This window comes from Mytilus trossulus, chromosome 4 (genome assembly GCF_036588685.1).
Source record: "Mytilus trossulus isolate FHL-02 chromosome 4, PNRI_Mtr1.1.1.hap1, whole genome shotgun sequence".
In the NCBI taxonomy this organism is placed as follows: domain Eukaryota; kingdom Metazoa; phylum Mollusca; class Bivalvia; order Mytilida; family Mytilidae; genus Mytilus; species Mytilus trossulus.
The window spans coordinates 54,163,172-54,235,260 of record NC_086376.1 but is presented as its reverse complement, the minus strand read 5'-3'; the positions used below and the strand labels follow the sequence as shown (position 1 = coordinate 54,235,260).

General features: G+C 31.7%; 3 protein-coding genes across 6 annotated transcripts; 2 read left to right on the top strand and 1 right to left on the bottom strand.

The window, feature by feature from the left end:
• Nucleotides 1-20,465: 20,465 nt before the first annotated feature.
• LOC134715532 (uncharacterized) lies at nt 20,466-38,978 on the top strand. Of its 4 annotated transcripts, none has more exons than XM_063577769.1 (9): nt 20,466-20,586; nt 29,524-29,619; nt 30,472-30,601; nt 31,640-32,117; nt 33,173-33,346; nt 34,058-34,174; nt 34,738-34,818; nt 36,209-36,322; nt 38,743-38,978. In XM_063577769.1, exons 1-9 carry the CDS (start codon nt 20,526-20,528, stop codon nt 38,971-38,973), a joined length of 1,482 nt encoding a protein of 493 aa, XP_063433839.1. In that variant the 5' UTR covers nt 20,466-20,525; the 3' UTR covers nt 38,974-38,978. The 4 variants fall into 4 exon arrangements, with proteins under 4 accessions (XP_063433839.1, XP_063433841.1, XP_063433838.1 ...); XM_063577768.1 differs by lacking the exon at nt 20,466-20,586 and adding an exon at nt 24,249-24,390; XM_063577771.1 differs by lacking the exon at nt 29,524-29,619 and having other exon boundaries at nt 20,495-20,586.
• Nucleotides 38,979-41,695: 2,717 nt separating this feature from the next.
• Nucleotides 41,696-61,688, bottom strand: LOC134715531 (protein SERAC1-like). The gene is made up of 16 exons (XM_063577767.1): nt 61,528-61,688; nt 61,224-61,257; nt 60,593-60,723; nt 59,569-59,625; nt 58,215-58,343; nt 56,599-56,717; nt 55,821-55,940; nt 55,427-55,540; nt 52,961-53,123; nt 49,849-49,999; nt 46,834-46,990; nt 46,357-46,457; nt 44,433-44,530; nt 43,798-43,980; nt 43,058-43,204; nt 41,696-42,022 (listed from the first exon to the last, which is right to left on the bottom strand). The coding sequence occupies exons 1-16, from the start codon at nt 61,631-61,633 to the stop codon at nt 41,844-41,846; spliced, it is 1,989 nt and encodes a 662-aa protein (XP_063433837.1). The 5' UTR covers nt 61,634-61,688; the 3' UTR covers nt 41,696-41,843.
• A 1,967-nt stretch (nt 61,689-63,655) lies between these two features.
• LOC134715530 (uncharacterized) lies at nt 63,656-65,428 on the top strand. Its single transcript, XM_063577766.1, has one exon. The coding sequence runs from the start codon at nt 63,665-63,667 to the stop codon at nt 65,351-65,353; it is 1,689 nt and encodes a 562-aa protein (XP_063433836.1). The 5' UTR covers nt 63,656-63,664; the 3' UTR covers nt 65,354-65,428.
• Nucleotides 65,429-72,089: the final 6,661 nt, after the last annotated feature.

Here is a 72,089-nt window from a genome sequence, read left to right as displayed (position 1 = left end):
AAAACTATAAATTAATATCACCTTTAAATACCCACTCTTTCCTGTTGCAATTTTTCAGAATTTAATCTTGATAAAGAAAGAAGATGTGGTATAATTGCCAATGAGAGACAACTCTCCGCAAGAGACTAATATGACACAGAAACTAACAATTATAGGTAACCGTACGGCCTTCAACAATGAGCAAAGTCCACAGCCCATGGCATTTTTAAATCAAAACTTAAAGTTTGCTCTCCGCAGAGTGAATACTGCTTTTACAAGTCCCATTTTAACATAAATAAAGCCTCTTTTTTCCCCCAAACTATTCCAGAAAAAACAGATCGCCTATCAAATATAAACAAAGTTTTAAGAAAAACTGTAATGACGGAATAATACTCACATGTTAAATCCCTGCCCAAAGCTATGAGTGGTATCCTCCTCTTCTTCTGTACAGGCAGTCCACGTAGAGGCTGTCTTACCTGCAACAAAAAACTATAAATTAATATCACCTTTAAATACCCACTCTTTCCTGTTGCAATTTTTCAGAATTTAATCTTGATAAAGAAAGAAGATATGGTATGATTGCCAATGAGAGACAACTCTCCGCAAGAGACTGATATGACACAGAAACTAACAATTATAGGTAACCGTACGGCCTTCAACAATGAGCAAAGTCCACAGCCCATGGCATTTTTAAATCAAAACCTTAAGTTTGCTCTCCGCAGAGTGAATACTGCTTTTACAAGTCCCATTTTAACATAAATAAAGCCTCTTTTTTCCCCCAAACTATTCCAGAAAAAACAGATCGCCTATCAAATATAAACAAAGTTTTAAGAAAAACTGTAATGACGGAATAATACTCACGTGTTAAATCCCTGCCCAAAGCTATGAGTGGTATCCTCCTCTTCTTCTGTATAGGCAGTCCACGTAGAGGCTGTCTTACCTGCAACAAAAAACTATAAATTAATATCACCTTTAAATACCCACTCTTTCCTGTTGCAATTTTTCAGAATTTAATCTTGATAAAGAAAGAAAATGTGGTATGATTGCCAATGAGAGACAACTCTCCGCAAGAGACTAATATGACACAGAAACTAACAATTATAGGTAACCGTACGGCCTTCAACAATGAGCAAAGTCCACAGCCCATGGCATTTTTAAATCAAAACCTAAAGTTTGCTCTCCGCAGAGTGAATACTGCTTTTACAAGTCCCATTTTAACATAAATACAGCCTCTTTTTTCCCCCAAACTATTCCAGAAAAAACAGATCGCCTATCAAATATAAACAAAGTTTTAAGAAAAACTGTAATGACGGAATAATACTCACGTGTTAAATCCCTGCCCAAAGCTATGAGTGGTATCCTCCTCTTCTTCTGTATAGGCAGTCCACGTAGAGGCTGTCTTACCTGCAACAAAAAACTATAAATTAATATCACCTTTAAATACCCACTCTTTCCTGTTGCAATTTTTCAGAATTTAATCTTGATAAAGAAAGAAGATGTGGTATGATTGCCAATGAGAGACAACTCTCCGCAAGAGACTAATATGACACAGAAACTAACAATTATAGGTAACCGTACGGCCTTCAACAATGAGCAAAGTCCACAGCCCATGGCATTTTTAATCAAAACCTAAAGTTTGCTCTCAGCAGAGTGAATACTGCTTTTACAAGTCCCATTTTAACATAAATAAAGCCTCTTTTTTTTTTCCAAACTATTCCAGAAAAAACAGATCGCCTATCAAATATAAACAAACTTTTAAGAAAAACTGTAATGACGGAATAATACTCACGTGTTAAATCCCTGCCCAAAGCTATGAGTGGTATCCTCCTCTTCTTCTGTACAGGCAGTCCACGTAGAGGCCGTCTTACCTGCAACAAAAAACTATAAATTAATATCACCTTTAAATACCGACTCTTTCCTGTTGCAATTTTTCAGAATTTAATCTTGATAAATAAAGAAAGAAGATGTGGTATGATTGCCAATGAGAGACAACTCTCCGCAAGAGACTAATATGACACAGAAACTAACAATTATAAGTAACCGTAGGGCCTTCAACAATGAGCAAAGTCCACAGCCCATGGCATTTTTAAATCAAAACCTAAAGTTTGCTCTCCAGAGTGAATACTGCTTTTACAAGTCCCATTTTAACATAAATAAAGCCTCTTTTTTCCCCCAAACTATTCCAGAAAAAACAGATCGCCTATCAAATATAAACAAAGTTTTAAGAAAAACTGTAATGACGGAATAATACTCACGTGTTAAATCCCTGCCCAAAGCTATGAGTGGTATCCTCTTCTTCTGTACAGGCAGTCCACGTAGAGGCCGTCTTACCTGCAACAAAAAACTATAAATGAATATCCCCTTTAAATACCGACTCTTTCCTGTTGCAATTTTTCAGAATTTAATCTTGATAAAGAAAGAAGATGTGGTATGATTGCCAATGAGAGACAACTCTCCGCAAGAGACTAATATGACACAGAAACTAACAATTATAGGTAACCGTACGGCCTTCAACAATGAGCAAAGTCCACAGCCCATGGCATTTTTAAATCAAAACCTAAAGTTTGCTCTCTGCAGAGTGAATACTGCTTTTACAAGTCCCATTTTAACATAAATAAAGCCTCTTTTTTTTTTCCCAAACTATTCCAGAAAAAACAGATCGCCTATCAAATATAAACAAAGTTTTAAGAAAAACTGTAATGACGGATTAATACTCACATCTTAAATCCCTGCCCAAAGCTATGAGTGGTATCCTCCTCTTCTTCTGTACAGGCAGTCCACGTAGAGGCTGTCTTACCTGCAACAAAAAACTATAAATTAATATCACCTTTAAATACCCACTCTTTCCTGTTGCAATTTTTCAGAATTTAATCTTGATAAATAAAGAAAGAAGATGTGGTATGATTGCCAATGAGAGACAACTCTCCGCAAGAGACTAATATGACACAGAAACTAACAATTATAGGTAACCGTACGGCCTTCAACAATGAGCAAAGTCCACAGCCCATGGCATTTTTAAATCAAAACCTAAAGTTTGCTCTCCGCAGAGTGAATACTGCTTTTACAAGTCCCATTTTAACATAAATAAAGCCTCTTTTTTTTTCCAAACTATTCCAGAAAAAACAGATCGCCTCTCAAATATAAACAAAGTTTGAAGAAAAACTGTAATGATGGAATAATACTCACGTGTTAAAACCCTGCCCAAAGCTATGAGTGGTATCCTCCTCTTCTTCTGTGCAGGCGGGCCACATGGAGGCTGTGTACCTGCAACAAAAAACTATAAATTAATATCACCTTTAAATACCAACTTTTTCCTATTGCAATTTTTCAGAATTTAATCTTGATAAAGAAGGAAGATGTGGTATGATTGCCAATGAGAGACAACTCTCCACAAGAGACCAAAATGACACAGAATTTAACAATTATAGGTAACCGTACGACAATTTCAACAATAAGCAAAGCCCATACTTCATGTCATTCTCTGCAGAGGTCTGCTTTTACAAGTCCCAATTTAACATGAAGTATTTTTTTTCACAAACTGTTGAGAAAAAAAAATGATCTTTTTGTCTATTCAAATAGAAACATAGTTTTTAAAAAAAACTGCAATGACCAAATACATACAGGTTGACTCCTCCTTTCTGCCATGAATCCATCTTCTTCAGTCCAAAGTGGCAACATATATTAAAGAAAAGGCTGTATCTTTAACAAAAGCTATAAATAATTATCAACTTTATTGATGTTGCAATTTTCTGATTTGAAAAAAATAAAAATAAATTGGAGCCAATTATCGAAAATCTATATTGGTGCACCAGCCATTAGCCTAATGCTATTGAATGTTAACAAAATGGTAAATATTTAATTGAAATTTTCAATACACTTTAAACAAGCAAACTCATTTATACTCTGGAGAAACTATAAGTCTTGGGTCGAGGTCAATCCAAAGTTTTAATGCATGATCATTAATCAATGCAATTATCAAAAACATGATTTCATCATAACATATCAATAAAGAGGTCAATAATGAATATGTTTTTTGAAGGAGCTAGTTCCAGTGGTCCCTAGTCCCATTCAACTTGGATATTTTGTCCAGGTGTAGTATCTTCAGTCCATGTGCAGTGTTTTGGTCTTCAGTCCAAGTGCAGTGTTTTTGTCTTCAGTCCAAGTGCAGTGTTTTTGTCTTCAGTCCATGTGCAGTGTTTTTGTCTTCAGTCCAAGTGCAGTGTTTTTGTCTTCAGTCAAAGTGCAGTGTTTTGGTCTTCAGTCAAAGTGCAGTGTTTTTGTCTTCAGTCCAAGTGCAAGTGCAGTGTTTGTCTTCAGTACAGGTGCAGTCTTTATGTAATATATAGTGTATACAGAGTAGAGATGAGTTAATTTTTTTTCAATCAATATTTTCTTCACATTGTAATATATGGTCTATGACGTAGGATACACTAAGAAGTTAGTGTGCTTATAGGGAGGGATCCATGCTATTTCAATGTTTTGTTTAAAAAAATGGCATCCAACATCATAACCAGTTAAAAAAAAATGAAAAATTTATCTTCAATTGGCTATGGTTAATGTTATATAGGAAAAGTTTTGAATTTCTTTAAGTTATGTTATCACTTTATAGAAATGCTGAAAAGAAAAAATATTTATCAGAATTTGTATGAAGAAACAAGATTAATGCCTTGTTCACACATACATTTAATTCGAATTGAATTTGAATCAAATGCGATGGCTAATCGCGTTCACACACTTTTTAAAATTCCAATTGATTCGGATTAACTTATTCAAATTAGTCAGTTCGCATTAGAAATATGTTTTTGTTAATACGAATTAAAAGTTAACGTTGTTTGGACAGTAAAACGAATTTTACGCACATTTAAATTCGAATTAGAATTGACATTAGGACTTAAAGGGTTTTGATTGCAAAATTAAACTTATTTCGAATTAGTTAATGTGAATCGAATTCCAATTACGTGTGAACTCAGCATAAAAGATAAGCTCATTGAAATAAATATCTTTAGTACCTAAATAATTATGATCAAAAATAATTCTAACTAGTTTTAATTGCTTTATAATTACATCCCCTTTAAAACAACATAATACACTTTTCCCCAATCTATATAAGGGAATTTTGTAGTTTCATGCAAAACCAAATCATAAAAATTCAAGTCAGCTGACTTTGGATAAGACAATGATCAATGTTTCTCACACAAAACAGAAACCTCAATGCGAATAGAGTTATCTCCCGTTGAATACTGGTCTAAACTTCATGAAAAAAAACACCTTTAGCTTTTAAAAAATGTCTTGTCTTTTCAATAACTTTTTTCAGTTCATAGTGATTAAGAACTTGAAATACTGAAGAGCTTTCTTCAATTACTACCATTATTTATGTATCTTGTGATATGGAGTCATCTTTCCTTTCTGAATAAACATGCTCAGCTCACAGATATACCAAACGAAATAACTTCTCTGACTTAGGTCTAACTGATGGAATCTTTATTAAGCAATCTAACATATCAATGTCCCCCAAATGAAGTTCAATAGCTTATGGCATAGTTTTATCTGTTTAATATTGAAAACCAATTAAAGATTTGGAGTCTGCACAATGGACAAAAAATGACTGACTAAATGGCTAAAACCTATGTAGCATGAGGTGTGATAATATAAATAAGATTTTTCAAATCATTTATCATATTAAAATAAAAAGCTGCCTATACCTAAGGCTATCATAGTCTGGCTCTCCAAAATGCAACTCCTTACCAAGAAAAGTGACTGCGGGTTTCAGTCACATCGTATTCAAGAACTGAAATGAGATGAACAACAAAGTTACATAATTAGTCAATGAAGTAAAACATGCAAATTTAACTTATTTACAATGACCTACTTCAAGATGAACATCACTTAACCACTTAGGGGGAAAAAAATATATGTTTGTTTACCGTTACCCAACCGACCCTAATTTGAGCGCCAACCCTAAGCCATTTATTTCCATTGCCAAGTGAAAAACTAATAGAACTTGTGTCAAAAGCAAAGTAAGAGTTGCCAATAAATTTAATCAATTGCCTGATACATCACAATGTTCACAATCGTGAATATGACAGCAGTTTTAAGGAAACTAGCAACTTGTGTAATGAAATTTTGCCATTTTTTTCCATCCAATAACTGAGGGAAATAATCCAATAATTAAAAATAAGGTAAACTCGGCTCATGGACAACTCAGACCACGGCAAGACAGCTTGCACAACTCAAAATCATGGCACAAAAAATAAAATGGAAATACCGACATACCTACCCTATTTATTTTGATGATGTAACCTTAAACAGTCGTATGTTTTTTTTGGCCTTACTGCATATCAATAATATGCATTTTATAATAAGTGAAGGTTGCATGACCTCCAAGCTTAGAAGGTCTTATTCTGGCATAGAAATTTCAAAAGCTGCAGATCATTTCCAACATTAGCAACAAGGAATATAAAATTGAAAATTGGTCTGATTGCCTTGGACAAGTTAAATTCATTCTTTGACAAGCATAAGCTGCTATCATCTTATTTAGTATTGAACTACAGGCTCTATAGAGCCTGTGTTGCTTACCTTGGTCTATGTGTATATCATAAACAAAGGACACAGGTGAATTCAAAACAAATTTGTGTTTGTGGTGATAATTATGCATTTGGAAATCTTTCTTTACTGAATATTCTTGCTGCTTTCAATTATCTCTATCTATAATTAACTTGGACCAGTTGTTAAAATATTTTGTATAAAATTTTGTAAAAATTATCTATAGAGGGCAATAACTCCTAAAGAGGTTTATTGACCATTTTGGTCTTGTCGACTTATTTGTAGGTATTACTTTGCTGTACATTATTACTGTTTAGAGTTTGTCTCTATCTATAAAAATATTCCAGATTACAACACAAAGCTGCAAAATTTCATAACATTACCATTCAGGGGAGGCAACCCAACAACCGGTTGCCTGATTGGTCTAAAAATTTCAGGCAGATAGACTTTGACCTAATAAACAAATTTATCCTCATCACATTTGCTCTAACTGCTTTAGTTTTTTGAGATATAAGCCCAAAACTGCATTTTACCCTATGTACTATTTTAAGCCATGTCAGCCATCTTGGTTCACAGGCAGGGTCATCAGACACTTTTTTTAAACTAGATATCCTAATAATAATTGTGGAAAAGTTTGGTTAAATTTTTCTTAGTTGATTCAGGAGAAGATTTTGTAAAAGATTACATAAATTTACGAAAAATTGTTAAAGATTTACTATAAAGGGCAATAACTCCTTAGGGGGTTAATTAAATATTTTGGTCATATTGACTTTTTGTAGATCTTACTTTGCTGAACATTATTGCTGTTTACAGTTTATCTCTATCTATAACAATATTCAATATAATAACCAAAAGTGGCAAAATTTCCTTAAAAATTACCACTTCAGGGGCAGCAACCCAACAACGAATGTCCAATTCATCTGAAAATTTCAGAGCAGATGGATCTTGCCTTGATACTGTGGATTCATTTATTTTTGTGGGTACCAATTTTCGTGGTTTCAGAAAACTTTGCATATTTGTGGATATATTATTTAATTTCGTGGTTTTCGCAAAGTATACATATATATTCTTTAAGAAAATTTGTAATTCGTTGAATATTGAAATTCGTGGTTCCCCTGTAGCCACAAAAAGCCAGGAAAATTGGTATCCAACGAATATTAATGAATCCACAGTAAACATTTTCTCCCCGGGTCTGATTTGCTCTTAATGCTTTGGTTTCAGAGTTATAATAATAAGCCTAAATCTACTTTTTAATACAAATATTTTGTATCAATGATTCTGATTGGATGACAGTTAGCATACAATTCTCTATCTCCTTGTCTGTAACTTAGGAAGCCGACATTTTGAATTGCTGAATGTATTGACATGTAATTTCTACAATAATAAGCAAAAAACTCACATGTTGCACCTAAAAATCTTCTTTTTATCAAACTTTATTGCATTCTGAAGCGGCACAGAAGCCCAGAAAACACCTGGTGTTTATGTTTGACGCCAGAAGCATACCTATGATGTCACCTAGTGAAAGGACCAAAGAAGATAACATCTTCTTGTGGAATTTTCTTTAATGAAGATTTTACACTAAAATAATAATTGAAATTTAATTATGAACTTGTTTTGCATTAGAATAGAGATAACTGTATTGTATTTGAAGCTTTTGCAGTCATCCATCGGTAGTTTTACTGTCGCAAATACCTGTTTACCTGTCGTGCGTAGCCAGGTAAACTAAATTTACGACAGTAAAACTACAGATGGACGCCCTTAAAGTTTCAAATACAATACAGTTATCCCTTAATTTTACCCCACTGTTCTATTTTAAGCCATGGCAGGCAATCTTGGTTGGCAGGCAGGGTCTTCAGACACATTTTTCAAACAAGATACCTCAATGATGGTTGTGGCCAAGTATGGTAAAATTTGGCCCTGAAGAAGATTTTTGTAAAAGATTACGGTACTTAAATTCACAAAAAAATATACAAAATTGACTATAAAGTCCTTAAGGGGTCAACTGACAATTTTAGTTATATTGACTTATTTGTAGATCTTACTTTGTTGAACATTACTGCTGTTTTAAGTTTATCTCTATAATAATATTCAAAATAATAACCTAAAACTGCAAAATTTCCTTAAAATCAACAATTCAGGGACAGCAACCCAATAACTGGTTGTCGGATAAGTCTGAAAATTTAGAGGTGAAGAGATCTTAACATGATGAACATTTACATCCCATGTCAGATTTGCTCTTAATGCTTTAGTTTCCGAGATATATGCCAAAACTGCATTTTACCCTTATGTTTTATTTTTAGCCATGACAGCCATCATGGTTGGCAGGCAGTGCCATCAGACACATTTGACACCCCCCCCCTTTTAGAAATAATTAGAAGATGTCATGCAATGTTTATGACAGCTGAGCAATACTATTTCATCAAACTAAATTTTAAGAAATTATTAAAGAATAGCATACAAAACATATTGTTTAAAGAGAAGTGAAATTATTTTTTTCTGGGCAAAATCCTTAAACCAACTAATTAAATAATTAAAAACGTGGCCTATTCACCAAAAAAAGATCAAAACACAAAGAAATTATCTGGGAAATGAACCACGGAAAAGGAGGTCAAGGTCGTATAAAAGATGCAAGACTGATATATATTTCATAAAATATTTCCATACACCAAAAATAGCAGACCTATAAGTATAGTAATACAAAAGACCAAAGCTCAAAAGGTTTACTTTGAGCACTGAAACATCAAAATGACATCAAAGTCAGATGACACCTGGACATGTACACCTTACAATCATTCCATTCACGAAATACAGTAGACCTCTTGCTTATAGTATCTGATATATGGACTTCAAATTTTTATCAAGTTAAAAGTCACTATACCATGAAAATAAGGTGAAGGACACTGGAAATATGACAGACATAAAAATGAGTTCAGGGTAAGAGGATACCTGCCAGGTAGACATATACATATGACTATTATTTCATACACCAAATAAAGCTAACCTATTCAGAGCCTCAGATAACTGTTTTTGCATGAACATGCATAAAAAACAATTGAAAACCCAATGCAATTGATTATTGTAGCTTTCAAAAATTCAATTCATGCAAAACAAGAGGTTTAGTCACGTTTCTCCAACATTTGATAATTAGACTAAAACAACATTAGGGATTAGGGGGTCCTCATGAGGACTGGCATCGTGATAATTACCTGTAATTCACCTATATCAGGTCTTAACTAAAATATTGTAAAAAGGGATATTGTTAAAAAAAAATTTATCAAAAAATTAACAAACCATATATTTTTGGTCGAGTATAACCCGAAACTGTTACGTAATTATTTTCATCCGTATTTGATTTACAAAATAAAGGTTATTCAACAAAAAAATCATTATATAGACAAGTGAATTCTTTATCAAACTGAAAATTTCATAAAAAAATATTAAGAAATGATCTCGAAATTATTATTTTTAAAAGATTTTTTTTTTATTAAAAGTAACATGAAAAATCGAAATGTTCACTGACTGTACCTCATTTTAGTAAATAAAATTAACGGTACTAATTTTCTTGCACCAGATGCGCATTTCGACAATACATGTCTCTTCAGTGATGCTCGTGGCCAAAATATTTGAAATCCAAAGCTTATATAAAAGATGAAGAGCTATAATCCAAAAGGTCCAAAAAGTATAGCCAAATCCGTGAAATTAGTAATTTATTCTATTACTTGATATATTTTTGTATTTGTGTTACATGTAAATTTTAAAATCTAAACCAATGCAAAACAGCCAAGTTTTATTTATGTAAAAAGTCATCGAAAGCTATTGTCTTCTAGTGCAAAGAACCATATCTACTTAGTCGTTCTGTCTGTATATCACAAGAGTCGAAGCCAGTTTTTATGGAATGCTGTCTTAAAAGATGAAAGAGTCAGTCGTATATCGGTCCACTTTTTCGTAATAGCTCTCAAAATACAAAATGTTAATTTTTATTCAAGATCGAAACATTGTAATCTATAATACATTTCTATGAAAAATAGACAAAATTATATATAAAAAAAAAGCAAAAAAATTGCTTTCGGCCGTACGGTATTATACTGGATGTGTAGTGATTGATAATTTAGTCTTAGATTATTTGTTGCTTATTTATGTTTTTGTACAGTTCTTTTATTGTTCTGTTGCACCAATGTCTCAAGATAAGGGGGAGTGTTGGAGCCTGTGTAATATATTCGTTTTTCGTTCATTATATTCACGGTACATAAATTAGGCCGTTAGTTTTCTCGTTTGAGTTGTTAAACATTTGTCTCAAGCTTCTCGGGTCCTTTTAGAGATGACTATGCGATATAACTTTGCTCAGCATTGAAGGCCGTACGGTGACCTTTCTTTGTTAATATCTGTGTCAGTTGGTCTCTTGTGAATCGTTTTTTCTTTGGCAATCATACCACATCTTCTTTTTTTTATGTATAATTGTAACTTCAATGTCATTCGGTCTCTTGTAGAGAGTTGTCTTATTGTCTATCGTACCATGCACATCTTTTTTTTATAAAATAAAAAAATTACATCACTGGGCCATAATAAATAATAGGTTTGTTTGCCCAAACGCTACCTACCCAGAAAAAAGCTGCCTACTCAAATTCTTTTATTGTCCTGATTTGAAGAAGTTTTTTTTTAATCAAATAGGCATGAAGACTAATAAACATCTGATACTTCAATTTCTTTTTTTGAAAAAAAAAAAGAAAATGCCTACCTACCTACCCACTGCCTCAACCTTTGGGTAGGGTTTGGGCAAACCAAAATATTTTTAAGTGTGGCCCTGCGTAAGATTTTATCGACTTTTACAATTTTGGGAGACTATTAAAAAATATATTATACATGTATGTCTTTAAAAAATATATACCTTTTTAACAATATTTTGGTTAAGAACAGGTGAATTACAGGTAGATATCAAGATCCAGTCCTTAAGAGGAACCCATAATCCCTAATGTTATTTTAGTCTAATTTCTAAATGTTGGAGAAACGTGACCATGCCCATGGTACACAGGATTCCCCATCTGTACTATAATTTTCTATGTTCAGTGGGTCGTGTAAATGGGTTAAAATATCTAATTTGGCATTAAAATTAGAGAAATCATTTAATAGGGAACATGTGTACTAAGTTTCAACTTGATTGGACTTAAACTTCATCAAGAACTAGCTTAACCAAACACTTAAACCTGAAGTGGGAAGGACAGACAAACCAAGGCACCAACCAGAAAACAATGCCCATCAAGCTTCTTTTAATAGCTGATGGATAATTATGTAATTAAACTCAGCTAGTGTTATCAGGAAGTTTTCCTCAGACACACTGTTAATCAAGTGTAGCTATTCAAGAAAGAAAAGCCATGCATATAGAGAGATTATACTAGCCTTAACAAGAATATTGTTAGTTTGACCAAGGTTCAACAATACCGCTTGTCCGATTGTCCAACAAAAAGATAAAAACAAGTAATAATTCGACATGTTTATTTACAATCAATAAGGACAAGGTTCACTTATGGCCCAAAACAGCTTCAAATATCAACTTTATTATAAAACACCAAAAAGTTCACAAATTGGTTCGTGAATGGGTCTACTTCAAAAGTCATGAATCCTATCATACTGTTCCATAGATTCACCTGCAAGTTACCAGTCGATTTAATCTTTAACAAGTTCTCTTGTCCCATTTAATAAATACAATTGCTCTCTTTTGTAGTTTATTCAATTGGACCTTTAAATATCTTCCAAGAGAAATCTATCACTCATTGATGAATTTAACTGAACAAAAAATTGAACTGTCAATGATGAAAATACATGTACAAATAAGGAATCACAAAACTGCATGTGATGTTGTAAAAAATTTATTCAATATCAATAACACATTTTCAATCGTTCAATATAAACACTGATTTAAAAATTAACCAGATGCTCTGCAGGGTGCAGCTTTATATGACTGTAGAGGTTGAACCCTGAACATTTGGGGTAAGTATGGATGTATGGACACCACATTCAAGCTTGATACAGCTCTGAATTTGGATCAAGATCAAATTTTAGATATAATATAGGTTTTTGACACAAAAGAACTGTAAAGATCTTACACATCTATTGTGTAACTGTGCAACAAAAGATTTCTTCTTGAAAATTTTCAAAAACATGAACCCTTTAAAAAAATTTCAGAGCTAAAAGATCTCGACTAATTGAACAATTTGACCTTGGTCAGATTTGCTCTAAAAGCTTCAGCTTCGAGATATAAGCCAAAAACTGCAATTGACCCTATGTTCTATTTTAAGCCATGGCGGCCATGTTTGCTGATGGATCAAAATTTTGGATACAGTTTATAACTACATACCCTAAAGGAACATTAGGCCACACTTAAAAATGTTTTGGTTTGCCCAAACCCTACCCAAAGGTTGAGATAGTGGGTAGGTAGGTAGGCATTTTTTTTTTTTTTTTTCAAAAAAAGAAATTGAAGTATCAGATGTTTATTAGTCTTCATGCCTATTTGATTAAAAAAAAACTTCTTCAAATCAGGACAATAAAAGAATTTTAGTTGGCAGCTTTTTTCTGGGTAGGTAGCGTTTGGGCAAACAAACCTATTATTTATTATGGCCTTATGTTTAAGTTTGAAGGTATTTGGCCCAATTTTTTCAGAGAAGATTTTTTAAGCTAAAATTAAAAAAAGATAAATAAAATAGTTTACGACAATGATGGATGCCACATACATGGCCCACATGGATGTAGCCATTACATTTAGAGGCAGATTTAGAGGGTTTTTCAGGAGACCCACTCCCCCCTCTTTTCTGGAAAAAAAATTGTTGATTATACAGGGAATCACTGAAGTATGATGGGAGAAAGCCCCTTTAAGTGGGTCTCATTGGGGTCTAAGCTACATGCGGAATTGCTGATTTTTTGTAAACGTGACACGTGAAAATCAAATTTTTGTGCAGTAAAAACAGGAAATAAAGTCTAGCGGGACAAGGGAAATTACAAAAAAATGAAAATTGCTTACCTATATATAGTGTAAGCAGGATACGGGAATCTGACAAAACAGTAAGTAGGATCCGGGAGCAGAACCCTCCAATGAGACCCCCCTCTAAGGCAGTCAATGGGCCCCCACTTATGAAAAATTCTGGATCCACCACAGACATTTGGGGGTTGTTCCAAACCTGTAGACAATCTCTCTACATGAGGCATCAAATTTAACGTAGACATTCTAACTGAATGGTTAGGTATATCTTGCACAGCCAAACTGATAATCCACTTAAGCGAGTGTATTATAGCCATGTGGAAATTGACCATATTTCTATTCCCCAGTCACTGTTTTAAGTCATTGCAATAATAAACTGACACTTTCTACTACAAAAAATCCTATTTTATAGAATAAAACTCAAATCAACCCTCAACCCTATTACATAAAAAACAATTTTCTTTCAATGCATTTTATTTCAAAATTGATTCACACGTGAATACCGGTGTACTCGAATCAGGGACTTTCTATGGATACTGGTATAGAAAATCCCTGCTCGAATCGAGATCAAGAGTTCAGTCAACTCTTTGGTTGGATCAGCGAATAAATAAAAGATTGCATCATGCATATGAAGGAATATTCTCTTCTTAATTCTATTCACAAATGTATTTTTATGAAGTGATTACAACAAGTTTTCGGCAGTCAGTCACCAATCTGAAATTGACATTCCGATATATAACTGTGTTTTCAAACAAAAAAAACAACATGATATTGCATAACAAATCTAGACCATATTTTATATATGAATTTAAAGAAAGAATAAAACCTACCTTTTAGACGAAACTTTTAAAACAAATGCGTGAACAGCCATTCATTCGGTGTTGTGAAAAATTCCCGCCGCTAATAGGGTTACACTAAAAACCTGAAAATATACGACTAAAATTATCCAAATTGCAATAACTTTGTTATTATTGGATGAAATTTCTTCAAGACAGAATCTTATTAATTGTAAATATCCATTTTTCATTTAAATTAAAATGTTTTGAATTAAAAACAATTTTTTGATGCCAAAAGTTGGACCTGAACGGAGAAATGAAAAGACTTGAAGGGACCTTAAAATCTATAAAGTCAGACTAATTTTAACTTCAATAACTTTTTTAATATTCAAATCAATGGTTATCTTTTAAGTTTTGTGAAACAAAAAAATTAGTTTGATGATAAAATTAAAAAAAGATAATATGAAAAATATCGTTGGGGTGTGACCACTCGGACCTGAACCGGGAAAATTAAATAACATAACTTACACGAAAAGACTGCGGCCATATTTATTCAAGTTCTTTAACTGTTTTCAATTAATCTTCTTGAACTTTGAATTGTGTTATATGAAAGGTACGATATATCATTGGAATGATAAAGAATTTTATCAATAATATAATGGTTGAGTTACAAAAATTGGACCTTGTCGGGGAAACAAAAGACATGAATGGATCATAGGGGTAAATGTATTCAAACTCGCCTGGGAACAGTATATCTAATATATATGTTCCTGAACTCGCACAACATTGTTTTTTTTCTATTTGTTTTAATTTTAGACAAAAGTCTATTGAAGAGAACGAGTGACTTTATATTTATACAGGAGCATATTTGAATACAAAATACCTTGTTGATGGTGAGTTCTGGACCTTAAGAACAAAACTCTTTTTATGAACCCGTATCAAAGCTGTCGGGGACATATAGGTATAGTTTTATCCTTGTCCGTGATTCCGTAATTCCGTAAATCCGTCATTCCGCAACAAACCATTATAATATCTTTATTGCAAAATTACACCCATGAGGGTCAAGCAATACAATGAAACAATAATTTTTTACTATACAATGCAATACAATGATATACAATGTAATACAATGAAATACAAAATAATACAATACAATATATGGAAAATAGAACATTAGAGTTCAATTATAAATGTATGTAAAAAACACCATCATAACCTTGCCTGACATGGGTCTGACTCCCTCAGTTCTAAAGACTGTTTAATGAAGACTCCAATATGACAAACAAGTTCAGGGATAGGGTTTAGAATGTGTTTAAGTTTATTGAATGCATCAAGATGCTGAAATAATGGAAAATAGTCTTTTAGATAAACAAAAAGATTAGAACGCAAAGATGTGTTAATGTCACAATACAAAAAGAAATGATATTCGTCATCTAAGACTTCACATTTTTTACATAATCTTTGTGCTCTCGGAATGTTTCTATACCTTCCTAATTCAATGCCTAGGGAATGATCACTTAGTCTAAATTTTGAGAGTAACTGTCTATGTATAAAATTATTGCAATTTAAATATTCCTCAGACTGACAATTATTTTTTAATTTCCCATAAAGACAAAGTTTGGATGAGGAATCCATTTTTGAAAGTTTAATTAAAGTATTTTTTTCATATTCCTCTGAAACACACTTTTTTATATTACATTTTAACATGTTTTTTGATTGTTTAAAAGGTACATTATTATTAGAGTAATTTTCTGGGTTTATTTTCATTTCTTTAAAAATTTTATCTGCAAATGAGTACCAAGAATAAATTCCTTCTGAATGTAAATTTATGTTTGTTTGTAGAGATTCTTTAACCAGGGGATTAATATCATTACAATTTATTCTATAAAAATACATGAGTGTTTGAGTTTTTATATAGGAGTCCAAAGTAAATCTACCTAATTCTGATCTAGCACCTATGTTAGTGGCTGTCTTTTTCAGTCCTAATACTGCTTTACAAAATTTAGAATGAACCTTCTCAAAGGGATATTTTTCTGCTAATGCAAGAGTATCACAAAATGTATTATTTACTGCAGCTCTATTAGATGCTCTATAAGCTGACTGAAAATTATCCATAAACCAAATCTCAGAGTTGTATGTCAAAATAGGTCTTATAAGAGTATCAAATAATTTACATGACAAATTAGTGGGAACAAAATTAAAATTTGACATATATTTTCTACGGAGTTTTATTTTCTTAACGCCTTGAGATATTGGTTTGATTTTAACTATGTGAGTTCCGCTAATTTTGCCGAAATTACAAGCTTTGAACTTTGATGAATTGTTGAAAATCACAGTTATACGGAGTTTATTTTTCTAAGCGCCTTGAGATACTGGTTTGATTTTTGATATGTGTGTTCATCATGATAAGTTGCAGGTCAGTCAAGTTTAAGTTTCGTTCCGCTCCGTTAAATTAGCCAAAATTACGGGCTTTGGATTTTGATAAAAATTGTTAAAAATCACAGTTATACGGAGGTTTTTTTCTTAACACCTTGAGATATTAGTCTAATTTTTGGTTTGTGAGTTCACCATGATGTTTAACAGGTCAAGTTTAAGTTTCGTTGACCTCCGCTAATATTTGCCGAAATAACGGGTTTTGGACTTTCTGCTCTGATGATTGTTAAAATTGAATTTTTACCCCACAAAAGGGGGTGCTGGGCTCCAGAGTCCCCCTCTAAGCCGGCTACTTCATAAAGATTTTTGTTTTTGTTTTTCAAAATCACGAGATTAATAATTGCTTCGAAATATCATACATTTTTTTGTGTGATTTCTTACAGGTGTAAGCTCCTTGAAATTGAAGACTGATTTTTACATAGCGATGATCTTGAGTTCATTTCGATGTACTGCTATCGCCTTGATTTCCATTAATGCATAATTTATGCAAATTAGTGTAGGATTTTAACCGATCTATAAACATGATAAATACGCGCACATAAACTAGTGCAAAATAACATTCCTTGATATTTTTGATATAAATACATCTCTTCAATGAATACTAGTAAAAATATTGTTAACTAATAATATGAAAATGTTTTGTAATATATATATATATATATATAATATATAAGTCAGTAAAAAATCATTGATTATATCAATGCACACATATCGATAGTCTGGGAACCTGACACAATAGACCACTTTCTATATTCTCATATATTTCTTTATAAGCGGACTTCCGGTTTCGAATAAATATAATATGTGGGAAAAAAATAATGGTTACACGTATCCTAACTTTTAGAAAAATCGAATGTTTACAGAAAAGTGTCAGCAAGGCATTGCACCATCATAAGTAGAAAAGTAGAATAGAACGATATACAACTGAATGGAAATCATATATACATGTAGCTGTTATTTCGATATAACATATAACACTGAACAAATCAGTGTATCACGTACAACATAATAGTTATTACGGTGAAGTTGAACTTAGTTTTCTGTCATTTGTTCGACATCCACACACGTACGAACTTGTCTCAGAAAAAATAATTCTCTGTACATTAATCTCAGTTTCAGGAAAAGAGATATGTAATTTTTTTCTGAGACAAGTGCTTTTGACCATTCACAAGAACTAGCTTGTGGTCATCCGATGTTCAATACTTCAGTACTTTGATTTTCTTTGATTACAACTATTTATTAGATTTCGAATAATTTCTATTCCGGCTCCTATCGGAGTTGCCGAGTTAATTGTGACCGTAAATAATAAAGAATTGAACGAAGCATATATGCACTTTAGTTGCTCAATCCTGTGAATACTTTAACTCACCGACCAAAGAACAGATAACAGCCAAAGGCCACCGAGTGATCTTCAACGCTGCCGGAGAAAAAAAAATCAGGGCACCCGGATGTGAGCCTCAACTGGCCCCTAAATAAAATGTGCAATAGTTCTGAACTTCAGTAAAAATGGACGTAATACTCAACTTCAAAACATGTAAATGAAATAAAATTAAACCGTGAAAGGCCAGAGGCTCCTGACTCTGGACGTTAAATATGTTTTGTGATATCCCAAACCTTGCCCTATATATCTAGCCAATGTAGAATACACTTTGAGAAACACACAGCAGTGCGAACAGCATAAAAGAGGTCAGAGTTCGATGTCAGAAGAGGGTAGCGAAAAAACTACACAATTGGACAATGATACATAAACTAACAAAAGACTACTAGTAGTTACTGACATGTCAGCTCCAGACCTCAATTGATTTGTCCGCAGCAACACCAAACATATCATAGTAAAAAGTTTCATTAATATAAAACAGTTATAGCGTTTGTTTGAACTTTGATATTGAATGCTCCATGCCATTTTTTCTTACTCAGAACATATGAATTTAGAGAAATAATATAATTTATCTATATTATGTTAACAATGGAATTTTAAATAAATTCTCATGTTTTTATTATCTTACGGTAGCAGGTGTTCATTAATCTTTTTATCAGTCAGGATTCGACTTCGTCAAAAATTTCTCCAAATTACGACCCTCGGGACTGATATTGGTTTCTTTTGGTGATACAGCATGCAGTGACTACAGAAGAAATGTACATCATTTATAAAAAAATGACCCAGTGGCGGATCCAGAACTTAGTTTTGTAAAGGGGCGCTGACTGACCTAAGGGGGCCGATCCAGTCACGCTTCAGTGATTCCCTACATAATCAACCAAATGTTTACCACGAAAAGGGAGAGGGGGCCGGGCCCCCTGGATCCGCCTATGTATCATATTAATGAATAACACTCATACCACGTCGTCACAAATCTAGTCAATATGAATATTGTAATATAGTTTGATGCTGGATATTTCAATAAACCTCGGAACAGTATATCGATCTTTCGATATTTTCCTGGATAAACTTTTCAAATGAAAACATTTTCGTATCACTATTTTAGGGGCGGATCCAGCTGTTTTAAAAGGGGGTCCCTACCCATGACAAAGGGGAGTTCCAACTATATGTCCCCGTTCAAAGTGGGTCTCATTACAGTCTAAGCGTGATGCGGGATTGCCGATTTTTGGTAAGCGTGACACGGGAAAGTCAAAAAAATATTGTGTCGTGAAAACGGGAAATGAGGTCTAGCCGGACCCTGAAAATGAAAAGAGAATTGCTTACGTACATAGTGTAAGCGGGGTACGGGTATCTGTCAAAATAGTAAGCGGGATCCGGGTTCGGAACACACCAATGAGAACCCCTTTCAAATGCATTGATCGTCCAAACAAGGGGGGTTCCAACCCCCGGAATCCTACCCTTGGCCACTGTTTTTTTATGCCTGAGACTACTATTTTTATAGTAGTCAGGCTCAGGCTAGAATTCTTCATGCAAGAAAAGAAAAAAAAATCCACTATCATATATATGATAAATAACTTGTATTTATATTTGTTAATTTTTTTTCTTCAATTATGTTTTTTTGAAGAAAAAAAAACATTATTTCTTATTGAAGAGTAATCATTTTTTAATTTTGGATCCTCAATGTTCTTCAACTTTTTACTTGTTTGGCTTAATAAATATTTTGATTTGAGCGTCACTGATGAGTGTTATGTAGACGGAACGCGCGTCTGGCGTACTAAATTATAATCCTGGTACCTTTGATTACCTTTACAATATTTTGACAGTGTTCTAACTCGAGTAATTACAGCGCCCCTTACGGTTATTGTTCTCCAGAGGTTAATAGAGTGATCGAAGTGATCGTAACATAACGACTGGATTATTCGGATTAACAGTGTTCCACAAGATAGGAGGTATGACCTTATCCTTTATTTTTTATATAATGTTTTTTTTTATATTACTAATTTTTTATATTTTGGAGGATGAGCGAGTCAGGTGAGTGGGTGTGCTCGTATGCTTTATTACATTGTACTTATTGTTTTAGGGAAGGTTAACTTTCTGGACAGTGGTAGCCTAAGACCCGTCACGGCCAGGCTTGGAAACTGGATAGGCAAATACTCACATTAAACATGTACCGATACAGTCTGTTAAATGTCTTACTTTTTACACCACAACCCATGGTGGTGCTCCTACTAAAGGAGGAAGATACAGAACATGCATACATTTACGCAGATAGTATTACTACTTGTACAAACAATGCCATTGATCTGTCATGTGAGAATCTATGGATGGTAGCAGCAGGATTCAAACTCTCAATCTCAGGATCTAAAGGCAGCAGTCTAACCAATAGTTTAATTAGTTATACTGGTTTCACTCCCCCAACCAATATGACCCATTAAAAAAATGAACCATGCGGACGATTTTCCGTCAAATAATGAGATGGTCAATCAGTTACCAGCCGTCATTCCAAAGTAAGCTACACATTTTAATCCAAATTTTAGTTTAGATATCAGCAGCTATGTTTAAATAAATGCAATAGCATATCATTCGAAGTTTTATGACCTTCAATAGTTCGGTAGACATGTTTCAATGTTGATGCTCACAAGTTGAACTGAATGTATTGTACATGGTAGCTCATATCTTCCAACTGTCACTGTTTGTGAAGGATTTCCCTCATGGAGGCCTCCAGATAGAAATTTTGAAAGAGCTGATGTGAAAATCTATGGATGGTAGCAGCGGGATTCGAAATGTCAATCGTGGGATCTAAAGTTAGTAAAGGCAGCACTTTTACCAATTTAGCCAAAGAAGAGCTTCCCTAACTCATCTAATTAGAATACCTGTATATCTCTAGGTCTACAACACTCTTCCCCCCTTTTTTTTGGGGGGGGGGGGGGGGGGGGGCTGCATACCATCCATCTGAGCAACTCACAGGTCCACTATTGCACTGAGACATCTACTTGGAAATCCTCTGGCCAGTTCCACCTAGATATGTCATGGTCATTCCCTGACAGACTGGTCACCACCATGACCATATCGAACTGTACCTAAATATACTTATTTGTACGAAGTAGCAATTGCTTGCACTGCCAGACACCTATATATACTTATTTGTACAAGTAGCAATTGCTTGCACTGCCAGGCACCTACATGTATATATACTTGTTTGTATAGTAGCCATTACTTGCACTGCCAGTCACCTATATATACTTGTTTGTACAAGTAGCAATTACTTGCACTGCCAGGCACATATTTATACTTGTTTATATAGTAGCAATTGCTTGCACTGCCAGTCACCTATATATACTTGTTTATACAAGTAGCAATTGCTTTCACTGCCAGGCACATATTTATACTTGTTTATATAGTAGCAATTGCTTGCACTGCCAGTCACCTATATATACTTGTTTATACAAGTAGCAATTGCTTGCACTGCTAGGCACCTATATATACTTGTTTGTACAAGTAGCAATTGCTTGCACTGCTAGGCACCTACATTTGTATATACTTGTTTGTAAAAGTAACAATTGCTTGCACTGCCAGTCACCTATATATACTTGTTTGTACAAGTAGCAATTGCTTGCACTGCTAGGCACCTATATATACTTGTTTGTACAAGTAGCAATTGCTTGCACTGCTAGGCACCTATATGTACTTGTTTGTACAAGAAGCAATTGCTTGCACTGCCTGGCACCTACATTGTATATATAGATATAGGAAGATGTGGTGTGAGTGCCAATGAGACAACTCTCCATCCAAATAACAATTTAAAAATTAAACCATTATAGGTTAAAGTACGGCCTTCAACACGGAGCCTTGGCTCACACCGAACAACAAGCTATAAAGGGCCCCAAAATTACTAGTGTAAAACCATTCAAACGGGAAAACCAACGGTCTAATCTGTATAAACAAAACGAGAAACGAGAAACACGTATATATTACATAAACAAACGACAACTACTGTACATCAGATTCCTGACTTAGGACAGGTGCAAACATTTGCAGCGGGATTAAACGTTTTAATGGGCCCAAACCTTCTCCCTTTTTCTGAAACAATAGCATAACATCACAACATATAAAAACATACGATAAAATATCAATTAGCAGACTTAACTCAATCAAAAAACGTATGATTACACAAAGAACGAATAAATACTTGTTTGTACAAGTAGCAATTGCTTGCACTGCCAGGCATCTATATATACTTGTTTGTACAAGTAGCAATTGCTTGCACTGCCAGGCACCTATATAGACTTTCTTGTACAAATAACAATTGCTTGCACTGCCAGGCACCTGTATATACTTGTTTGTACAAGTAGTAATTGCACACAATGCCATTGATCTGTCATGTGAGAATCTATGGATGGTAGCAGCAGGATTCAAACTCTCAATCTCAGGATCTAAAGGCAGCAGTCTAACCAATTGTGCCAAAGAAGATCTTCCTTAACTCAACAGACAACTAGTAAGACTTCCTCAGTGATCTGGAAGGATTTTATTGTATGAGCCCAGGGCACCCTAAAAATAAATTTAATAGGCATTTTTTTTATTTAAAGTTCTATGTTGTCATATGAGTAGGCCATTTGTTGACAATAAAAAAAAGTGTTTATTTCAGCAAAGAGGTTACTAGTATTATTCTAGTTGATATCATTGATATTGTTCCTGTGCTTTTATAATTTCAATTCCAATGAATAACTTCTTCCAAACCAGGCAATATTTGAGATAACCTTTATTTACAATGTTAAAACTAGTACTGTTGCTGTGTTTATGTTCATGTTCATTTTACATTAATTTTGGGTCTTTGTTGATTACCATCATGACCATACTATACATGCTAGCCTATATTCCAGACGTTCCGTACTAAAGGATGTTTCTGGCATTTCCTCTATGCTTCTTGTATTATTATTCTTATAGGATTAAACACATTTTTTTATAGAGGTTATTGATGTGTAAACGGGTCTCTTACTCACAAACTTAACATAAAAGTCCTTTGGACTTTTATTCAGTTTGTGAGTTAATCGCCCCGGTTATAATATCAATAACCTCTAGAAAAAATGTGTTTAATCCTATAGGAATAATAATACAAGAAGCATAGAGGAAATGCCAGAAACATCCTTTAATACAGATACAGAACGTCTGGAATTTACGCATCAATAACCTAAGAAAAAAATGTGTTTAATCCTTATAATTTTTCAGCCAAACATCAGCCCTTATTTATTTACATTATTTGTTTGACGGCTACTATATTTACCATTAAAAGCACAATGGCATGTCGTAACTAAGAAGTACGCCGCCATCTTGACTTTCTAAAAACCATAAATGTCCGAAAAATGCACAGACTCTAAAATTATATAGCTCCTACCTCAAAAACTTCATTTTAAATAGATATTATCAGAATTTGAAGCGAATATGTAACTAAATAATCTTTCCCTTGAAAATTTTCATATTTGCCATGACGTAATTTTGCCGAATCCTTCATGAAATTTCGCGGAATTTTATTAAAATTTTATTTTTATATATTTTTGAAGCTTTAGAGCATTTATCTAAAATTTATTTTGGTTATATATGCATTAGAATAGTTGTTTAACTGTTATGCAATTGTTTTATAATCTCAATTTGCTGAGAATTCTAGTATTCTTGCAAGAATGTGTATCGCTCATGAATAGATTATAAAAGTAGACTCAGAAACATGGTTTATCAAAGTTTAAACCAAGAGAAAAATTCTAATTGACCAATCCATTTCAAGTATTTATAGATATGCAAATGATAGAAGAATTATTTCTTTATATTGACAAGAATAATAGTAGAGAGTAACGTTACTTAATAATACACAACAACAGCTCGCTGAAGGCATGTTTACAAAATGTTCCTACAAGCCAAAGACCAAAAATATTGACAAGGACAGTTAAGCACTTTTATGGAGAGGAAAGAAAAAAAACTTTTTGGGTAATCAGCTATACAGCATGTTGCTGTTATTACCATAGGAAAACGTCTGAGACGTCCCAAAAATAAACAGGCGGTGGGAATACTACACAGTTTTGTGCATATACATTACTATACGAAACACAATTGGAAATCCATTTTATGATATCTTAACGTTTCAAATCAGAGTGGAAAAAATTGTGCCTCACATGGGCGCTTACATTGTCTCTCTATGCACCATTTTTGGTCAAAAAGTGCAATTGACGCATTTCGCACTTTTAATCTCCACGTCTACAACAGAGCTATTTTGTCCACAATTGAAATCAAATGTCAAGCAATCAATTTTACCACAGACACAGGTATTGAATTGTAAAAAGTATGAAAGACATTAATGAGGCTAATAAATAACAATAAAATAATTTGGAATTTTCTTAGGAAATTTTTTTTTTTTACCCAGGAGCTTATTTTTAATCTGTGTGTGGCAGGGGATACAACATATTTTTAATTTTGGCCCTGTAGGACTATGAAAACCATCTTGAGCCTAAAATAAAACCTGTGAAAGTATTGCACACAGACATAGGTAGAGGAAGTAAATAGTCTCGGAATTGGTGTAAATATTCAATGGCGACTCAATGCTTTCGTTACTTTTATATGCAGACGACATAGTCTTATTGGCATCATCCGAAACTGATTGAGAATTGAGAAATTTCAACTATCAACACTTGGGGCTTTAAAAATTAAAATAATGTAAAAAAAAAAGGCTTTTAAAATGCCTTAATATATAATATATCATGTATTTAAAGCAATAGAGTACTTATTTGATATATAAGACTTTTGGCATGAAGATGTAATATTTTCCAGCAATTTTAAATTTGTGAAGCTTTTTGATTATAAATAATACATATATGTATTTAATGTACTTTAAATGGAAAGAACTTACAGATACATTATCATTTTAGTTTTAAAGGGTCTTAGGCCAAGTAAAACTGAAAATATTTTAGGGTCAATTTAGGCTGTAGCACATATTTACATTTAAAAATGCATATTAAAGCTATAGGAATTAAAAATTTGTGTCTTTTCTATCATTTCTATACTCAGGTGACATGATACAATAAATCTGAGCACAAAAAGGCTCTTACATTCAACTTTTTGAGCAGACAGTATGGTCTGATACAAAGATTTTTCACTTTTTAGTGAAAATCTTGCTTGCAATTTTAGTCTCAACAGGCTTATATTTTAACCCCATGCTATCCTACAGAAGTAAAGAAAGATATTATGTGAAATGAAACAGGTACAAAAGACATTGTTAAGTGCTTTTTATATAAATTTAGTGAGGTATTTATTATGGACTTCAACTTTTATGTGCCATGCTCCTCACATTTAACTTGATCAAAACAGGGCTTTAGACGAGGGTCATTTACGACACATTTTACTCATATTGTCTGTGATAATCTTCTTTTCTGTAGATTCAGAATTCACAAATGAGTAATACAACTGGATAAAAGCATAGAAACACAAATATTGACACACATGAAAACATGTCGGATAGAAAGTCAGAATGCCACTTATGCATCAAAATTGAAAAAGCTATGAAATGCTTATTTTGACCACAGTGTATGTAAAGTGCGGATCCTAAAATATCATTTTTACTGTATATGTCATAAATGTCTACTGTAGAATGATAAATAAACAGACGAACTTTTTTTAATTTTTGAAGAAAATCAAGAAAATTAGTTAAAATGTATATGTTTAGAAATACATAATACTAATAAAACAAAGTAAGAGATGCGAGCGGGGTTTTATCGCGCCTAAAGCCATCCAGTTGTTAAATATATACCAAAATAGGTGAATATTTAGGACATTTCACGAACAGATCGTGCAGGTGCTTTATAACTAACAGGTTAGATGTTGTTGCAGTAAAAAATATTCATTTTAATACAATTATTAAAGTTGTATAACGTAGAATATGTTTTGTCATTCAGTTTCTTCATATTTAACTAAATTCCACTATGATGATTTCGTAATGCTAGTCATGTTTACTGTCGAATAATGATACTATTCTTTCATTTTCACTGTGGAGCGAATCATTATTATTGTATATGCGGTGCATTTTCACTGTATAATTTTATTTTATTTTATTTATTACAGCTCATTTCTTTAAGCATGTAGATCAAGACTTTAGTTGATTTGCTTGCTTTTTTTTATTTGATAATCATTATGATAACACCCAATTTAATTCAAATATTGAAAATACAGGTTAAACTATGCCTATTCATATTGTTTAAAAACGTCAATCTTATTTACAAAGTTTGTATAAACAATTATACAAACAAAGCAAGCCAACCAAAGTTTTGCTTTACATGCATTAGGAAATTAGCTGTAAAGCCTTAATTTAGCCGACTTGCTCAAACAATAGATAAAGTAAGAGAAAGATTTGATCAAATTTAACTTACGGAGGAAAGTTTGGTTTTAAAACTCTCTAATAAATTCAATAGAAATAACATTAATTTCAAATGTATTCCATTTAGTTTCTTATAAAGCGTATAGGGATCTTTATCCTTATTTTTTTTTATCTATTTCAATGACATTTCACCACTAATTACGTACATCTTGATATACATTGCACCTTTGTTTTCCCGTTTAAAAGGTTTTACACTGGAGCCCTTTATAACTTGCTGTTAGGTGTGAGCCAAACCTCCATGTTGAAGACCGTATTTTGACGTGTAATGGTCTACTTTTATAAATTGTGACTCGGATGGAGAGTTGTCTCATTGTCACATACGACATCTATATATGGCTCAAAAACGAAACGAGACGGGATAAAAAGGGATAAAAGAATCTACGCTACTTTTTTAATATATTTAAAATGGGATTAATATGAGTCAAAATAGAGTAAAATAGTGGGTCGCATTTGGGTATAAGCGTCACGCCGGATTGCCGATTTTTTGCAAGCGTGACAGGTGAAAGTCAAATGATTGTGTAGTGAAAAACGGGAAATGAAGTCTAGCGGGACACGGATAAAAATTAGAACTGCATAGTATAAGCGGGATACGGGAATCTGACAAAACAATAAGCTGAATACGGGAATCTGACAAAACAGTAAGCGGGATCAGAACCCCCCAATGAGACCCAAGAATAAGATATTTTTGTATATTCATCCTATTGTTGCAGTCATGCCTTGAAGAACAAATGTATCCGATGCATGCATTTTTTTTTTTATATTTTTGGTCCCTTTTTCAATTTTGTGGGGTCCAAATTTATAGACAAAAGTCCTTAAATATAGATATTTGGAATTCGTTGACATGCTGAATCTAACCGTGTATCTAGTTTGGGGATTTCTTTTACCTAGTTGCTGAAATAGCCCACATAGAGTTCCAAAGGGTGTAAAATCAACAAAAATGAATTGTAGCATGCATTTCGCGTACAATAACCCAAATGTGCATGGTTTTACCTCTGCGGTAGTATCCATTCGCGGATCTACAATTTTTCATAAGTAGGGGCCTACTGACTGCCTAAGAGGGCCCGCTGCTGTCACCTTCCAGTGATTCCCTATATAAGTTAAAATCAAGGAGAAACGTAATCTGAAGAATACAATATGACATTTTGAGAATCGCTTTTGTTACAAGTTTGAAAAGCTATATATTTGATGAAGAATGAATGAGGAGTTTGTATTTCAATTTGAAAATACATGTTTCATAAATCCTAAAGTCATCAACTAAGGTTTTTTTCATTTGTTGCAAGTGCATTTATCACATAATTCTACAATAAAAATTCCTCGCATCTTTGAAAATTCTACATTAATAATGACTGCACTAACAGTGATAATTCATCGCATCTATAGTTAAAATGGATCGCTTTCAATAATCAATATGCTATATTATGATGCTTTTATAACACTTATTTGAACTTTAATGCTATGTTTGTATATTATAAAGACATATCACAATGAAAATATGTTAAAACTTAACTTAAAATCCTTTAACTTGATATTTTCAAAACGTAAACAAATACAGTTTTCCCATGATCCTTTATTCTACAATAGACATACCCGCATATAACAGTAAAAATGAACTAGCTGGATTCGCACTTTATATACACTGGACCATATAAAGCCAAAGTTGTTAATTTTTGCAGAAATTCTATCAAATTAAAGTTTAAATTCTTTAGTAGTATGCTATTTGACAAATCAACACCATCAAATCTTTCATGAAAGTTGCCAAAGTACAGATTCTATATTTCCTGATTCCACCTCTTATGTCAGAGTACACAGTTATTTTGTAGTGCATTTCTTTTAGACAATAAATGAAAATAAAAAAATCCCACCTGCGCTTTTGCAATAATATTTTTACAGTGTGTCACAATACTTTTAGGATAAATTGTATCAAAATTATAGAAAACTTAATCAGTTCTAACTCAAATATGGACAATTTTATGTGAAGAGGTCTTGAAATCTTTTGACAGCTTCTGAAGTGCTAATTTTTGAACTTTTTCAGCTGGACCTAATCACTACTTTAGATTTATATTTAAGACCCAATTTTTTTTACAGTGTCATTTCACCCCCCTTACTTGATATATGAGAAATAAAACATGGAGAAATAAATTTGGAAGGGGTATAACAAAAATTGGCAAGTAACACAATGTCCACCCTTTGGACTATGTTCGTGGACAACAAAAATCAAAAGATGATAACTGGAGACCTGATGTTTCTAGATTTCATGTTCGAGAGGGTATCATGTCTGTTTTTTCCATAAATGATAATACATTTGCACCCTGTATGTGAGAACCCCATAAGTTTCCCTAAGACCATTCACACTTTTTTTTCTATTTTATTCAATTAAAGATTGTATTTTTCGAAGTTTTTATGTTTGTCAATGTTTGTAGTACATGTACATGTTTATGGATATTATTTTTGGTTTTAAAATTCTTAAAGATCTTTGAGGTTTATTAATTGTTCTTCTGTCCATTTAAGTCTACCATATTATTTCATTTATATTGACCACAAAAATCAACTTCCATTTAAGAATAATTGTGTTAATTTGATTAAAATTACTTAAATGTTTCAAATTGTTTTGAGATATAATATTGAATGTGTTTTTGCTCCAACTGATACATCTTACAACAACATATGGTGGTATGTACCCAACACCTTAACCAAAATTTATTTGGCTCTTTTAATTTTTTAAACAAAGCTATAAAAAAAAGTCTTTTAATTTTCTTAAAATTTTGACAAAGTATTTACTTTGACCCTTTGACAAAAATATAGATATTTCAAAAAAATTGAACCAACCGTTTAATCAGATAATTACACTGGTTATATAGCAGTTTGACAAAACCTTATTTTGATCATTGAGAAGCTTAATAATCCCTTAACAACACAATGTCTTTAAAACGTTCTGCTGATTTTACAGAGTTATCTCCCTGTAGTGTTAGGTACAACATTAAGAAGATCACGGAATTAATTGAATTCATTTATAATGATATTATTATTGCAGGCAGACGATTTTTAATGGATAACCACTTACTGAACATGAATAAATATTTTATGAGATGTGAGGAATATCAAAAAAAATATGATGCAGATTCAAAAAGTAGGTAGAAGTTTATTTTCTTCATATCATAGTCAGTACATAATGAATTGAAACCTACAAATTTTGTTAAAATAAGACAGGTGTTTGGTTTGATCAGGTACATGGTTTATATCCGGTATAGAATTTCATAAGGAGTGTATTTTACATAAGTGTCAACCTGACTCAAGATATCAGTGAGAGCCTCTCAATAATTTTCAAAAAGTTTATAAATATTTCTTAAGAACACTTGTCTGGGGGCAGGGCTCTTTTCACAAAAAATCTTTTGATTGAAATTGATCATAAGATATATACTGAAATGTTCAATACTAACGAGTGGTTGTATTGTTACGATTTTTTGTGAAAAGAGTCGCTGGTAAGTAAGTCTAATCTACCACGTTTTCTCTTTTTGTAGAAACATGATGTGGTTTGTTTTACACTGGGTAAATACATTTATTCATCAAAGGTCAAGGATGTAAACAACTATATAGGTGGCACTGTTAAGTATCCAACAATAAGCAAAACCCATACCTTTATAGCAAGCTACTAAAAAAGCCTGTCAAAATATGAAACAATTGAAAGTTGGCAAACAACAAACCTGAACACAAAAAAAAAACACTAATGTATGTAGCAATCAACAACAAACAAAGACTCCTGACTCAGGACAGGTATATTTGTGAGTGTTAACCTTCCCTCCAACCTACCATGCTGATTTTATAACACAACATAAAAAAAAAACCAGTTAAATTCAATTTGAACAAATTTGATTTGTCAGATATGCATAAAGTAAAAAGTAAATTCATGACGGTTTTTATACATCAATAAAATTATGTGCCAAACCATAGTCATAGACAATACTTTCAATTTTTATTCCAGAGACTTTTGTGTTGAAGATGTCAAATAAAATGAAAAGTGGAGAAAGAATAAGTCATGATGATCTACAGACAATGATCCATCTAGTTCGGTCACCCAGGGAATTTGATCTTTGTGTTGATATGGCTAGAAGGTATTAACTACCAAACAGTTCTTATTGGTTATTTTATATAAATTAATATTGATTGATCTCAATAAGAAATTACATTTAAAGATTCAATAACTATTAATTGACACTGAAGTCATCTTTTCTGTAGCCTAGGTTTTAAAATAATTGGATGGATTGAACTAAACCAAAAAGACAAAAGATTCAGGGTTTTTGTACTGTTTTCTTTTGTCCCCTGCATAACACATTGTGGGGGACATGGAAATACAGGGCTTTCGTCTGTCGTTCTGGTCGGGGGCTGGTCTCACAATTCTTGCCAGATTTTTATAAATCTTATGCTAAATGTTAATATCAGTAATAACTCTTACATGTACAAGTTCTATATAAATGTTGGCTAATCAACTTTTTTTCAAAAAAGTTGCGCCCTTTGGAAATATTAAATTCAAGCTCTTACGGGTCCAATTCTTAACAGAATTTTCTAAAACTTATACTTTAGGTTAATGTCAGCAATATCTTGGGCGACAATTTTTAAAAGAGTTGTGCCTCTTGGAAATATTAAATTTATGGAAAATAAGGGACATTGGACCTGTGTTGTTTTATTTTCTTTTCATTATGCCGAGAAAAAAAAAATTGTGTTAGGTAAATATTTTAGCTCTATCTGAATTTTGATAGTAAATTTTCTAAAGTAATAGGAAGATTTTATTGTAAATTGTATTTTGCAAATCTTTTACCTTCAGGGAATGTCAATTTGAAGTCGAAAATATTAATAACCATAAAGTATTAAGTGTAACAGCATAACCACTAAATAAGATATCCACAAATATGCATTTTCCTCAATCAATGAAAATCGGTACCCACGAAAATTAATGAAACCACAGTACTATATAACTTATACATGTAAAATGTTGTACAAATGTAGATCAAATATTTATTCTGCAAACTCTTTAAGTCAAGATAGGTTAATACATTTGCCTTTTTAATGTATTTAACTCAGTTGCCTTAAATAAATTATCCCATTGAGTGTAAGCCATCATAGTTTTACAAATAGTTTTATTTGTATTTCAGTTATCAAACAGCAAAGGTTTATGCATCTGAAAACAGCAAAGTTTGTTCACCTGTGAATCACCAACTAGCAACAGTTCAGTCACCTGAAATTATTCATACACCAGCAGAACACCAGCCAACCATGTTTCTGTCACCTAAAATTCACCAAACTTCAAAAGTTCATGCTCCTGTAAATCATCACCAAACATCCAAGGTTTATACACATGTAAAACACCATACAGCAAATGTTCATGTTCTTGCACACCACCAAAACAACAAAGTTCATTCTCCTGGTAACTTGAACCATGATTGCAAGGTTTCTGCATTTTCAAATCACCAAACTGTCAAAGATAACACCTCCATAACTGATGAAGCTGAGAATGTTCCTATAAATCCCACAAAGTACCAGAATAGCAAGATGGACATTGGGTCACAGTTCATGAGGATGTTGCATCATTTTAAGAAAGCATATATCGCTATCATGTTTATGGAAGATAGGGTAGGTTTTTCTTTAATTACTGGTAGTTTAAAAGTTTTTAAGATAAAGTTTGTCAAATGATTAGGCTTCAGCAATAGATCAATTTCAACTTGGTATGTAAAGCTCCAATTTGTCTTCAGTTTGTAAAAGTTGTGAATAGAATTAGCCGAAACAATCAAAGACCTGCCTATAAAACTGTATAGTTCTTGCATTGCAGTATAGTCTATAATTTACCGGTATATCATATATAGTATAAGCACCTGTTTCAAGAGTACAGGATAATAATCACCAAGAATGTAAATCATATGTACTATTTATATGTAATAGAATAAAAAGGTTTGTAAATTTTAAATGATTTGTCAAAGCATACTCAAGTAACTTATCAGGTAACACATTGAAAAGTTGCCAAGGTTTTTATTTCAATAATGCTAGGATGACCACCATTTATAATAATTTTCAGATTTCCAGCTCCAACTTTAGAAAATGCTAAATAATTTTATTTAAATCACTTGTCTTCTTGAGTTGGAGCCCCAAATCTGGAAAGAAATCTTAGTTTTGGAAGAATAAGATATAACATTTACTAGTAAACTAAAATTGCCTTAATTATATATTTTTTTATTGCCAAAAATTATTATAAGACATATATATATGAAAACAACAGAATTTACTTTTTTAATTTATCTTCTGATGACATGATTTCTTCTAGCTTTGTAGGTTTACCTAATTTTAAAAATTACTTCTGTAATCTAAGTAGACTTTGGATTTTAAAAAAAAACAAGTTACTTAGTTATTATTTTGATAAATAGTTTCCAAATTTTGTATTTATAGATTACTTACTGGTAATAGAAAAACCACTATGGAGCATACTTTGTTTTATGCTGTTAACTAACTGTCTGTTGGCCTCTGGCAATGACTAGTCTGAAACTAATTGATGCAAAGCCAAAGAACTGTAATATTTATGAAATTTGAGCAAAAACAACAAAAATAAAGCACCGCCATTAATGATATGAAAATTAATGTTGAAATGTATTTTGACATTTTATGACGAATACTATCTATCATGTCTATATTTTCAGTCCACCATGAGGAATTTTCTGTATAACAATTCTGTGATTGATGTGTATATGGATTTACTATTCAAGACAGGAGAATATGAGAAAGTTGTGAGAACTTATGAAGAAATAGATTATTTTAATGAACAAAAACTTACAAATCATATGACACTGGTCATGGCAGCTTTATATAATTTAGTAAGTATTTTATTGTTTTTCGCATTTAAGATAAAAAGCACAGCCTATGAAGCTTTTAACATGCATACATATAATTAATAACTTAATTGTCAGGGGCTGGTCCATTTTTTCAGGCAGTATGGTATGACTGCCAATGAGACAACTCTTCACAAGAGACCAGATGACACAACAATTAACAACTATAGGTCACCATACAGCCTTCCACAAAGATCAAAGCCTATACCGCATAGTCAGCTATAAAAAGCCCCAAAATGGCAAATGTAAAACAATTCAAACAAGAAAACTAATGGCCTAATTTATGTACAAAATATGAGTGTAAAACAAATATGTAATACATAAACAAACAACAACCACTGAATTACAGTCTCCTGACGATGTCTGCATGTTGATTTATGCTTACAAAATGATGTCCTTGTACCAATTTTGCACAATTTGCGTTCCCACTTTGTAGATGGCAAGAGCTTGAGTATCCATAAGTTCTGCATGTTGATTTATGCTTATGAAATGATGTCCTTGTACCAATTTTGCACAATTGGTGTTCCCACTTTGTAGATAGCAAGAACATGAGTATCCATAAGTAAAACAAAAAAGTATTTGATAAGTAATTTCTCACCAAGTTAACATCCCTAAAAGATTGACCATTCAAGAGAAAAATTTCTGTTTTTTGACGTATTTACTTTTACATTATTAATATATTTAATATATTTTTAGAATACACAGGAAGCTTTGGAGAAAGCTGTTGAAATCATACGTGACAAATATTTACAAGATATAACTGTGACACCACCAAAGGCACGAGCATTTGCTGCAGCTTTAGCTCTAAGACAGGTATAATTATACAGATCTATTCAGCAGTACGTGTAGCACATACTGTTGATTCATTTATTTTCATGGGTATCAATTTTCATGGATTGCTGAAAACTTGCCTATTAGTTGATATTTGATTTCATGGTTTTGTCAATCCCTGGATAGAAAAGCCTAATGAACATGTGTTATTCCTTGAGCATTTGAATTTGTGGTTCACCTGAACCTACGAAACCCACTAAAATTGGTATCCAACGAATAATAATGAATCCATAGTATTAAAAAATGTTCAACTTGTTACCAAACAACACTAATGTCTAAATCAAGCAATATGCTCATTTCTAAATTGTTCAGTCTGTGTTTTTTTCTATATTTGAATTTTTTTTATTTGTTATTCCATAGTTATGTTGAATAACTGGACAGAGCAATAATTATATTATTTAAAAAAAGAATCGTGTTTAAATTTAGCCTTTATATTTCAGCCAATGAGGCTCAACAAAAAATAAGATTGAAGAAATAGAAGAATGTACAATATAGAATCATTTTAGACTAATACTATATGAACTGTCACAACATTTGTTTTTAAGGATGATCCTAATCTGGCATTGAATATTCTACAACTTGGTTCTGAAAGTCATTCCATAAATAATATAAACTCAGCAATAAGAGTAAGTAAAAGTAAAAGTCTCATATTATACAACTAAAAGGTTTTATAGATTCACATAGTAGATATCGGTTATAGATTTCCTATAGAAGTGACAACTTTGTTTGTTAACGAGAATAACCTAAGTTGCAATAGACTTCTGGAGTACCAAGATGGCACTCAAAAGACTAACAGATCTATTATATGCATTGTAATGCTGTAAAGATTTAACCATTAATACAAAATCCAAAATAAATAAAACATTTTTTTCAGATTCAGGAATTTAACAAAATTTAGTCACAAATATTGCAACCTGGCCATTTGTGACTTGGACATAATTTTGTGTATTTTAATTAAGCTATCATAGATGGGAGAGAAACTGTACTAGCAAAAGTGATTAGCAAAATAATACCTACAAATATGTATATAATAGAACTCATTATTTACTGATTATTGGAGACATTATTCTTAGTGAAAATGTTGACCCATTTCATGTTGTTGGTTTTTTTTACTGAATAATTTTAAAAGTAGAGAGAAAAAGCATCACAAAAATCTTCAACAGGATCTAGAATTAGCTCAAATAAATCAGATTTTTACTTATTAAACTGAGTTATTGTATTTAAATATTGATTTCTTAACATGCTCATTCCCCAGAAGCAATTGATGGGATATAGAGAATTACAACCATTGTCCGTCTGTATATATGTCTTGAAATGGTTTTCGTTCTCTAACTTGAGTCTGCCTTAACTAAATGTTGTGAAAATTATACTCAAAGACAATAACCACACAACTCAGATCAGGCTTGTATTTGGGTGGCGTCACTTTTATTTTTCTTGAGTTATGTCCCTTTATAATGTTATATGCAAGAGGGGGATCATCTCTGTCCCATGGACACATTCTCCTTTTATTGTATTTGTTGTGGAAAGAACTGGAAATAGTCCCATTGCATTGAATCAATTTTATGCAAAAATGCCATGTGAGAATTACAGGCTCATTGAAGCCTCTGGTTTAAATTACTCTTCACTAGTGTAAACAATAGGATATTATATCAATTAATGAGTTCACTTACTCCTGTTGAATTTAATTGCACAGAAATTGTTAAATTGCTTCAAATGATTAACATTGTACTATTAAAGATATTTGTTGGATACCATTTACTTGGATTTCATGGGATAAAAGGGACCAAGAAATTAAATGTTCAACAAATTACACACTTTGTTAAGGTGTTAATGCAGACTTTGGAATTCGTGGGGACAAGGGTACCAAGAAATTAAATGTTCATCGAATTACACATTTTATAAAGGTGTTAATGCAGACTTTGCCAAAACCATGAATTTAAATATCCACTAACATACAAGTTTTCCTCAATCCACAAAACAATGTACTTTTGATAATTATTTTGCTGTTTATTTCAGGTCATGGCACTGGCAAAATTAGACAAAGTTCATGAAGCATTTCAAATGTTAGATTCATTCCATAATCAGATAGATGGAACCTATAAAAAGCCAATTAGAATTTACCCAGAATGTGTAAGTTTGTTATCATTATACTTCAGAGTCATTAATATTCCTTGGATACCATTTACTTTTACTTGGATTTCGTGGGAACAAGGGGACAAAGAAATTAAATTTTCAACAAATTACACATTTTATAAAGGTGTTAATGCAGACTTTGCCAAAACCATGAATTTAAATATTCACTAACATGCAAGTTTCCCTCAATCAACAAAAATTGATATGCACGAAAATAAATGAATCCTCAGTACATGTTATCAATAGAATTGCTATCTCAACACTTTGCATCACAAATATCAATATGAAATCTTGCTTTTGTGAGTGTTTTTTTTTTTGGCAAAAACATTGTCCCTCCCTTTGTCTAACAACTATTTTAGTCACTCTATTTTGTCAGTAAGGATTGAACTTCATCATATATTTTTTCAGTTGATTGAAAAAATGAACTGTTAAGTGTCAATGCTTTTCCAAACCGTCCTAGGAGTTATACCCCCAAATCATAGTATGTTACATTGGAGAAGACGTGACTAAGTTGTAAATTTTGTGTCTGATCCTGTTGTCATTTCGAACAATAAAATATGTTTAAACTAGTAAAAATTCTGGGTCATAAACATATATCTTGGGTGTTTAAATGCATATTTTTTTTTGGGGGGTGTTTCTATAAAATATTTTGGGAACTTGAGGTTAAATGATTACTAAAGCTTGTACACAGGACAAAAAGGAACGAAAATTTGAATGTTTAACTTCCAGTTATGGTGTTTTTCTTGTATGCAATGCAATGTTGTGAGACAGTTTGTCTGTGCAGGAAAAAACTTTACTCATGCCAAGTATTTCTTTTATTTGAAACAAAGATACATTCTGCACATTTAAAAAAAAGATCACAAATTTACGAAGGGCTAATAGGGGGAAATACATTGTGGTATGACTCCTCCTACACTTGTTTTCTGTTTGCTTATACCTTAATTTTGAAAATGTTGAATATCAACTTTTTAACAGGAACCACTTAACAGAATCAGAAATGCCATCATTGTTGACCTGAATTTTGAAATTCTTTATTATATAAACTGACTCAAAACATGAGTTCAAAGGTTATTTAAGCACATATATATTCACACAAACAATATATGAGTAGATTAAGGACTTTTATGACAAGATAAGAGGAGCATTAGGTCCTTGTGCGCTTAAAATCCCTCATGGAGATTTTAAAAAGTTGGCAGGTATGCAGAATAACTTCATATTTGTTCAGCATATTGACAAGGTCTGTCAACACCTTCAAATTCTTGTTTGATGATACTCTGAACTATGAGTATGCTTAGCATGACAACTTGAGCAATTTTCTGTATTGATTAGTTCATGGATGTGAACTTTTAAAACCTCTAAAGTGGGAGGAGACCTCCCCTTATCATAAGTATTTAGTTGAGAGGTTTACCACATCATCATCAGTGTCACATCAAGGCCTTACCGTGACCTATAATTGTTAATTTCTATGTCATTTGGTCTCTAGTGAAGAGTTGTCTCTTTGGCTATCATACCATATCTCTTTATATATATTGTATAGTCACTATAGAGAAACATTTCATTATTGGAGCCAGTGGTCATTAGAAATATTTGAACATTTTGTTATTGAAACATTTTAAAAAGTATTTCTGAGAAAATGATTTACAATAACGAAAGGTTAAATATGTTCAGTGAAAGAAAAAAAAATTTCACCTCTAAGTATATCAGGATTCTTAAGTCTAGCTGATGCTGTGATATTTTTATATATTTTAAAGTTATATATTATTAGCAATTGAATACATTTATTGCCAGATTTTTTTTAATATGGTACTGAAATATGTTTTAGTTTAAAGTCATAAGAAACGAGTGACCGGTGAAAAATTATGTTCTTCCAATTCTTGAACCAATGCATACACACATCATAAACTTAGTCTTCTGTGCACGAATTTATCATTTTTTCGTGTAAATTTCGTATAATCGTCAATTTTTTTTTCAATCGGTCAGTGTTGTTGTGAGAATATGGCAGGTAATTAAAGTTCGTGTTTTGAAGCCGAAGTTTAACGATGGTCACCTGTTTGTCAACAATCGACAAAAAATAAACAAAAAAGCATGGAAAGAGAGCACGTGTTTAACAGGTGTATTCAGATAATAGTTTATTTTAAGGACATCCATGCGTATTGTGATCACCGGAGTTTTACGAGATGGGTTACACTGAGGTCACTTTGCATACGGAAGCAAGCAATTTAAATAAAGTAAACTTCTTCTAAATATAAATAAATTAAAGAATTTTCTTCAGAAAAAAAGTATATGTACATAAGTTTTATAATGAAAACTATCCATTGAGTTATAAAAAACATATGCATTATTTTTTTTGATTTGAGGTTTCTTATGACTTTAACATATGTTTTAGTATTTTAGTATTTTTTTTTTTTTTATTTCAGCTAAATGCATTGAATGATATGGTGAAAAGAAATAGTGATCCAGAAATTCTAGAGAAATTTACAGAAATGAAACATAATTTACGAGAAGCTGGACTAATAAATTATGTGACATTATTTCAAAAACTTTCACATACTTTATATAGTAATCCTCCTAATATATGCAAATGTGAATTAAATGAATATTTTACATCTAATAGATGTACCCCGGTGCAAAAAATAAAAGTGCTATAAATCATCATGATTTTGATTTTTTGTCAAGCCTGCTACTTTTGTCGCAGAAAGCTTGAGATAGGGATAGTGATCTGGTGGTGATGCTGCTGCCGTTAGCTAACTTCTTTAAAGCTTTATATCTTAGAAGGTGGAAGACCTGTATGCTTCATACTTTGTATATAGATGCCTCATGTTACAAAGTTTCCGTCAGTCACATACTTCCAATGTTCTTGACCTAATTTTCATGGTTCAGTGACTACTTGAAAAAAAAGAACTTTTTTTGTAATGTTAAATTCTCTCTTATTATAAGTAATAGGATAACTATATTTGGTATGTGTGTACCTTGCAAGGTCCTCATGCCCATCATACAGTTTTCACTTGACCTCAACCTCATTTCATGAATCAGTGAACAAGCTTAAGTTTTGGTGGTCAAGTGCATATCTCAGATACTATAAGCAATAGGTCTATTATGTTCGATGTATGGTGTACATGTCCAACTGTCAAGTGTCATCTGACCTTGATCTCATTTTCATGATTAAGTGGTTATGGTTAAGTTTTTGTGTTTTGGTTTATTTTTCTTAAACTGTATGCAATAGGTCTAATATATTGGGTGTATGGAAGAATTGTTATCTGTACATGCCTGTCTGGCATGGTTCATCTGACCTTGAACTCATTTTCATGGTTCATTGGTCAATGTTTAGTTTTCTTGTTTAATGTTAAGTTTATGTGACAGTTATAATAAAGCTTTACATTAAGGGCTATCAACATTATATTAATTATTAGTAAAGAAACTGAGACATTTCAGTGTGTGCACTCTTGTTCTAAAAAAGGCAAAAAATATACAAAATTTGGTATTCATTAATGGGACAGCAAACCATCATCACTATAACTTGCAAAAGGAATGAATTTTTAGCCATTTGTGATGCTTGAGTTGATTAAAACTCTTAAGCAAAAAAGTAGTCTCTCTTATGGAATTAGGATAAGTTCAGTACTTACATTGTTTAACAAGCAACATTAATGAACACTAACAAAACAATTATGAAGCTTAGAAATGGAAAAATACTAAATACTAAACTTGTTCAAAGGGTATCTACACGTCTCAATCTTCAAAATTGGTTATCTAAAAAAACTACCATCGCTAACATTTTTAACAATAAAAATCGTGGTTACCCTTCTATCGATAAGTGTCATGCCAAAAAATGACTTACATGTCCCTGTCTTTCCACTAACAATACGGTAAGGTCCAAGTTTAATGGTCGCACATTTTCTTTAAATTTTGAAACTGATATAACTTGAAAAAACAAACAGTATTATTTATTTACTCACATGAAACAAACCGGGGTGTGGTATTCAGTACGTAGGAGAAACTGGACCATATTTATCTAAAGGCACTCAAGAACATCTGTATCGTTTTAAAAGACCAAATAAATTCAAAAGTATCATTTACCAACACCTTAAGAAGCACAACCATCCTTTTAAATATTTAGCAGTTCAACCTTTAGAAGTACTAAATAAGCAGCCTGGTGAATCGCATTCAAAGTTTGTACAATCACGGAAAATAATTGAATTAAATTGGATTAAAAAATTACAGACAGTTTACCCTCTCTGTCTAAATGATAATATCATGGGAATTGGTAATATATCTAGAACCAATTCCGTTAACATTTGTGATATAGTTTCTAAAACTGTTCATAAAAAACGTTCTAACGGTCGTAGAACAAATCGCAATCAAAGAAAATTTCGGGCCAATCATACCAATATTTCGGACCTAATATCTATTTCAAAAAACAACGGCAGACATTATCTGTTAACAAAACTCTGTTCGTTACCGGTTAATAAGTTAAATAAAATTTTTGAGGATTGCAACACAATTTCATATAGCAGTCCTAAGTATGAAATTGTTCAAATTATTATGGCATATTGTTATTCTAAATTATTTCCCAAAATTGATCGCCCTGAAGATCACAAGAAACATTTTATTAAAATTAATATTTAACCTGGTTTTAACTAGCTAAACCTCTCACTTGTATGACAATCATAGAATTCCAATATATTGAGGACAATGTGTGAGAAAAAACAAACAAACATAATAGGTAAAAATTGGGGTTCAGCACTTAAAATCGAATAGCTATTTCCATTTCTTGATACATAAAATTGAGAATGGAAATGGGGAATGTGTCAAGAGACAACAACCCAACCAAATACAAAAACAACAGCAGAAGGTCACCAACAGGTCTTCAATGTAGAGAGAAATTCCTGCACCCGGAGGCGTCCTTCAGCTGGTCCCTAAACAAATATATACTATTTCAGTGATAATGAACGCCATACTAATTTCCAAATTTACACAAGAAACTAAAATTAAAATAATACAAGACTAACAAAGGCCAGAGGCTCCTGACTTGGGACAGGCGCAAAAATGCGGCGGGGTTAAACATGTTTGTGAGATCTCAACCCTCCCCCTATACCTCTAACCAATGTAGAAAAGTAAAAGCATAACAATACGCACATTAAAATTCAGACCTTTCATGAGCTATTAATTCTTATATGAAAAAATAAATGGCTGTTATGAGGCAAAACATTTTACAATGTTTTGTATGGAAAAACACCAAGGAGTCCAAAAATTTGACACAAATTACAAAACCTCACCTCATTACATCCTTAAGTTCCTGAGAAAAATGAGATGGACAAATGATGAATAAAACATCTTAGCAAAACATGCATCATGAATAAAACAAAGTGCCTCAAGTCAATGTCCTTTATTGAATAAAACAACAAATATTTCTAACATCTTCAACTAGATAAATAAACCCCTTATTAGGTATGGATGAATGAATTAGGAATAAGACATGATGAATGAACTGTACAATGATTGATTTTGTCTATCCACACTGTTATCTATCAGGGTCTTTGAATGTCATTCCAGCTTTTAGGATGTTTTCTATTCTGCCCTGAAGTAGACATCGTCGTATAAATTTAAGTGTTTCTGTGTAAAGTTCTGAATCTTTATCCCAAGGTTTACATATGTTCAGATGACTGGTTTTCATAGCATGGAATTCTCCAATACCAGGATCTACAAAAAAAGTTCAAAGAATAATCTAATAGATAAAAGAACAGAATTTTTCTTGATTCTCATATAAACCAAAGATTCCAACTGATAAGAATTGATTTTAACAATACTTAGACATTAAGGAAAATCTAATCAGAAAGTACATATAAATCACATGGCAAAATCAAATGACAAAAAAACATAAAAAAACGAAGACAAGAACTGTCATATTTCTGACTTGGTACAGTCATTTTCAAATGTAAATTACTAGTAAGATGAAGACATCATTATGGTTAATTTCAATTACTGTCTGTTTTTGTGATCATAACAACTAAGTTTATTGCCATTTTGTTAATATAAATGAAAATAATATGTGATACCTATTCAAAGATATACATTTCCAAAATTATAAAGTTTAAAGAAAATGTTTCACACTCAAATTGAGCAGACATGCCAAACAAGTAAAAAGTTGCCTAAAATTTAACTTTGTCAGTCCTAAAACTCTTGGATGAGATATTGGAAAATGTTCAAAATCAAAAAGTTGCTAATCTTTTTACCTATCTAAAAAAAATATGTAAAATGATCAAAGATACCAGGCTTATAATTTTGTATGCCAGACACGAATTTCCTCAACAAAAGACTCATTGGTGATGCTTGAATCAAAAAAGGCGGAAGGCAAAATAAAATACAATTTGAAAGAGTCATTGAGGACAGATCATTATAAATTCACAGTTTTGCTAAATAAAGCAAATGTATTCTTTTTCTGGGGTTGAAAATCCATAGTATTTCGAACATTTCGAATAGACAAACAGGGATACCAAAATAGAGGGGGTAGGAGGGGTCCTGATCCCAAATTCCCAGGATTAAAAACACATGATCCTGAAATCCTGTGCTTAAAAACATGAAATCATAAGTGAAATTGGAAAAAAAAGAATTCCCACATCCCGAAAAGGTCTATCCTGAAATTCAGAGCTTTAAAACACCCAATCCAGGAGTCTAGATAAAGGTCCTATCCCCCCTCATAATATGTGTGGTCTATAATATAAATGATCTTCTTACCACTAGATTCTGGTGGTACTATGAGCATTTTCAGTTTCGGTGTCCTTATTTGGGTTTTCTCTAATTCTCCAAAACTTAGGCAGGGAATTCCATGTTCCATAACAAGTTGTTGGAAATCTTTATGCAGTCTTCTTAACATTGGTGAATCTGTATAAATGCAAGGGTCAAATTATGAAGAGTTCCTATAAAATTTCAAAAAAATATTATAGTCATTGAGTTGCTTCACTTTGTACATAATTTTTACTGATAGTTTTGATATTTTTTTTAATAAAATATGTATTAACATGCATCATTTATATCTAAAATGTAAAGTCTTGGAAATCATCTGTGCTTAGTGCAATTATGGGAATCAAACAAATATGCAATGTCAAATCAAATTCAGCATTTTAATATTTGTATCATTTACATTATACAAACATTTACATGAAAGTATAAAAGGGCACCAACTTTTAAGTTATCTCAATTATTTAAGTCTTTATTTGGATTATTTGCATTCAAATTATTTGTATTTCTGCCTTTCAAAACTTTTGGACATAAGCCTACCTGAATAAGTTTTTCCAGAAGAAGAAAAAACCCAGATATTGATTTAAAAAGTTGACAAAAATATGAACAGGTATGTTTTTATAAATCAAACACTGGCAAAAACATAGCAAAAATATATATTTTACATCAAGTTTAGTAAAAATCTTTAAAATGAGCTGCTTCAATATAATGATATAATCTAATCACAAATTTAATACCTCTACCCATTTCTTTGACTTCCACAGTAGGAGCTACAATAAGGCTGGCCTGATTAGACAGATGAGCCAGGCTGGAGCCCCTATGAGGAGTACTATAAAACAACACACCCACTGTATTATTTACTATATTGTCAAGGCCTGGAGTATCATCAGCAATAGACAGAATCTGTTTGATAAGTAAGCCTGAAAAAGAAAATTAAATATATAGTATATAATATTTCTTTCTTTCTTTCTTTCTTTTTTATATTAAACATTCCATGGAATTAGTGGTTCAAAATCATAGGTTATGATGCATAAGCATTTTCTTTTATTTTTTCAATGTATATTGCCTATAAGGTCATCAGTAATATTCAACCATTTTCTTAAGTGCGCAAACAACTAATATATATATACACTTTTTTCCAACAAAATGAGAATTAACGGATTTCAAAAGAATAATAATAAAAAAAAATCTATTCTTGAACCTAAAATTGTGCATTAAATATTTTGTTGATTTAACCCTCCCACTGCTTTGGAAATTAGTGGCAATAACGGATGATCTCTTATGCATTTATAAAGTTATGAATGACTTGATAAAATTATTTGCTATTTACAAAGAAAATTCTAGATACATCAGTAGCATCTCCAGTGCTTACCTCCCATGGAATGGCCAACCCATATAATAGGTCGGGAGCCTATATCTGCCTTCTTTAACTTCTGTAATATGCTTGATGCTCTCACAGTTAGAGACCTCCTAAAAGAACAATATACAATTTGGTCTCACAAAGGTCTAGAATTTCTGCGGTTGGTCCCTCAAGGGTGAACTGGGTCTCATGAAAGTCAAATAATTGATCTGAGAAAACAGGAAATTGAAGTCTAGTGGCACATGTGGAAATTATAAAAAAAATGAGAATTGCTTACGTATAGAGTGTTAGCAGGATATGTGAATCTGAAAAAACAGTATCCGGAATCTGTGATAGGAACTCCCCCATGGAACCCCAGTGAACATGTCAGGTTTTAGTTTCCAATGGAATTATGATATAGTTTGAGATGACATATACTAAAATCGAAAACTTAAATTTTTCTGTTGAAGGTAATTTTTCTCTTTTTTTCAAGAGACAATGAGAAACAAAATTAATTCACTCAACATGAAAAATCATGTTTAGAAAGTCTTAAAAATCATTAATTTTCTTTTTCATTCAAAATTGTACATGTATCAGCTTTGGATCTATTTATTGGCTTGTCTATTGTTGGTGTTGGTACCTAGTCCTATCTACCAAATTAAAGGAGTAGGTCTGGTAAGGACCGATTTTGGCCTCAAATTTCAGGTTCATCTTACGAAAGATTTTGATCACTTTTTAAAGACTTAATTGTCTATTTCATTTAAATCAATTAGTTTATGTGAAAGATTTTAAATGAGTTAGTCATTAAAAACAACCCGATTCAAGCTCAAATATGAAAAATCTACCAAATATGCTGAAAAATGTCACTTCTTTGTATATGTTATGTATTATCATATAATACAACTTACATTTCAATAATTATATTAAGGATGAACATGAATGCAGCCACTTTCGTTTCACACGAAAACTGTCTAAAATTTAACTAAAATGCTAGAATTGTGAAGATTTCAGTAATTTAGCATGACTTAATGGTGCTAGTACCCAATAAATGTGCATTGTATTGTAAAAAAACCAGCCCATATTTATGTAGCAGAAGCATTCTACTGTCCAATAACTCAAAGTTTACATTTTAACAATTTTGTAAAACTGCTATATTTTGGGGCCAAAAAAGGGTCTTACTGGACCTACTTCTTTGAAGATAGTTGTAGATTTAACGTAAAACTGTGAAAAGCATTAGAAAGTATTCTTGGTATTGGATCCTAGTATTGTATTATACTTTTTTGTAGTTTGTTTTTATGTTGTACTGTTACATAACTGTCCCAGGTTAGGGGAGGGTTAAGATCCAGCTAACATGTTTAAACCTGCCAAATTCTGTATGTATGTGCCTGTCCTAAGTCAGAAGCCTATAATTCAGTGGTTGTTGTTTGGTTATTGTTACATATTTGTTTTTCATTCATTTTTTGTACATAAATTATGCCGTTACTTTTCTCGTTTGAATTGTTTCACATTGTCATTTCAGGGCCTTTTAAAGCTGACTATGTGGTATGGGCTTTGCTCATTGTTGAAGGCCATACACAGTGACCTAAAGTTGTTAATTTCTGTGTCATTTGGTCTTTTGTGGAGAGTTGTCTCATTGGCAATCATACCGCATCTTCTTTTTTATATTTTCTCAACCTTCAAAGCTGTCAACCCTCCTCCACGAAATATATGAAATAAAAAATCAATGTGTTGCATGAACTTTTTAATACTGGTAATTAGTGTTATCTATTTTTTTTAAATTATAAAATAATTTGTGAGAATAAAATTCAATTATTTAGAGAACTTATCTGAGCAAATTGATTGATTGATTGTTGATTGTTTTATGCTGAATAAGCACAGCTGCACTTATAGGTTATATTGTGGCAAGACCTATTTTTTTTTATTTAAAATAACAGACAAAAATCTGAGCAAATCATACTTCTCTGTTTCAAAAGGGCAGTTAGCATTCCAGGTACTAAGATCTGTATCATATTCCACAGATAGGATACGAATATTACCACAGTCTTTTGCCAACCAATCCTGAAATAAGTCAAATATACACTTACACATAATAATTTTTTGAATATCCAAAGGATGTTTAGTATGAATAAGTCTGACACACATAAAAAGAAGATACATGCAAAAGAACAACTGCACTATTTTCTTCTTGTATTGCAGTCTCTTTACATATAATTGGGAGTTGTGTGGTTCAGAAAAAGTGAGAAATATCAAAATTATGATATAAGTAAGAAAAGATGTCAGTTCACGAACAATTTTATTTTTTTCTTCTTATTTTTTTAACTTTATCATTTAATCTATGAACAAAACAATGTGGAATAAATACAATATTTTGTTTCACCTATCTCTTTCCAGTATTCTAAATAGTAAAAGTATCTAATTAGGTAAGTTTTAATACCTTGGGCCAGCAGAATGTATAGGTTCCTTTTTTAACACTTTCTGTACCATCTGAAGATTTATCTGCCCCTGGTCCTTTACGATCTTGTTGTCTCCAGGTCTTAAATGGTCCTCCTAGCAAGCCATGAACAAACACAATATCTGCATTTATAGATTCCCTGAAAAAAACAAAAAGACACTATATAATATGTTTTTCTATTTAATACTGAAATAATTGTGCGCATTTATTATTGCGATTTTTAAAGAAAGGGCAAAAATGTGAGATTAATAATTGTGATTTTAGGAAAACTGCCTACAGAATATATATCAGATACTAAAATGCAAGTTCTTATCATTGTGATACATAGACAGATGCATTATTTGCATTAATAAAAACCTCGCAATAATTCCTGAATTTCTAATTTTAATAAAATTGACATGTATTTCAGTATTATTAATTCTATAATGTTATATTTGAAATCACCATTTTCTATTACATTACTTCTTGAAGAACTAAATATACAAGTATTTTAATTATAAGTTGCTGTATTAGTACTACATGTACTAAGATATGTTTTTGGCACAATTACAGGTGGAGTTCTATAGTCATATATAAGTCGAATACTTATAAATATGTATTAAGGGGGCTCGCGGGTCTAAATCAACTTTTTTTTCTAATATAGGAATTTCCTATGTTTTTCCATGATTAAACCTTATCTTATACCTAATGGAAATATAAAATAAAAATATGGGGTCACCGTTCATTTAAGCTCACAATTTGCCTCTGAAAAAAGCATACATTTTTGTTGATGTCCTTTTTTTCTGTTGAACTAATAGGAGAAATATTGGTAATATCGAAATAAAAAAAGAACTAAATTACAGAAATCGTTAAAATTTTACAATTATTTAGTTTATGTACAGTTTGTTTGAAAACAGTAATAAAAAATATAGGTCACCGATGAGTTAAAAAAGATATTTCAATTTTAACGTCCAAAAATGACATTTTTTGCACCAAAGGGAGATAATTTGGAGCTTTTTCAATGATATGAACATTTAAAAAGTCATCTGTGGACAAACCAAATCGATTTTTCTTGGTGATTTTTGTGCCATATTATGAAGTAATAGCTAATTGTGTAATAAATAAAATTTGTAATGAAAAAACAAATATTTATTTTTTTTCCGATTTTTTATACCCGCGAGCATCCTTAAGGTGCACATAGAACCTTCTTAGTACAACACAATCTGCATAGTACATTATTTACAGTATATTTGTTTTATTAAGTGTATAGCTGGGTTTTTATTTTGGTAGAGATATTAGTAATATTTTGTTAGCTTTATTAAATATTGTATTGCATAAAAAAATTGAAAACAAACCAAGAATTGTTTATGACTGGCCTCTTATCAAGCCATTTATAAAGATCAGAAGTGTTTTTAGTTTTGACCAATTTACAAAGGAGAATTAAAATTGTATGAATACATTCTTTTATTTCTAACATTCAGTACAGGATTGTCTCCCTTGTTACAAATTAATGTCAATGTGCTGCTGAAAATGTTTTTGTCAGGCCAATTTTTCTAAATATATATATACAATTTCCATATTCAGATCCTTAGTATATATTTTTTTAGTGTTTGTTTCCTTTATTCATATAAAGAAAATAATATGTTGCAAAATGTCTTTTGAAAATACTCTCTGCTAATGATTTCAACTTTTTTTTGTAAGGCCTGAAAGATGAAATAAGGGGCAAAAGATACCAGAGGGACATGCATTAAAAATTTGCAGTCTGATTTATTTGAAAGCTCATTCAATGAGCTCTAACTTACTAAGACAAAACTTTAATGATAACATTTGTTCGTGTTGTTTATTCTTTAGTTTTCTATGTTGTGTCATGTGTACTATTGTTTTTCTGTTTGTCTTTTTAATTTTTAGCCATGGCGTTGTCAGTTTGTTTTAGATTTACAAGTTTGACTGTCCTTTTGGTATCTTTGGTCCCTCTTTTGTAAAGATTGTAAAAAGTAAAATCACAAAAATACTGATTATCAATTCGGAAAGTCCATAATCACATGGCAAAATCATATAACAATACGCATCATAAACAAATTGACAAGAACTGTCATATTCCTGACTAGGTACAGGCATTTTCAAATGAAGGAAATGGTGGATTAAACCTGGTTTTATAGCACTTTTAATTTGTAAAGATTGTAATACATCAGGTTAAGATGAATAATTGTCAACGAAGACAAAATTTAGTCAGAAACTGCCTTTAAAAAAGCTGAACAAAATACCTTTAAAATTTAACCTTATGTAAAGGTAACAACTTTAAGAAAACATGAACAAACAAGTACACATAACCTTTATATAAACTTTGTGTACTTCTACCTTGATCTGTATTCAAAACATTATCTAGTTGTTTGATATTGGAAGGCTTTTAATTTTAGATGAATAGATGGACACAAGGATGGACAAACAGACTGACTATAGTACACCATAATTCAGACAAAGGTGTATAAAGTTCTATAACAAGTAAAGTTGCAACTCACTTTTTCAAAATTGATAATGGTCTGTATCAATCAAAGATAGCTTCATAGGAGAGCAAATACTTATAAAACAAAGAAAATACTGAGGGATATAAGTTTGGGAAATTTTTTAAGCAGCAACAGAAACTAAAACATAGCAAATAAAATGGCTTGTAGAAAATCATCTTTATAAGCTTTTATTTTATGTTAAAAATCTACTCATCCTGAAAACCTAATAAAATCAAAGAAGCTTAAAGTTTAGGTCAAGGTCATACCATTTCTGTCATTTGAACATTTCTACTTTTCAAAGATTTTGATTTTTGATTTTTTAGTGTTTTTATAGATATAGGAACACTTTTTTTAAGTGCCACATTAGGCTATTTCCTGTGGCCATTTTTTTTAGTGGAGGAAGCTTGAGTGCCAAAAGAAAACCATTGACCTTCAATAGATCATTGATCCTACACTATGTATAAAATGGTAAACGACTATATCTTTTTCCCTTACTTTGGAAAATCAAACTTACTTTTGCCTATATATAGGGTGAATGAGGTAGACTCCATCGTCATACGTGCAAGAAACAAAATCTGTGTCTAGATTAGCTAATGTTCTGGCTGCATGGAGAGACAAGGTTAAGTCAGATGATGATATCCATCTCGATAGAACTGTTACCCATCCTGTAAAATAAAAAAAGGTCTATGATCATTAGTTTGAAAACTGTTTAATTTTTTTTCAGATTTTGTCTAATGCTTAGTTCATTTCTATGTGTGTTACATTTTAATGTTGAGTTTCTGTTGTGTCGTTGTTCTCCTCTTATATATAATGCGTTTCCCGCAGTTTTAGGAAGTTTTAGTATGTTAACCCGGATTTGTTTTTTTTCTCTCAATTTATGAGTTTCCTAACAGCGGTATACTACTGTTGCCCTTATTTATATGAAGCACCTAGCTGAAATGATAATTGAGACTGTGATTAAAGCCACTTCAAAATAAATCAGATGAAATTTCTAACAAATAGCATCCCGACTGAAACTAGAGCAAAGGTCCTTATCCACATTGTGTCATATTCAAAAGCAGCTGAAATTGAGTGTATGGGGGAAAAAATTAAATAAAAAAAAAAGTCTACTGCAAGACGAAACAAGAGGCTCTCAAGAGCCTGAATCGCTCACCTTAATTCTTTTGGTTAAATCTCTCATCAAATAATCATTTTCTCCTATGTTCTATTTTAGCCATAGGAGCTATGTTTCTTGACATACAAGGAAATAAAATATAAAATTTATACTAGATACTCTGAAACTCATTTAGCCTAAGTTTGGCTGAAATTGATACAGCAGTTTCAAAGGAGAAGATTTTTTAAAGTAAGTCAACATGATGAACAAATTGTGAAAAAAAGTCTTTAAAGGGCCATTACTCCTTAAGGGGTCAATTGACCATTTCGGTCATGTTGACTTATTTGTAGATCTTACTTTGCTGAACATTATTGCTGTTTACAGTTTAATTCTATCTATAATAATATTCAAGATAATAAACAAAAACAGCAAAATTTCCTTAAAATTAACAATTCAGGGGCAGCAACCCAACAACAGATTGTCTGATTCATCTGAAAATTTCAGGGCAGATATATCTTGACCTGATAAACAATTTTACCCCTTTCAGATTTGCTCTAAATGCTTTGGTTTTTGAGTTATAAGCCAAAAACTGCATTTGACCCCTATGTTATATATTTAGCAATGGCGACCATGTTTGTTGATAGATCAAAACTTCAGATACAATTTATAAACTACATACCCTAAGGAACATTCAGTTAAAGTTTGGAAGTATTTGGCCCAGTAGTTTCAGAGAAAAAGATTTTTGTAAAAGATTACTAAGATTTACGAAAAATGGTTAAAAATTTACTATAAAGGGCAATAACTCCTAAAGGGGTCAACTGACCCTTTAGGTCATGTTGACTTATTTGTAAATCTTACTTTGCTGAACATTATTGCTGTTTACAGTTTATCTCTATCTATAATAATATTCAAGATAATAACCAAAAACAGCAAAATTTCCTTAAAATTACCAATTCAGGGGCAGCAACCCAACAACGGGTTGTCTGATTCATCTGAAAATTTCAGGGCAGATAGATTTTGACCTGATAAACAATTTTACCTCGTGTCAGATTTGCTCTAAATGCTTTGGTTTTTGAGTTATAAGCCAAAAACTGCATTTGACCCCTATGTTCTATTTTTAGCAATGGCGACCATGTTTGTTGATAGATCATAACTTCGGATACAATTTATAAACTACATACCCTAAGGAACATTCAGTTAAAGTTTGGAAGTATTTGGCCCAGTAGTTTCAGAGAAAAAGATTTTTGTAAAAGATTACTAAGATTTACGAAAAATGGTTAAAAATTTACTATAAAGGGCAATAACTCCTAAAGGGGTCAACTGACCCTTTAGGTCATGTTGACTTATTTGTAAATCTTACTTTGCTGAACATTATTGCTGTTTACAGTTTATCTCTATCTATAATAATATTCAAGATAATAACCAAAAACAGCAAAATTTCCTTAAAATTACCAATTCAGGGGCAGCAACCCAACAACGGGTTGTCTGATTCATCTGAAAATTTCAGGGCAGATAGATTTTGACCTGATAAACAATTTTACCTCGTGTCAGATTTGCTCTAAATGCTTTGGTTTTTGAGTTATAAGCCAAAAACTGCATTTGACCCCTATGTTCTATTTTTAGCAATGGCGACCATGTTTGTTGATAGATCATAACTTCGGATACAATTTATAAACTACATACCCTAAGGAACATTCAGTTAAAGTTTGGAAGTATTTGGCCCAGTAGTTTCAGAGAAAAAGATTTTTGTAAAAGATTACTAAGATTTACGAAAAATGGTTAAAAATTTACTATAAAGGGCAATAACTCCTAAAGGGGTCAACTGACCCTTTAGGTCATGTTGACTTATTTGTAAATCTTACTTTGCTGAACATTATTGCTGTTTACAGTTTATCTCTATCTATAATAATATTCAAGATAATAACCAAAAACAGCAAAATTTCCTTAAAATTACCAATTCAGGGGCAGCAACCCAACAACGGGTTGTCTGATTCATCTGAAAATTTCAGGGCAGATAGATTTTGACCTGATAAACAATTTTACCTCGTGTCAGATTTGCTCTAAATGCTTTGGTTTTTGAGTTATAAGCCAAAAACTGCATTTGACCCCTATGTTCTATTTTTAGCAATGGCGACCATGTTTGTTAATAGATCAAAGATTCGGATACAATTTATAAACTAGTTACCCTAAGGAACATTCAGTTAAAGTTTGGAAGTATTTGGCCCAGTAGTTTCAGAGGAGAAGATTCTCGAAATAGTTTACGACGACAGACGACGACGGACGATGACAACGCCATGTGATGGCATAAGCTCGCTTGGCCCTTCGGGCCAGGTGAGCTAAAAAGGAAAATCATATTTTTTTTATATTCTACAGTATCATCATAATTATGTGATATGGATTAGACAAATTTTGCATACACGTCTATATATTTGTGGTATTTTGTTTAATTAGTTATACTTCTGGTTAATCCAAAACCACAAAACCAATACAAAAATCTGCAGTCTGACTGTATTCTTAATAAAGTTCCAATTACCTGCTCTAACAATTTCTTCATGGAAACATTGATGTACAGAAAGGTTTCCCAGAGTTTTGGCAATCTGTCTTCGTATAACAATACTTTTATGTCTTTTGGTGTACGTCTGCTGTAGCAACTGTACGCCTCCCATCTTTATTATGTTCTGACAACATCTAAAATCCTAAAAGAACAAAATATGATAATGTCCTTTATTTAAAGCAATTTTCTGAAATTGATGTTCACAGAGATTTTCATTGTCTTATGTAAGCCTTTTCTGATTTTTTACGATATAAAAATAAAAAGATGTGGTATGATTGCTAATGAGACAACTCTCAACCAGAGACAAAATAAAGTGGCAGGTTAGCTATAAGAGTTCACTGTACAAAATTCAACAATGAGCAAAACCTATACAGCCTAGCATTGGATTTAAAAAACACCAAAATGACAAATGTAAAAGAATCCAAATGAGAAAACTAACAACCTGAATTATGTAAAGATAATTAACAAATAACAAAAGAGATATAAAGCAACGCAGTTTACCACAAAAAAATTGCAGAGATGTAGAACCTTACATGATTTATATGTAACCCTTTCATATCATCTGAATTTTTTATTACAGCTACCATAAATAGAATAGAAGAATAGAACTGTAAAATTTATGATTTTATGTATTAAATTATGTGCCAAAACCTGCAATTTTATTCTAAAAAAAGATGCAAAGAAGTTTCATATTGTAAGAATTAAATAAATAAATAAATAAATACTCTGTATATTTTAACATTTGTGTGTAGTATCCACTATTTATTAATGTAAATATGTTGTGTACAAGTTGCATTTTTAATATTGTACATGTTATAATTTGTACAATGCAAAACTACAAGTTATAACATGTACAAAAGTACATCATACATGTTATAATATGTAAAAAATATTGATTAAAAATGGTTTCAACTGTACAAATTTGAAAATAAACATGTTTCTATTATTATCACGCATGTACCTCAATAATATTTTCAGAATTATTTTTATAAAATATTCATGTACATGTGTTTTGTATTTTTGATACAGTCAATGACAAGATGAAAAGTTTGATACTTTAAAATACCTTTTAAAACACAAATGAAATTAAAAAACATTATTCAGATATCTCAACTGATGAATTATAATATTAAATTTCCACTCAGAAAGCAATAGAAAATAATGTCATACTAGTTGAGATTTAAAATACAAGTGGATAGTAGGGATATATTTTACAATAAAAACCTTGATATGTCGAGGAAATACAATACCCTATTTTCAAAAGTGACGAGAGAAATTTAACTTATGCAATTATCTTATTAATTATCAGAGAAAATAATTTGATGCATTAGATTTGAATCAGTGATGATGAAGGCCAAAAATACATTGCATGAAGAGCAGTTTCAATAATTCCAAAGATATTTAGGATTAGATGTTGTCCAATGAAACTTGTTTTTGGCATAGGAGACCTTGCTTTAATGTTTGCATGTTTAAAAATATGAGGGAAGAGAGTTTACTTTAAAATGTAATGACATTGTTATCAAAAAAATCTGATGAACTAGTTATCTACCATGTTGCTATTGCAGAACTTTTTACGATATTATTAAACAGAGTCATACAGCTGTAAGTCATGAAGGACTGTGAAAAAAAATACAATGACCTAAAAACATAATTGTGCCAGCATATGCTGTGAAGCAATAAACACATTTCTGAATCTTTGTGATCACTGTGTTCTTAAGAAAAAAAAACACTCTGATTTTTTTATTACTGTTCTTTACTATTCAATAAATTTCAAATATATTCTGCTTTATTTTAATCAATTTTCAAATTTGTCCAAGAAGATAATGTTATTACATGTACAAAATCAACTTGTACATAACATATACATGTTGTTTCTCGTAAATCTGTACAAATAGACCACTTTCGAGTTCATCCGTCATCTGAAAAAACTTGTCAATTATGCACCCCTTTATGACATCATTAACCAGATAGAGGGGATCGCCTGTATCTGTGCACTATTTACGTTCATCAAGCCTCTTAGAGATTGTCTTTGTGCAGGATAAACTGGAAATAATGGTTGCTCTGTAGGTACTTACTGACAATTCCCTAATGACAGCAGTGTTGATTGTCAATTTTGAGAATTCAATTTGCTGAATAATTCGAACAATATAGAATTGTAGTTTTCCAACCACTTGCTCAATATTGAAAGGGAATTGATGACGCTCCTAAACGCACAAATGATGTTCATTAAATCCAGAGTTTTTTTATGGATATGCATCGAACTTGAAAGTTGTCTATTGGCTTATGTATAAAAAATGTATCTTTTAAATTTGTATTGTGTAATGGTATTCATCAGGTGAGATGTAAATAAAATCTTGAATTTAATTGAATTTTATATAATGCTTGAAAGTAATCATTTTAGCAAGTCTGTGAAAAAAAATATATAACATAAATAACAACTCTTACTGCAGAATGACTGGCCAAAGCCTGTAAACAAACAATCTCTACTCTTTCTTCTGGAACAGAACTGACTGACTTGGCAAATTCTAAACCTGTTCCCCCAAAACTGAATAAACTGTCCTGAAAAAAATAAGTTCATCTTATAATAGACGCAAAGTGGATAAAAACTGAACAATTGAATTCAAATGAATGCATTAAGGATCTTAACTTCAAATGAGCACATCTAAATTATTCATGAAAAAATTTGCATATTTCTGTATTTTTTTTCCATTTTTAAAAACAACTCAATGCATGGCACTCATGATTCATTGCATATTAAAATTTATCTTTTAGTAAAAGCTGACAAAAATTTCCTAAGAATTGAAGTTTCTAATACCGTTTCATAATATATTGTGATTACCCTTTCATCAGCATTATTGCCAAGCTGCAATGCTTTTGTTGAAAAATGTTTGAGACATTTATCTAAATCTTCGTTCTGTAGTGAGGATATCAAAGTCCTATACTCATCTTCTAACCAGACCTGTTAATGATATATAATGCTATGACATTTATCTAAATCTTCATTCTGTAGTAAGGATATCAAAGTCCTATACTCATCTTCTAACCAGACCTGTTAATGATATATAATGCTATGACATTTATCTAAATCTTCGTTCTGTAGTGAGGATATCAAAGTCCTATACTCATCCTCTAACCAGACCTGTTAATGATATATAATACTATGACATTTATCTAAATCTTCGTTCTGTAGTGAGGATATCAAAGTCCTATACTCATCTTCTAACCAGACCTGTTAATGATATATAATACTATGACAAATCTAAATCTTCGTTCTGTAGTGAGGATATCAAAGTCCTATACTCATCCTCTAACCAGACCTATAAATGATATATAATACTATCTTCTATTGAGAAAAAAAACCAATAATGACATACATATACACAACAAAAGACAAAATACCTAACAAAACTTGTATTCCATGCTGTAACAACTCTCAATACACAAACACACTTATGTTAACTATTGTACAATTCTTTTTTTAACATATTTTTCAGAACAAATACTATGTGTAGTAATTGTTATCTCCCCTTCAACAATGCTGTAAATATTTTATACTATGTTTACTGGTATAACATGTGCATCCCCCCTTCTCCCTTCATATTTAATTAAGTACAAACCTTACTTGGTGGTGCTTTTGGCATTGGTAAGAAAAATCTTGGATCCACATCCTGAGATCTGGCTAGTCCAATCATCGTTCTAGTATCTAAAGCCTGGGCTATGTTTCTATACTGGTAGTCTGTTAAAGTAGGAATTTATATTCAAAATCTCTACTGATAGTGTTTACCTTCTTTAAAAATAGTATCTAATGTTTAATGCAAAATGGGAAATTAATGTTCACAATTTACTACATATATTTCAACCATATGGGCGTATATAACTTACATTTCCCATTAGAGTATCACCCTGCCAGGCAGTGTAGGACTGATTGTAACAAGTGAAACTGCGAGCTACTGCTCACTGATGATACCCCCTCCGCAAGGGATAATATTAATAGTGTAAAAATATGCAAGTGTTCGGTAAATAGGAAGTTGTCGAGTGATGAATCTGAAAACACATCACACGGTATAGCTGACTTATGTAAATCCTCAAACCAAATTTCAGAAATCCATGTATTGTAGTTCCTGAGAAAAATGTGACGAAAATTTTCAACTTGGCTATCATGTGTAAAATCATACAAGTGTTCAGTAAACAGGAAGTTGTCAAGTGATGAATCTGAAAATGCATCACACGGTATAGCTGACTTATATAAATCCTGAAACCAAATTTCAGAAATCCTTGTATTGTAGTTCCTGAGAAAAATGTGGCGAAAATTTTCAACTTGGCTATCATGTGTAAAATCATACAAGTGTTCGGTAAACAGGAAGTTGTCGAGTGATGAATCTGAAAACGCATCACACGGTATGGCTGACATATATAAATGTTGATACCAAATTACAGAAAGGGTGGATGTGTAGTTGCTGAGAAAAATGTGACGAAAGTTTCATGGGACGGACTGACTGACGGACGGACGGACGGACTGACAGACAGAGGTAAAACAGTATACCCCCCCTTTTTTTAAAGCAGGGGTATAATTAAGTTATCAGTTCTACTGTCACTAGAGATTTGTTAACTATAATGTTTCAGTTAAAAACTCTATATCTGAATTTGTTTGGTCTCATAAACTTTTTACAATGATTTACAATAAGGATGTTCAAGAAATCCTAGAAAAAAATTATGTAGGCATATGTCCATACTATTGCATATTATGATTTTATTCATATCAAACCATGTTTTAAATGGGTTTAATCACTATAGTATTCCTGTCAAAACTTTTAAAAAGTTTTTTACTTCAAAGACAAGCAGAGACCTTATTTTTCAATAATTTTAATGCATTATACATAACCTACTGTGTTTGGATTCATTTATTTTTAAAGGAATTTTGTTGGTATTTGATTTCCTGGTTTTGCTAAAGTCTGTATATGTAATTCTGGATATTTGTAATTTATTGAACCTTTGAAAATTTTGGTTTACATATAAACATGAAATCTACTAAAAAATATGGTTTCCAAAAAATAATTATTGAATTTACAGTATTTTTGTTTTGTTCTGGTAAATGGGAGGTAACCCAAATTTAAAACATATTTGTTGCCCATTACACACCTATAACAGCTTAGTATACACAGGGATCTGATCTATGTAGGTTCTGTAAATACTGGTTTTACTATATAACTAGATAAATGTACAACAGATTTACCTTCCCAATCATGGTGTTTTGATAGCTGCTTTACACCAAGACATCTGAGACCCTGATCGGAAGATCTTGCCAATTTCAATAGAGATTTAGGATTGTCCTTCTTTGTATAAATCCATGGTAAATGTTTCACTAAAAAAATAACAACAGCAATAATTAGAGTCCTTACTGAAGGATAAAAGTGTCAGAAATCCCTTAACCCTCTGAACTGAATTGCAGCCATTTATTAGCTTTTTCTCATTTATTTATTTCAAGATATAAACGGTGTGTTAAACCTAGAATGATAAAAGTGCAGTGAATTATACCAGTTACAGTTTCAAAAATTTTAGCATTTTTATTTGCATCAACAGGTCAAGTTTGTTTTAGTTTTTTGTGTAAGTTTTCCTGAACTGCTGACTTCACTGCAGTTTAGTACATTTGTTATTCTTTAAAAATGATTTTTTTTTGCTTTGCTCAATGACCAATAGATGACCAGTTTGTGGTGATTATTGATAATTTTACAGATATTTGACAGTACAAAATGTATCAATATATATTTAAAACTATTGATTCTTAAACTAATTGTGGTCAAGTTGAGAAGATGTCCTATAGTGAATATACTGTCAACAGGCACTAAGTGATTTAAAACCTAATTATGAATCTCCTGGCAAAATGAGCTTATAATTGACAGCTATATTCTAGTTCTATACTATACATCTACCAGTATTTATACATTATCTTTTTTGTAATACTTTATTCTAACATGATGTCCTTCAAACACTTTGAGTACACACCCGTGGTAAAATATGAATATATTGTTTGGGCTGTTCCAATCGTACTCCCACTTCATATGCGTCATATGCTTTTTAATGAATGAACTACCTGACGTCAGAATATTAGCATTTTACGGGAAAATACATGATTTTATAATGAAAATCATCACAACAAAGAAATGTAAACAAACAATGCTAAAATGTGTTATATAAGCCATTTTTTGTAAACATATAAGACATTAAAGTAAAATTATCATTTAAATTCATTCAAATCTATCTAAATATAATATTTTAAATAGTTTCAGCATGTCACTTATTCAGTTTGCTCCGTTCTTTTATGTCAATTTAATAGTGCATTTATTTATGGGAATGGCAAATAATGCCTTCACCTAGAGTGCTTCGATCCCAAACAATTGCGTTACTTGTCCTATTAGAATCGAAATAATTCATTCGGGCTTCAATATATCTAGATTTTACCACAATTGTCCCTTTATGCAGATATTTTACTCTACGCTATCGCTCAGGGTAAAATATTTGACATAAAGGGCCAACCCGTGGTAAAATCACAATATATTCAAGCCCCAATGAATTATTTCTAAAATTACCTGACTTCTCTGAGATAAAGTCTTTGATTTTCCTCACATGTGATCTCTTCTTTGTGTCTAAAATAAATGAAATACCATACAATATTACTTTCATTATGAAATAAAAAAAAAAAAAAACTTATGTTCAGTGGTTGACATTTGTTGATGTGGTTTTTATATAGGCTCAATGTTGAAGGCTGTACATTGAACTATAATGGTTTACTTTTTTAAATTGTTATTAGGATGGAGAGAACTTTGTCTCATTGGCACTCACACCACATCTTCCTATATCTATAGACCTTTGGTTTTCCTGTTTCTAGTCACTTTTGGAGCCCTTTATAGCTTGCTGTTCAGTGTGAGCAAAGGCTCCATGCTGAAGACCGTACTTTGACCTATAATAGTTTACTTTTACAAATTGTGACTTGGATTGAGACTTGTCTCATTGGCACTCATACCACATATTCTTTATATCTATTTACAATTTAGATTTCAATTTTTTGTATTTAATCATGCTTTATAAAGAATACTTTTTTTTATAAATGACTGAACTGACTACAATTTGGTTTTGTGATGGAAAATGGTATATCTTCATATCTTTTTCGATAATTTATGCATACAAGATTCTGTCATGATGGCAGCATCAATCAATCAGTGTTTATGAGTAATTAGGAGCATAAAAATGTGGTTGGTTGCACTTGTCTACTTTTAAAAATCTAAAAATTATAGGACCATGCTATTTTTATTGGTAGTTTTACACCTGTCATTAAACAGATGTACAGAAAAGTTCTTTTCTATCTTTACACTATTTAACTTGAGGTAAAAGAAAATATTTTGCAGAAAACAAAAATGATAAGGATGCATCTGTTAAATGCATAGGTTGTCCAATCATGCGATGAAAAAACTTGAGCACATCAGTGGTGGATCCAGAAATTTTCATAAGTGGGGCCCACTGACTGACCTAAGAGGGAGCCTGCTCCAGTCACACCTCAGTGATTCCCTATATAAGCAACCAAATCCCCCCCCTAAATCAGCCTCTGCACATTACCTTGGAAAGATTCTTGTTTCTCAGGATCCAAGTAAATATATGTGGATTTATTCTTCTCTGTATCAAACACATCAGTGACTTTGGAAAACTCGTTTCCTAAATATCTAAACTCAAAATATACAACAGCTCCACTGAAAATGAGATCATTCTAATTTTATAATTGTTCATTCCAAATTTATAAACTTATAATAGGTCAATCCAAACTTAAAATTTTATCATATGTCCCCATTCATGAAACATGAGTAATCATTAAAATAAAACGCCAATCAATTACTGCATTTTAAGAGTTTATCGGTCGACATGTTTCGACAACAAGGGTGGCGTCTTCAGGACAATGATATTACACTAACACATGAAATCAAACAGTATATGCATACTGGATCAAACCACTAAGAATCACTTAGAATACTTTTTATTTGTTTGTTTATCATTGAAAGTATATAGAGGATTATGGCACTCCACCCTGAGCCTTCAATCTTACCCCTAAATGTTTCCTGAATCCTGCTAAGCACAGAAGTGACAGGAGGACCTAAACTTATAAAATAATCTTTTTACCTGCAGATGGGGAAGGTATCAAATTATAAAGCATTTAACCAGGAATCCAATGGCTCAAACAAGGGTATAAACTTACCAAATAGCTAAAACTGTGAATACACCAACAGAATCTATGGAAAGAAAAATATTTAGATTAAATTTAAAACAGTAGACCAAGTTTACATTATATTATTGCATATTTATGGCAAATATATTACTGAAAAAAATCAATTTCTCGTGTGATATTGTGTTGTGTTGAGTCTGTTGACAAGCAGGCATGTTGTTTTAATTGTCAATTTAATCATCAACAAAGGCAACTTATATTATTTTTCAATCATAAAAATGAAGTCTAAAAGAAAATAACAACTTTCAACAGTAATTAATATTGCTTTAAAACTCACACTGTATTTTCCTTGTATGTTTTTTCCTGGTATGATAAAACTGTTTCCTAACAAAAATAGTATACCATCCAGGTCGATATAGTTTGTAAACTAGACCCCTGAACATAACAGGATAAACGTTTTATTATAGGTTTTTAGTGATAGAATCCATCATATCCAAATTATCTCTGAAAGTAAAAGATTATGTTAGATAAAAGGTTTTGGATATTCAAGAAAAAATAAAATTCTGATATTAAAGGTTTTTAGTTTTCAAACATTGTGAGACCAACTCTTGCTTAGGGTCCTCTTAGTTATGAGTTATACCCAGTTTGGACAATGACTCCACAATAATAGTAAGAGGTCTTAGACAACATACTCTAGGTTCAATCAACCCCTTTCATTTTAAAAGTTTCTATACTTCAGTAAGGAATATGAGAAACAATTGTATGTATGTATGTATGTTGCAGACTACCTGGACCTATCTAGTTGTACTGAGCATAATAGTTTGTCTAAAAGTGTAAGGAATGGTGAAAAATACTGCCTCAAATTTCAGTTTTACTAGTATTCAATTTTCAGGACTTACAGCTGATTTCCTAATGCTTGCAAAGTAAAACTTTTGTTGGCTTGCTTGTTTTGTTTGTATAATTGTTTATACAAGCTATGTAAATAAGACTGACATCTTTAAACAATATATGTAGGCATAGTTTAACCTGTATATATTATATTTGAATTTATTTGGGTGTTATCCTAATGATTGTACAATATACAAACAAAGCAAGCAAGCTAACCAAAGTTTTGTTCTACATGCATTAGGAAATTAGCTGTAACAACTTTTAAATCCCCATGTTAAGTGATGTTTTTTAAGGTTAGACACTCAAACATCCATTACACAAGATAAGGTTAAATGACAATATGTAAGGGGACATAATAACAGGAAAAACATATGTAATATTAAAGATTTGTAAGGATTCCGCATAACCCAGTGTCTTGTCTACTTTTGCTGTAAGTCACAGACTCAACAAAAATGGGGAAAAAATATAGATACTATCTTTAAAATTTAAGAAGCTTCTGTCCAAGTTTGGTAAAAATCCAAACTTTAACTGCAGACTGTATGTATTGTTAACTGGTGTTAAGTCCATGTATAAGTAAAACACAGAAGAACAGGAAATAAATCTGACAAATTTTTTATCTTAATTACTAGCTTTTGATCATAAACAAGCTTCTGTTCAAGTTTGATGCTAATTCAGGACAATTTAAGAATGTTACTAGAATTTTTCAAACTTTAACCACAGAGAAAAATTTACTGTTTCTTGGTTGAAAAACTTAAAGTCCATTTATAAGTAAAATATGGTTAATAGGATTTCTTTTTTTCAAAATTTACTTCTGGATGTTATCTTATGAACATAAACAAGCTTCTGTCCAAGTTTGGTACAAATCACGGATAGTTTAAAAGAAAGTTATTAAAATTTCAAAAACTTTACAACAGATACATATGATCCTAATCAATTTGAGATTCTGTCCAACATCTTGACATGGTGCCTGAATAAGAGGGGTAACAGGCCTACTTTTGTAGATTTAACTTGATTTCTCAACCACAACATTGATTATAGTATAAGGTTTTTAGGGGATATGCTTTAACAACTTACTGTGCTTATGCAACAGTTCATCAATTAATATAGACAAAAATTAAACAATCATAGAAGCTATCTTAACATTATGATCAGCAAGGCCTGAAAACTTCTTTTTAAATAATTTTTTTAATAAATAAGACTGTGTTGAAGAAGACTTGTTTAATTGCCAAGGAATTTTTAGTTTAAATTCATACAAAAGATTGCTTGACTGAATAGGTAAGACATACATTTAAAATTAAAATTAAATCATTTATGTCCCTATTGTGCACTCTTTTTAAACATATTTTCAATAGGTTATAATATTATCTACCTATACAGTTTTTTATTTACATTGTGTAAAACTGTCATTTGAATAGTTATTTACTACCTTTATCAGGAAAACTTAATATAATACCATGAAAGAATATATCAAATTGTTGACCTATCTGCATTTCAAACCTTGGGTATTTAAATTTTATCTCACTTTTTACACATAAGTTATGTATTACCAACACAACAAAGTGACATAGAATAATTTGGACAACAAAATGGCGTTTTCTCAATCCATTAAAAAAAGTCAGATACCTATAAACTGTCATCTATGCGATACTGAGAAAAACATCAGGTGGAAATGTATTGACTGCGAACTTCTTATATGTGATAAGTGTAAAGATGGAAGACATCTTAGAATTAAAAATGCACAGGAACATAAGGTCATAAGTATCAAAGACATTGGTTTATACAGCGGAGAATTGGATTTTACAAATATTAAATGTCCAGACCATGCTACACAATCTTGTTGTCTTTTTTGTAAGATTTGTGACAGTCTTGTATGTCCGACGTGTGTGTCCAAAGTTCATAAGAAACATGCAAATGACTTAATCGAGATCAGTGAAGCCTATCATATGAAAAAAGAAAGCCTTAAAGAAGGACAGATTAAATTTCAGATGGAAGAAAGAAAAGCAGGCACAAAAAAAGAACAATTGGTAAAGCGTAAGGATGTTGAAAAAGCAAAACACAGCAAAGTTATCCAAGATATTCTGAATCATGAAAATATGTTGAAAAGTGACATTGACAAATATATTAAAGAATTAAAAGATGAAGTTGATGAAAACCTGAAAACTATTTTCAAATCAATTGACACAGATCTTAGTATTGTTTCACAATCAATGAAACTATCTAATGAGAAAAACAATAAAGTTGAGGAATTAATAAAATCCACTGATGTTGCAAACTTTTTTTCTGACGCCAGGAGATTGGAAAAATCAATGGAAGCATCAGTACCAAAAACAAAACCATCATACAATTCCATTCCAAAGTTTGTTCCAGGGGAGATAACTCAGTCTAATGTTGGAGTGCTACAAAGTGAAGAAAGTTCAGAGGAATTAGGTGTTTCATTTGATATTATTCAAAAGTATCAGACAGAGTTAACTGCAATATTAGATATTGTTCCTTGTGTTGACAATTCAGTTTGGATTAGTTCAAATTTAGATAGTTGTCTTATTAATGCAATACCTAAAGGCAAAGAACTCAATGTGGTATCTACCTTTAACATTAAGGTCTTTGGTATGGCAATAACTTCACCTAATATTATCCTTCTATCTGTTGGTGAATCCAGACTAAAACAACTCAATATTACCACTGGTAAACTGTCTGACACTGTATATGATGTGAGCCCGTTAGTGTCTACTTCCATCCACATTACCAGTGATAATAAAGTTATAGTAGGAGGTAATGATGATGACCTAGGAAGAAGAGCTGTTTTTATAATGAATGAACAGGGAGACCATGAGACTGTGTATGAACATGATAAACATAATCAACCTATATTTACCTACCCAAGGAGTATAACAAGTACTAGTAATGGGAATATACATGTGGTGGATTGTGATCCTGGTAAAGAAGGTAGAGTGGTAGTGTTGACAACAGGTAGTGGTGTAATAAATTCATATAAAGGCCATCCTGAAATAAACAAGAACTCACCATTTCAACCAAACATAATAGTGACAACACCAAGTGACAATGTCATGGTGGTTGAATTAGCTACTTATGTCATACATATTCTAGATAATAAGGGAAACCTTGTGTCATGGTTTGACACTGAAGACATAGGAATACTATGTCCAAGCTCCCTGGCATTCACTCCAACAGGGCAACTCTATATAGGATGTAGTAAAAAAGAAAGCAGTACAGCTAAGGAAGCAAAGATTTATGAAGTGACTTGTTCAGAATGTTAAGAAAAACATGCTTCTCATAATTGATATAGACTTCTAAACACTTGATATGTGATAAACATTGTATTATCAAAAACAATTTTATTGTACAACCAATTTTTAATTACAAATTCACTATTATTCTTTTTTTTTTAAGAAAAAACAAACATGGTGTAACAGTACTATAGCATATATGTGTCAAACAAAAGTGGTTCTGTTAAACTTGGTTAATATTCTTTATTTGCAAAACATACAAGAACCAATTTTGGTTATGGCAAATACATTGGCAAAACAAACATGATCAAACATAATGAAAACTCGACAATATTATAAGAAATATGATAAAAACAGTTACTGTTCTCCTTTCCTCAGTTCTAATGACTCTTTAATAAAAGAAACAACTGCTTTTACATCATTTGGTGTTGATGTATTTAGTATAATCACAAGTTTATCAGTAAAATTAAGTGTATTAAAATTAACATATTTTTGTATATAATATTTTAGAAAGATTTCTCTTTTATTTTCATTTATTTTAATACAGTTAAAGAAAAAATGAAATTCATCATCTAATATATTATATATTTTACATTTTCTTTCATTTCACGATATTTTGGTATATCGTCCAGTTTCTATTTAAAAAGAGACAATGATCACTTATTCTAAATTTGGTTAACATTTTTCTTGTTTCTATACTTTCGTGTGATAGGTAGTATTATATTTGGTTATTATTTTCACAGCAGTAACAATATTCAGTTGGTTCTTTTTCAATATAAAAAAGATGATGTGGTATGATTTCCAATGAGACAACTCTCCACAAGAGACCAAAAAGACGCAGAAATTAACAACTATAGGTCATCTCACTGCCTTCAATAATAAGCAAAGTCAATACTGCATAGTCAGCTTAAAAAGGCCCCAAAATGACAATGTAAAACAATTTAAACGAGAAAACTAGTGGCCTTATATATTTTATACTAGAGGCTCTCAAGAGCCCGTATCACTCACCTGATTCTATTTGAGTTTGTGAAATCATATAAAAAAAGATAAAATTTGGCTACAAAGTAACAAAACTTGGCCAGCACCTCATTAAGAAAGGAACATTTATGCTATGTTTGGGTTCATTCAATTCAGTGATTCTCTAAAAGAAGACATTTGTATGTATTTTCCATAGGGTCCTATGTTAAACCAAGTCCCCTGCTGGCCGCCATCTTGAATGATGGATCTGCTACAAAGTAACAACACTTGGTCAGCATGTCATAAAGAACATTCATGCTATGTTTGACTTCATTCCATTCAGTGGTTCTCTCAGAGAAGACATTTTTATGTATTTCCCATTTGGTTCTATGTTAAACTAAGTTCCCAGCTGACAGCTATCTTGGATAATGAATCGGCTACAAAGTAACAACACTTGGTCAGCATGTCATAAAGAACATTCATACTATGTTTCGTTTCATTCCATTCAGTGATTCTCTAAAAAAAAGTCATTTGTATGCATTTCCCGTAGGGACCTTTGTTAAACTAAGTCCCCTGCTGGCGGCCATCTTGGATGATAGATTGGTTACAAAGTAACAACACTTGGTCAGCACCTCATAAGGAACATTCAGGCCATGTTTGGTTTCATTCCATTCAGTGGTTCTCCAGAAGAAGTTCAAAATGTAAAAAGTTAACGCCAACGAGGGACAATGCCGGAAGAAAAGTGATGAGAAAAGCTGAGCTAAAAATGAATGAAAAACAGATATGTACCACATAACCAAGTCCAGTAGGTGGCCTTGTGTACAGGTCCAAATTTATGTGCAAAGCCACATTCTACCTTCAATAGAACGTTTTGTGCAATACATTTATTTAACATTTTGCAAAACTAAATCTATACTAAAATGTACATGTATAGTCAGTGTTCATTTTATTTGATCTGAGCTGACTGTTCAAATTATCAAAATAAAGAAAAAAAGAAAAAGAAACTCATACTTTGAAAGTCATTCATTCTATAGGCAACTTTTTTCAGTGCCACAGCTTTCTTGTCTCTAAGCCTGTGCCACCATGCATTTGCCTGACTGACTGACTGGGTCTGTTGTGAGAAAAACCTCATCTGTCAGTAATGCCATTTTATGGTAGGATAATCAAGATTTCTTTTACACATTTATCATGTTTATCAATATCAAGTATTTGTGTTTGAAGTTAATGTGGCAAACAATAAATTACGGTTATAAACATCAAAGTCAACTTCAAAAAGCAAATTTGTATATATCATAATTAGAAAACAGTCAAATCCACTCTAAAAAACAAAACTGAATAATTGTACTTTATCTTGTAAAAAAAATCACAGAAGCTCTTCTTATGGGTAAAAATACCATTCTCCACATGCAGCACATACTGTTTGGAAATATCCAACATTTTTTTTTAATAATTTAAAAGAAGGTTAGCCAAATAGAAATTAAAACAAGTTTTAAACTAGCAGGGTCAACCTAAAATGTATGCTCTATGAGCAACATATTGATGGATGGATAGATGCATGGCTATTTAATGTCCAGTGGAAAGTTAAATCCATATTCAGGATTTGAAAATACTAATGCAATAGGAATGAACCCTATTCTTTACAAGACCGACACACTGAGTCAGATTCATTGATCCATGAAACAAAACATAACCAATAGTATGGCTTTAAAAGTCATAGTCATCTTGATACTCTTTTCTTGGTTTTGAACTGGGTTTCAGTAACTGAGTACTCATAGATTTGTGCTTTGTGTTGTTTGTCTGATTATCTTTATGTTTCGTGATTTCTTGTGCTTGTGTCAATCTGATTTTTAACAGTTTGTTCTTATGATCTGCTTTTACATCACCGAGCAAGGTAAAGAAAGGGTTGATCATTTGCAAACATGTTTAACCCTGCCACATTCTGTATGTTTTTGCCCCAAGTCAGGATCGTGTAATTCAGTGGCCATTGGTCTAGTTATTTTTTTCAGTTATTTTTTTTTTTTTTTCCAATTGTTTTATATAAAGTCACTTAAATTGTCTTACATTTTTCATGATGTCAAGGCATTTTATATATAGCTAGTATTAGAACCAGATGCTCCGCAGGGCGTAGCTTTATACGACCGCAGAGGTTGAACCCTGAATGGTTGGGGCAAGTATGGACACAACATTCAAGCTGGATTCAGCTCTAAATTTGGATTGTGATTTAATAGTTGACACAGCATAGGTTTCTGACACAGAATGAATGTGTTCTAATGAACTTAAAATTTTTGTTTTCTCTTAGAGCAATTCACTATGCTGTTGAATATTAATCCTCTCAAAAAAATGTTTGAAGAATTTTTCATTTTATTTATGAAATTTCAAATGAGAAAAATTGAACCAAATTTTTTAATCATATCCCCCTTTCCCTTATTCCAAAACTAATCTCAATTAAAATATTCTGATGGAGTTTGCAACAATAACTACTCATTTAAATACATCATAAAATATTAAGATGTAAAAAACCTGCTTGTTATCACTGAATGGTAAAGATTATTTAAATTTATCAGTTGGTAGTAAAAAGTGAATATACATTGTATATTGTATATCACAAAGATTTAAGTTGATTCTGGACAAAGAAAGATAACTCCAATTAAAAAAAATTCTTGCAATAAGATATGTCTTGCCTACTATTCTGGACAAAGAAAGATAACTCTAATTAAAAAAAATTTAGCTATTTCACAATATTGTGAAATTAGATATTTCTTGCCATTGCACAATACTGTGCAATTGAAAAGACTTGCTATTGCACAATACTTAATATAATAATTTTAGATCCTGATTTGGACCAACTTGAAAACTGGGCCCATAATCAAAAATCTAAGTACATGTTTAGATTCAGCATATCAAAGAGGCCCAAGAATTTAATTTTTGTTAAAATCAAACTTAGTTTAATTTTGGATCCTTTGGACCTTAATGTAGGCCAATTTGAAAACGGGACCAAAAATGAAGAATCTACATACACAGTTAGATTTGGCATATCAAAGAACCCCATTTATTCAATTTTTGATGAAATCAAATAAAGTTTAATTTTGGACCCAGATTTGGACCAACTTGAAAACTGGGCCAATAATCAAGAATCTAAGTACATTTTTAGATTCAAACAAAGTTTAATTTTGGACCCTTTGGGCCCCTTTTTCCTAAACTGTTGGGACCAAAACTCCCAAAATCAATACCAACCTTCCTTTTATGGTCATAAACCTTGTGTTTAAATTTCATAGATTTCTATTTACTTATACTAACGTTATGGTGTGTAAACCAAGAAAAATGCTTATTTGGGTCCCTTTTTGGCCCCTAATTCCTAAACTGTTGGGACCTAAACTCCAAAAATCAATACCAATCTTCCTTTTGTGGTCATAAACATTATGTTTAAATTTCATTGATTTCTATTTACTTAACCTAAAGTTATTGTGCAAAAACCAAGAATAATGCTTATTTGGGCCCTTTTTTGGACCCTAATTCCTAAACTGTTGAAACCAAAACTCCCAAAATCAATCCCAACCTTTCTTTTGTGGTCATAAACCTTGTGTCAAAATTTCATAGATTTCTATTAACTTAAACTAAAGTTATAGTGCGAAAACCAAGAAAATGCTTATTTGGGCCCTTTTTGGCCCCTAATTCCTAAAATGTTGGGACCAAAACTCCCAAAATCAATACCAACCTTTCTTTTATGGTCATAAACCTTGTGTTAAAATTTCATAGATTTCTATTCACTTTTACTCAAGTTAGAGTGCGAAAACTAAAAGTATTCGGACGACGACGACAACGACGACGACGACGCAGACGACGACACCAATGTGATAGCAATATACGACGAAATTTTTTTCAAAATTTGCGGTCGTATAAAAAAAGACCAAATACATATGATGTTATATTGACCAGTGAACTGTGAAAATGTGGTCAAGGTCAAATGAAACCGGCAAGACTGATATGTACAATCTAACAACATTTTGTACAATCATTCCATACACCAAATATAATGGACCTACTGCTTACAGTATTTGAGTCTTGAGAAATGAACTACCGTAATCACATAACTTTAACCTTGATCATTGATCCATCAAGTGAGGTCAAGGTCAGGTGAACCATGACTGATGAACATGAAAACTTTTCAAGGAACCTAATATATATCAAATTCTGTTATCATATGTGGAGTAAAAGAGAGAAATTCAAATGACAAAAAAAGCAAGGTTTTTTTTAACAGTCACTGATTAAGGAAAAATCAGGTCAAGTACAATGGATATGGAAATATGGCACTATGGCAAAGGGAAACTTCTTAACATAATTCATACTTCTACAAACTATGAAGCTTCCAGGTCAATTACCCTCTGAAATATAAAGATTTATACAAAAAAATGCAGCCATGCACTGCAATCACAGCCAAATGGTAAGCCCACCCATGAATCCTTTTGTCTCATGAGTCATGATTACATTTTTGTCACATTATCTCTCAATCATAAAAACTTGTGCTAAGACAGTAACTAAATGGTAAATGCAAAAAAGTCATAAAAAGTTGCCCTGGGGATTATTTTATTTTTCCTAGCCAGTCAATAAATAATTTTGTGTTACAAGATGCAGAATGAGAATATTTTTATCTCAAGACATGATCAATTCTATTCCATTCAAACAAGTCTAATTCCTTAAATGTATCCCACAGTTTATATTGATACTAAAATATATAATCCAAAGATCAAAAAGACCAAGATGTGGTGGAGGCTTTAGCCTAAATTAATGTCAGTAATGATACCTGTTCTATTTTTTGTTGATCATGATAATAAATTTTGCCTATCCTGCAACAAATTATATCATCAACAATACTGTAAAAACATTAAATTTCGTGGGTTCAAACTTCGTGGTTTTGTCTCTACATAAGATTTCATTGGGATTTGATTTCATGGTTTCCAGTAAATGGAAGTGATATTATACATGTATGTAGGTTAAATATTAGTGGGAATTTTTTAATTTGGTGGATATCTTCTTTCCACGAAATACACGAAATTAAATCGTCCACGAAAATTTCTGCTTTATCAGTCATGACAGTATATCAATAAATGGATTTTTACACCCTATCATTCTTTTCTTTTCAATTAATGAATGGCATGGGTAATTAAATGGAAGCCTGATAAATTATAGTGGAATTTGAAACTTTAGATTGCAAATTTCTTGAATAGGACCTCAATGTATCAAATAGGTGGAAAATCTATTGAAGGTCACATATTTTTATAGATAATTTTCACAAATCCAGTTGGCTGTGTTCAGCAGTGTGCACCAGAGGAAAGGGATAATTATTTCTTTAGACAAGCGTACAAATCATGAATCACTGTACATGTAAACAGTATAAAATATAATACAAAGATTTTTGTAAAATACATAGATATTCTAAGACTTACTTTTGAACCCCTTATGTACATACATTTAATGTATGTCTATACTTATACATGTACCATCAATAAATTTGGTTAAAACAGAAGTCTCTGGAAATTGACTAACTTTCTCTATGATGTTAAATCTTTTTCAGTTTTTAAACTTTTTTTCTAGATTTGTTTGTTAGAAAATTTGATTTAAAAGTGATATAGAATACATTTCAATTCATCCAAAGATTTTATTGTTTAAAAAAAGGGAATGGATAAAGTTTCAGCCTATACATATGTATAAAAATTCTTTCCAAAACAAGATGGATAGAATATATATAATATAGTTGTTTTTTACATTAATGTAATTTTTTTGTGTATACATACATAATTATGTAATATCC

What these genes read in the sequence shown, in the direction of transcription:
- LOC134715532 (XM_063577768.1), top strand. Translation starts at nt 24,264, where the DNA reads ATGCACCATTTTTGGTCAAAAAGTGCAATTGACGCATTTCGCACTTTT. An exon ending in CAATTTTACCACAGACACAG is followed by an intron (nt 24,391 to 29,523) that starts GTATTGAATTGT and finishes TTATTATTGCAG; the next exon opens with GCAGACGATTTTTAATGGAT. An exon ending in ATATGATGCAGATTCAAAAA is followed by an intron (nt 29,620 to 30,471) that starts GTAGGTAGAAGT and finishes TTTTTATTCCAG; the next exon opens with AGACTTTTGTGTTGAAGATG.
- LOC134715531 (XM_063577767.1), bottom strand. Translation starts at nt 61,633, where the DNA reads ATGTTCAGGGGTCTAGTTTACAAACTATATCGACCTGGATGGTATACT. An exon ending in TGCCCTTTTGAAACAGAGAA is followed by an intron (nt 44,531 to 46,356) that starts GTATGATTTGCT and finishes TTGTTCTTTTAG; the next exon opens with GAGGTCTCTAACTGTGAGAG. An exon ending in AGTACCACCAGAATCTAGTG is followed by an intron (nt 42,023 to 43,057) that starts GTAAGAAGATCA and finishes CTTTTTTTGTAG; the next exon opens with ATCCTGGTATTGGAGAATTC.
- LOC134715530 (XM_063577766.1), top strand. Translation starts at nt 63,665, where the DNA reads ATGGCGTTTTCTCAATCCATTAAAAAAAGTCAGATACCTATAAACTGT.